We start from the raw sequence: 60,948 nt of genomic DNA, 5'->3' as shown, positions 1-60,948 counted from the left end.
ACCAAAATGAATATTCTTTAAAAGCTCTTTGACCAGTTATTTCATCGATGAGTTTAGAAACGACAGAAAACTGTCAGCTCCTACAGCCTCATTTCACAGTACTTACTGATAGACTTAAGAGATTACACTGTAAACCATGTAGCTGACAAAGTGGATACAGGAATTGAGCAATAAATATTTGAACTGTGTTGATACTAAAGAGCTATGGAACAGGCACAAGTAGTTTGCATTAGTTTAGTCTTTAAAGGAAGCATTCCAATCACTGTTTTAAGGAAAAGGTGGCTCACTTTAATAACCACAGGCATTGGTCACTATTTAACAAGACATTCTAAAAAAGTAATCACAATTTGCCCAATAGTAGTTTACAGGTGGATGGTATACATTAAGATACAGAGGTAGAAGTTCACTTTTACAATGCTTCACTAATACAGATTACCAAATTCAAGGCACAAAATTGTTCGCTTTACAAAAAATACTGTAAAAGTGTCATTTGCTGTTCTACAATGTGAGTACAACTCAAAAAAAAAAATCTTTACACCCTTCCATATTCTGCATGTAGAGTTGCATCAGGCATTATTCTATTTTTCCTTTGCTAATAATTGGTATATGACCAGCACTTACATAAACAGTTTGTATCTCAGCTGAGTTGCTTTGTCTTGTAGGCACAAGTCCAGTTACAGAAATTTAATACAACAGCTTCCTCGTGGGGGTGGGAGAACTCTGTTGGAAGTAAGAATGAGGAGGAAGAAAAGAAACATAGTCCGCAACAGCAGATTGGACTCTGATGTATAGAGGGAAAGAGAACAGATCATACTTCAAATCAAGTGACTTGAAAAGTCAGTTTAAATCATTGACCGCATTCCTAGAAAACCAGATGCCCAGTACAAATTTGCTCTGAGTGTATCTGAGACATTCACTTGCCTTTGAATTGGCAGAGATTTACAAATTTCTTTTTATCTTTGTTTAAATAGAACACACACAGTTGCTACAAAGGAGAATTACACCACAATTTGGCCATGTGTCCTTTAGAGAGCTTGGGTGAACAAGTGAAGCGATGCATTCAGAAACTGTCCTTGAATTTGCTAAAAGGCCATGAGCAGTAGCTTAAATCTCAAGATTTCCCCCCCTCCCCCTTCCCAAGTAACATAGGGAAAGACAAACAATTTCTGAAACATCGCATCTTCTAGTTGGAGACAGCTCTTATAAGCCTTGGCAGGCTGAGGAAGAGATATCAGACAGTGCATCCCTACAACAAGTAGTATGACTAGTTTACTGTACATACAGTGATATTCTAAAGGACAATGGTGGCAGCTACATTGTAAATTCACTTTGCTTACCTATCACATTTTCCAAGTACCCTAGTCAGTTTTATTTACAGTATATAAAAATCCATTGATTTTTAGAGTTCAATACACAAGTTTAGGACCCAAGAGAATGCCACAGTAAGATGTTGACATTTGCATCTGTTAGATGCAAGTGCACTTCGCAATTCAGTCATGTAACGTTATTGTATTCATCTATAAATGTTAGTCCATCCAAAACAGTGTTAAATTCCATTTTTTGCTTCATTGTTGTTTGTAGCCTGTTTCCTTTGAGCAATGAAAGGGTACATACACTTGTCTGCTCCCAAAAATCGGTACATGCATACTACTGCTTCAAAGGGCAGAATACTGTGAAAAAGAGGTTATAAAATTGTTAGAAGACAGCATAAAACAAAACCTCTGCTTACACTATGTACTTAGTCTCCTTAAAAGCAACATAATAGCTATTGGAGAGGCTTCTTAAGAGTCTTAAAGGATTTTATTTCACAGGGATACTTACAGAAAGAATTGAAATTCTAGAGTCCCAACCACACAGGCAAGCAGAAAGGAAGAAAAAGCTACTTATTCACATGCCTCCAACCTAGACCAGATTTTCTGCTGCTTCTTTACAAGCAGTGTGATAGCTTGTTTTAAAGAGGTGGGGGTGGTGAGGGCATCACAGAAGGCCTACTAAAAGTAAAGCATGTGTGCAAAGCCACAACAGCAGAGGTCATCAGACATTTAAGATATTCTTTACTGTGGGATTAGTGTTAGTTAATGCCATTCTTTGATCACCAGATGTCTAACAACCTTGACTTATATTCTAAACTTAATCATCCATCCTCAGAAAGAGAGGCCTGAAGAAAGAGAGCAATTTCCTTTTTCCTCCTCCAGTTAAAATTCCAAGAGGTGACTATGTGAAGGATACCTGGCTACAGACCCTCGCCTCCTTCCCACATCCACAAAATACTACTTTTATTTCAAGTGTAGTACCGAGAGGCTCTAGTGAAGGACTAAGATGGGATTTCCTCAGCCCCTGGAAATAGTGACAGACACCCATTCAGTGGAAAGCAGCGCACAGAATCTAGCCATTACAGGTAATGACCACTGAAGCACTGAGAAGTAGATGTCACTGGTACAGGTGTCCTCACTGCCAGTAGTACTGCTTGTGCAGTAGCAACTGGAGGGCCTTTGATGTAAGTGCTGCTGCCTGGGGCATGGATTATGCAGAAGCTTTGATCTCCCTGTTGGAAGCTAAAGTGTTGAGCCAAGACAACCCAAAGGGCCTTTGATGTGACTGTTGCTGCATAAGGCACCGCTTGTGCAGAGAGTGCTTCTGGTTGAAGAAGCTAGATCTTAAAGATGCTGACAGTGGCCTTGATTTGTTGACAGAAGACACACACATACTCTCTTCCAGGAAAGAGGTGAGCGGTGAAGGCTTCTCTAGTCTTTGGTGAGCCTGTCCACCATGAGAGACCTGAGTCAGAGGAGAACCACTGCCTTGCAAGTGGAAAAAAAAAAATCACCAGGGTTCTCAGTTTCAGCCATCCCTTGCAGAAGGAAAGTTAAGACAACACTGTATTTTAAGGTTCTTCCTACACACTACATATCTACAACAAAAACACAGACAGCTGTGAAGCTGTTCTCTGTAAACTAGAATGCAAGTGATGTTGCATCAGTGGAATTGAGCCAACTCCTGTATTACCCTGCATCATTGAAATGTCAGCCCAGTTACAGATTAAACAGAGTTCCCACCCAAAAACTGTAGTGTGTTAGCCAGAACAAAGGAGGTAATTCCTTTAAATAGTCCTTCCTCCAAACTTAGACTCTGAAAATTCATTCTGAATGTGCAGATTTTCAGTTTATCTACTCTATCTGTGCAAGTCCTAGAGAATGTGCAGGCAGGGCCTCCTACACACTGGTTCTAGAGAACTAGAGGTTCCTTTGCTAGAAGCTGCCTCATGCCCCATTCCTAAGGAGGAACCCAAACAATGGAAATAAAAGTCTGTTGAAAAGAAAATAGGAATCTAAGGAGGATGGAAGATACCAGAAGGGTGAAACAAGGATGCATAATACACGGGATCTCAGTTTTATGGATCTTCCCAAGCAATCAACCTATACTCATGCAAGCCAAGAGAGAGACTTACGAATTCTAACAAAACAGCACCCATGGCCTGTGTGGGTGGGAAGTTGTCTATATCTAGAAAACAGACATGCTCATGTATTTTACTAGTATTCTGTAGACTGTATTGCCAATGAACTGGCACTTCAGCTCTTACCTTTTCATGAAGGTGACCATATACATGAGGCGAGGTGTACAGATCATTGGCTGGTCTGTAAGGATAGCTCTCATAGCCTGCTTCACACAGTATTCTGGTTTCAAGGGTGGAAGGAAAGGCTCAATTTCTTTTCTGAAATATTTGGTTAAGATAGATTAGTAAGATACATAAAGGACCACAGACCTCAGTGAAGAGTTCATTAACTCACTTTCTTTGGAGTGCCTCAGCAGGGACAAAAATTTCAATTTTTATATATTCACTGTTAAGTTACAAAGACTATAGCTCAAAACTTGAGTTGCCTAAGTAGAAAAGGACAGAAGACACAGTGAATTCAGGAAGTCTCTTTTTTGAGTCTAACGCTAACATATATTAAAGCAGATACAATACTTATTTTAATATTTTTATGGTACCATTTAGTTACCTTCAAGTACTTTTGACAGTGCAAACACAAAGCAGAAGGAGAATTTTACTCACCTGATCCTGCACCCTCTAAACATTCCTGTATCTACAAGATAAGGGCAGACTAAAGTTGTTTTGATTCCATCCTTTTCAGCAGCCTTCAATTCATGGCTCAAAGACTCATGGAAACCTACAGCTCCAAATTTGCTGGCGCAATAATCCTGTGTTGGCAATGAACAAAGAAAAAAAAGGCAACTTAAAAAGGACAGATATGAATCATGTTCAAAACCAAAGCATGTCTGAGGTGAGCCTGCACAGATTTTCAAAGCAATAACAAAAGACACCCACTGAATAGAGCATCACATCAACTCCTTTATCACTTTACTTCTGAGGCAATTAGTACAGAATCATGAAAGCAGGAAAGCTGAACGTAGGAGGATATTACCTTGGATTCAAGTCTTTGAATCAGGCAGGCTCTCATGGCAAGTTACTCCAATTACCAGTTTGCTTAATAATAAATGTTACAACAAAGGAGTGAGATACCTAATACTACCTTGGGTCAGATTTGAAAAAGCTTGGAGAGTTGGCAGGGCATAGGTGTAAAAATACTAAATGCTTTATTTTTAAGGTTAGTTTCAATAGAAGATATAATGGAGATTTGAGTGCATTATTTAATTTGCAGAAGAGGATATAGCTTGTAGCTCTCATAAAAATACTAAATTCAGCAACATTAGAAAAATAATTGCATAGATAGTAGTAGCATTAGAGTTTTCCATTGGATGTGTCCACATCTGCTGGTGGTCACACCCACAGTCGAGGAAATTCTTTGTAGTTTTCTCAAGACAGTAAATACTGTAAAAGCCTGAAGTTACACCAGCTTCATCCATTTCTGTTATGAAACACTGCAGCTTAAGGTCTTGGATTGAGCCTTACCTATATGCAAAGCAGCCTATGCTTATAGGGTAATATGACCATTATTCCATTAGACACATTAATTCATTTTCACTAACTCAATGCTTGTTGTTCACACTTGCATTTGGGCTAATGACCCAAAAAGCAAGATAACAGGCTCTAATCCTAACCTAGTTTTATGTACCAAACAAGTCCCACAAACTGATGTTCTCAAACAGCTGCTAGCAACTAGACAAGCTAACACTTATAACTGGGAGCCTAGTAAAGCAGGTGAGCAGGAAGGAAGGCTGGCAGCCATTTCCTCACAGAAACAGGAAACATTACTTTTGAAAATCCTTGCCTTTGGCTTCAAGCTTAGCACTGAAGATCTTGACAGGAGTAGGTAGACGGGCACCTTTCAGGTTCCTAAATTCATCAGGTAATTCAAAGATCACTTAGCATTCTGAAATCCTTAGCCATCCTAGGCTTTCACTCTAAGTGGCAAGTCCACCTGCAAAGTAGGTGAATACAGTGGCTGCCCAAGTTCTGTGGATCCCACTCCCAGGGAGCCATGTGTTGATATGGTACTCGACACCATAGCTTCCAAGTATCTCTGAAGATTTGACTTTATTTTCTCTAGCTGATAATACAAAACAAACTTATCCTAAGCAAGAAGTGCCAAATTTGTTGTTGTAGTCTAACAAACCTCCACTCCAGCAGTACTGAACAGTCCCAAGGAACTTGCAACTGTCACGATGTGTCCATGATTCATTTCCAGCATCTTGGGAAGGAATGCCTTAGTGGTCTACAAGGTGGAAAAAAAAACCAACCCAAAATAAAAAACCACACCACAAACATAGTATATTAGTGCTAAGTGTTCAAAACCTCTGTCTCAGTTTATTATCAAGAATTTAGAAGTACGGTCACTGTACAGGTTTTGAACTTCTGAGTTTGTCAAAAATGCCAACGGAAAATCTACAGCTTGTTTGTGAATTCAGACAGCAAGGCAGCAAGGATTATATCTCCAGAAATCCTAAGGTTAAAGGATCAATTGAGCTCAGACATGTTTATTTTTCTGCAAGAGACTACTTATCAGAAAGAGATAATTTGACCCTAAAATGGAAGTAACTTTTTTTAAAGAGAGAAAAAGGAATGCAAAGTGTTTAATTACACCATCAAGCACATCTGTGTTAAGACCAGTGCCGATTATCAGTTCTAATTATTGACAGTGTGTTTTGTAAGTTAGATATGGCTAGTTTTATCCAATTAACTTACCATCATGGGCATTTTACATTAAAAGAGATATTAGACGCAGAGCTTTTGCTGATGTTACTTTTTACATCTAAAACATTTGCTAGTCTAAACTACCTTCCATCTTTATTAGTATCCATAAGCATTGCTTGAACTAAAAAGACAAGATATAAATTTCTATTATCAATTCCTTATCAAAATAAAGCAAAATAAAACAAAAGCAAGTCTCAAGATGAAACTTCGATTTTAACCTCCAGTTTTTATGCTTTGATTATAACAAAGTTTGTTTCTGTTTAAAAACCCAAGTCAGAGTTAACACCTTTAAAAAATTAAATTTTAAGGAATAAATTGAAGGCACTTGCTAGAAGATCACCCCTGCTAGAATACCTACCTTTGCCATATCTGTTTTCTGAAGCTGACTCAACACTTTCCTTTTTTAAATAGGTATTAAGCAGAGCACCATATATGCTGAAAAAATCAATGCAGTAGTAAAATGGTACGTGTAGTTACAATTTACTTCAGCTTCTAGGTTGTCAGTGTGCTATACGAGATCACTTTTAAATTGCCAAAGAACTTCAGACAATGCTTTTTGATCACAAACATGCCTAGTTAATATATAAATCTATTAATGACAGAGCCATTATTCTATTCTAATTCACTAAGTACCAAAAACATTTAATCCTCCCAGAAACCTGGTCTTCCCATGTAATTTGGATCCAAACTCAGAGCATGCAAATGCCCCTTAAGTATTTGCTACTTGCTTAATTGTTGGTTTGAGTTGTGTCAGCTGCATTCTTAAAAAGACATGCAAGCTACAGCTGAATCCATCTAATTCCATTCTTATGCTGTCTGCATTTTCCAATCACAGACGTCAGGACAGTTTTGCTCTAACGATTTTCACATGTTCTTGTACAACATTTTTGCCTGCAGGTGTTAAATGACTAATCCAGACCTCCTAACACCACACAAAAGAGTGTTTTCACTGGACAGCTGGCAGATGATAGAAGATTAACAGACCTCCTGACTCCTTGCCTTTTCTACTGTTGATTCATACAACTCCTAGATTCTGTCATAACTGCATAACGAAGCCAATTATAAAAAATAATCTGAGAGCAAGCTGCCTTGCATTTGTTTCTTGCCTCATGGCAGGGATCTCTAAACCTCTTATATAGAGCCTTGGACAAGAATTTAGTTCGCTGTTAAACTAATCTGTGCCAGGCACACAAAGTTTCAGCCTCTCTTCCCATGTTGCATGGCAACAAAGCCCAGTCATCACAGGGCAGCACCGTCTCAAAAGGTAAGAGTCTTCGCTTGGACGGCATTGAAGTTTTACAGTGTGTTATTTACCTGCAGCCTGCCTTATGCACCCCAACACTGACAGTGTGTATGTTAGCCTTGATCCTCCATGCTATCCCTGCAAGAGATCCATGCTCCCAATTCAGTCCTGCTAACAATTTACTCCTCTCCAGAGCATTAGTCAGCTCCATCAGCAGTTTCCACTTATCTCAGTTATCTGTCCACATCACATCGGAATGACTGATTGCTACCTCGCATTGCCAGAAAACTTGATAATGCAGACTGAAGCTCTAGCTGTAAACCACAGCAACTACAAAAATGATGGGGCACTTGCCTTGGAGTTTGTCTTGGGGGAGAGAAGGAAGGGAAAGAAGCAGCAATAGATTTTTTTTTTTCCTACCACTTTCAAGGCATGAATAAATGTTTTCTTCCAAGGGATAAACAACAGGCAAGTGCACCAAGCTTTGTTGGATTGGCTTTTCTATTATCTTTACTATGGCACTGCCTTTTTTTTTTTTTTAAATATGATGAACTATACCTAGGTGTCCATAAGCGTCTATATTTATCTATGGCTGAAGAAGAGAATTTTCACAGGCATATATATAGGTATGGGAAATAACCAGAACAACTGCAGAGCAGTAAATTTCAGAAGGCCCGCTCAACTATGCTACATGCTTTCCAAGCATAAAGATTACAAAGACTGAGTTTTCAGAGCTTGTGGCTAAAGTAACCCATTTTCAACCAAGACGACGTTGGCACATGATGAATAAACCCTGTTGAGGACAATTTTGGGTGATGTCTTCAGCAATTCAAGTGCAGAGCGAACAACTCCCATCAGCAGAACTACAGCCACTTCATGTAAGTCATCTCTTAAAAGGCCATTTATGGCCACATACGAAAAAACACAGCTCTTCTGCTCTGAAGACAATTAGCAATTCATGCAAATTTTTGCATGAGACCTCAGTGTTCTGAAACAGCCTGTTCAGAGCAGGCCCCTGTACTTTGTCATGGGACATTATCCCACAAATCCATTTAAAACCTGAAGCTGAGGCAGCCTATAAAGATAGCACAACTCTCATATGTAGAAAACTTAGCAGTCAACTATCTACATCTCAGCTAAATGGATATTGGAGAAAGTCATCTCAGTTGCTGCCATCCTCCAGCCAACTGCAACAGCTGGGAGTCAGTACTCGAAAACAAGCACAGTCAGAGGCAGACACACCCTATGGGGGGACACATTTCCAGTCTCAGAGTAAAGGCTTGCCCACTGCTCCTCCCAGCCTCCTCTTGCTGAGAAAAAACAATCCCAAAGTGAAGTTATTCTCTTTCGTGGTATAAGCAATCCCCAAATAAATCAGTGTTCTTAGTGAGCTTCTGGCACAGCCCACTTCCTTAATCAAAGCAGCTTCCTCCATACTCTGGTCCCCAGTTTTTCAGCCTGTTACATAAACCAGATGAACCTAGTTTCTTTTTTCTAGTTTCTTTCAGCTTCAGCTACATCTGCCTACCAGACCTGAAGTCTTCTGTGTGCTTGTTGTGCTGCTGAGAAACTAGTTAAGAGTTTGACCGGTTCGGGGTGAGATGCCTCCTGGGTGGCCTTCCCATCTGGAGTTTGTCTGAACAGGTAGCACAGCCCACATTAGTCTTCTGAGATGATGCATGGACATGCTAATCCTCCATAAAAAAAAAAAAGTGTTAGAAGATACCAAGCAATGTGTTTTGTCCATGGCATTAGAGGTCATGAACCAGGCACCCAAAATAATTCAAATCAACTCAAGTGATTTAATCAAACTATCTGCCTTCTGGTTTGATCCTTTAGTCAGTTTTACCTCTCACAGCTGCAGAGGAAGACAGTTAACCAAAACATTTAAGTACTTAAAGTCGGAGCTGGGTCTTTTATTAATGACAAACATAACACACTTTTCAACACTGAGGAGAAACCACCAAGTAGAATATAGTGGATGAAAGGAATTGTGTTGTGATGCATCAGGATGAGGAATCAAGGAAGTTACACAGTGTTAAACATCAAGAAATTTAAGTTAAGCATCCTCTTCACTCAGAATTAGCTTTTTTTTTTTTTTTTAAGAAAAAATGAAAACCCCCAAAGCATAGTGCAAACATGCATTTTCTAACCTGCAGTATAGTTTAGATACAGCAACTAGGTAGGAGAGAGAGAACATACAAAACCATTCTGAACAGAGAGTAGAGCTAGTTTTTCAAGCTAGTTTAACCTTTAAGTTTTTTGGAACCTAGAGATCAATTTCTAATCTTCTAAGCATTTTCCTCTATGCTTCTGAATATACCAGTAAGAACAAACTATTCCCAGTAGCTGTAACCAAACATCTATTGCATGTGCACACAGCTTTAATGACTTCTCACAAGTGTGAAACTGAACAAGCACTTACATGTCACTTCATAGCTTTCATAATCTGTTCTCAACATTTTGGTTTACGGCAAATTAACTTCTAACAGTCTAGCACTTCTTCCCTCCCCTTCCCCAAATTCTTTAGTTCCATTCTTAATGAAACAAAACTCGAAAGATTGTGCAACACAAAGAACAGCACAGCTGCAATGTCAAGACAAATTAGTCTAAATACAGCAAATGAGAATATGAAGAAATACTGTTTGGGAAAGTGATTTTTTAAATTAAATTTTGGATTAATTATTCTTAAAGAAGAGAGCAAGCATCCACAGAAAACAATGTTAGCTGTATGCAGCTCAAGACAATGGATACTGAATGCAGAAAGCACACCAAAGTAGAAAAGTACGTGCTACCTCATGTTTAGAGAGTTGTCTTTATATCAAAGAAAGAAATAAAGCAGGTACCAACATGTAAGGTCCTTTAAGTTTCTATTTTTCAATACAGTAATTTTTTTCATACTTTCTGCCTCTGTCAATGTTCAACAGCCCTTTTAAACTGTTTTGATGGCATAAACAAGCTACTTTACTGTAAGGCAGAAATTCCTTTATGCCAAAGGAATAGCTTATTTTCCATACAGTCCCTTCAGGTAAGGAGGGTGGAGCATGGTTATTTTTCTGGGGCTGATCAGAACAGGTGAGTTTTTACATTATTATAGTTATTCACAACAGTGGTATACTGGTATAACAGATAAGACACTTCCTCCTAAGCCACAGCTATTCCTGACTGCCAAGACAGCTGCATAACAGCACAAGTGAGTGCAACATTTGGGTAAATCTATTGTTTCACCTTTGTGTTGAACACTGTTTGGCCAGACCCAAGAAACAAAATTGGTGTGATCAGTCAAGGACTTATCCTGACAACTCTGGGAACTAAGGTACCAGAGATCATAACAGCCTGCTGCCATGTGTGTTAGCTAATCATGTAACTACTATCATGAAGCAATGCAGCCGGTGACAAGAAAATGTTGTTCCAAGTTTTTGTCTAAAATACCCATTATATCCTCTCTCTCCCTCAGCATTGACATTCAGCCTTCTTTTCTTCCCATTCTTCTTCACAGACCACAGCAGGACACACTGCAGGTTCTCCTACTCCTGTGCAGGAGAGCATGTGGCCACCCACTCCGCCATGGAACGAAATACAGAGATTTCCACATGCCCCAATTTCTCTTTCCATTCCAGTAACTGTGAAGGACTGCACAAAGGTCTGACAAAATAGCACCTCTAACTCTTCTGCTGACAGGCTGTGGCAGCCTTGCCTTAAAGTATGTTTGTCCAAATCGGGTAGTGTAGCACTAATACACTACTGTATGTTAAAAGGGAAAGAGAGGTGCCTGAAAAGGCAGAAAAACCCCACGGCAAGCTTATCAGTAAATACACTGAAGTTATTTTCAGCTACAGCCATATAGCCCAGCTTATTTCAGAAGATAACCACTTTAAATACATTTTATAAACACAGGGTAGAACTTCACTTACAGTATTACAGTGAAAGCCATTGTCAAGTAGTTTTAGAAGAGGCCTTGAAAGCATAACCTAGAACTGTGTAACTCTCAAAGGAGAATTTATCCAAATTAGAGGCTATAATATCCAAAATGCCTTCTCACACACCAAAGCATGCAGTTACAAGCCTGGATTTAACCATTTGTTTTCCTTCTAGCTTTTTTGTTTGGTTCCAATGAGAACTGAGAGTAATTACTTGTCATTTGCACTATCATCTCAATTATTTTTCCCATATTACCTCCACATCCTTCTTAAATTCCATTACACAAGCATCTCTGAAATATTAGGTGAGATTAGTAACTGTGCTAAGACTACATGAAAATACGAAGTCCCAAGTTGAACACTAGAGAGACCACACAGCACAAAAGACATGGCTCTGCCAGTAACAGGCTGAATACAGAAGGGAGACAGAAGTCTACAACTACTGTTGGCCTTGCTAACATAAGGGACCAAAGCTGTGATTTAAAGAAGCTCAGATGACTCTGCTGACTGTTTTCAATAAGTGCTGGGCCCCTTCTGTATAATTAGCTAGTAAGTAAATATTTGAATAGCTGTGGAAATTAGTGCTATTTTTGATTTTCAGTTTCTATTCTCAAGAAATTATAATGAAAAATACGCCAGAATTGCCCAGTCTTCCTGAAGTAATAAATTAAAAAAGAAAGTCACAGATTTCTCTGGATTGTTGATGGGCCTACCCAGATCCTTTTGGAGCAAAAAAGGATCAGGAGATACACATGACATCCTCAAGCCAAGCTTCCATAGACAGATGTATTAAAAGCATGAAAGTAAACTATTCAAGGATTGCCTTTAAGTGTGCCTTGAACAGGCTCTGCATTCAAAACAAAAAAGCTAGACCTTCCAATATTTCATTTTGAAAGGAGTCCCTTAGTTATTTCACTCCTGGCAGGCAACACAACCTTCAATTTCTCACTAAAGCTTTATTTGTCCTTCACATAAAAACCCACTGTTTTGGGGCCATGGGGATTCCTTTAATATTGAACTGCAACAGCAGTTAATGCTTAACGTACATGCACAGTAATAATGTTACAGTTGCCTTGCAACCAGAAGCTCATGAAAGAACAAGATGGACTTAAACAGGAGTCTGTAAGGATGATGAGTAACAAGGAAGCAAAGCCACTCCCCCCACCCCACTCCCCCAATACTTTGGATATCCTACATTTGCAAACAGAGTGAAACTACAGATAAGATCTACCCAGGTTAAGAGGTGAAGGTAGCAAAATAAGGTAAATACCCTGAAGAATTAAGTCACAATGAAAAGAAACATCAGTTAATTTAAAACTGTATTTGATTTACAGAGAAATAAGCATCTTTTTTCCTCTCTCCAATTCTGCATTAAATACTGCTTTGAAGTACATGAAGTCTTAGCTTAGTAAAAACATAAGCTAGTACTTGAATCACTTGGTTTTAATTCATTAATTCATGTTAGTAATTAACGTTCCTGTTTTCTCCACCCTCATGACTGATCCACAGACTTAAAATCCCCTGCTTCTCAGACACATTTAATCAGCTGAGAAGCACCAAAATTGTACAAAATCAGGTTAAACCTTTACTGAAGTTTGTAAGCGGGTTTGTTAGTAATTACAAATGTCTGTCATGTCATTTGCTAAAGAACAGGTATACTACAGTCCATATTTACATTACTACCTTGTTTAGCATTTGTAGTATTTAGGGTCCAGTTACAAAATTTCTTCAATTTTCAAAGCCAATAGTTACCACTGTTTCCTGTGAATGGTTCAGTTATTGTAGTGGTTCCTCTTACATGGAGTCAACTCATGTCAACTATATCAGAAGAAAGCTGAAACTGAATTAAGTAGTTTCCTTAATCAGAACTTAGTGCCACAAAGCTGTTTACAATGGGTAGACAGTAAAGATAAGATAAGTAATGCTATTAAAAAAAAAATAATCACAGGAAACTAATACCACTAGTTATCTCTCAAACATTAATCATTGATTTCCATTCTTTACTGCTAGAACTAATTATGCCATGCCTAGGGCAACTGAACAGTGCCTGGCTAAATTGCCTTTTGTATAGTTTGTTAACAAGGCTTAGTTAAAAAAGGGTTGTGTCTACAGAGAGTGGGATATGAAGAGTGCTTAGGAAAGGACATTGCAACAGAAACTTTTGTTACTGTTACCTTATCATGTCACTACACTGTCTCCCCCTCCCCTTTAAGGGCTTCACTTCCTGTGATCTTACCCCAAATTGGGTAACTAAGACTGGAGTAGAAAACAGCTTTGTTCTCCCTCTCATCTGAATTGTAGGTTAAGTACTCAAGAACGCTACCTAAATAATACAATTCCTGCTTCAGAAACTTTCTTCTTGAGAGTCAAGGTGGAAAAGGTATCATTACCTAAGGTTCATAGTGGTCTGCTGCTTATCAAACTCCTAGCTCTCTTACATAAAGCTTTTCTGCATCCCCCACCATTGCATCACTCTAGATTTTGAGTGCACCTTTACCTAGGGCAGGGGTTTAGGTACATACGACACAGCCAAAGGTGGCCCTGATTTCTCCTTAAGAACATTTCACTTCTGTTTAGTGAGGCCACTACTTTATATGCTTTCTGGGCATGAAGAAGTTCAGGTATTCAAGCTGAACTACCCTTGTTATTTCTATACTAGCAAGTGGAAGTTAGAGCCTTTATGTTATTAGTATGCAGTCTCCATCTTTCTGCTCCTGAGAACTTTTATATTCTTTCTAAGAGTAAACAGATTTTAGTTTTACATCCTTTTTAAATTATTTCTACCCTCAGATGTCAGGCCCGTGCTGTAAAGTGTCTTATCTTTCTAATGACTATATGCCACCAGTCATTTCTGTGGAAGCATCTAGATGCCTTTAATGGACATGCTTGTATATACACTACCACAAATGCACACCAATGTCTACTTTCTTCCGTACTTGCAGATATTGCTTTGTTGATGTATAACTGCTTCATATATATACAGCAGTATATATCATCGTTTAAATCACTGATTGTATACCTAGACCTCTTCCCTCCAGAGTCTGAAAATCTTTGATTTCATATGGCTATGAAAAATGAAGCACATTCTCACAGGTTGCCCAGAGAGGCTGTGGAAACCTCCATCCTTGAAGGTATTCAAAAGCCATCTGGACACAGTCCTGGGCCACCAGCTCCAGGTGGCACTGCTTTGGAGGGGGTGGGGGGGGTGGACATGATGACCTCCAGAGGTCCCTTCCAACCTCAACCATTCTGTAATTCTCCACTTAAGTATACCAACTCCCTGCTCAACAGCACCTTCCCCTTCCTCTTACAGAGTTCATAAGCCACCAGAGACCTTGCACTCTTTGTCTCTATGTTAACTGCAAGTTTATCAACACAGAATCTTAACTAAATGGAAAGGATGCCAATTCCTCCCCCATATCTCCCCTACAGGAGCTCTTGCCTGTAATAAATTATCCTGCTCTGTCTGAAACAGTGGCTGTTCTACTTCCATTTCTCCTTTGGTCTCAAGTCCTTTCAGCTGGAGAGAGGGTCCAGTGAAGCCCTGCAGAGCACCTAGATGAATTTCTTATGGAATTAACATATTTTCAGCTGAGTCCGGAACATCCACATACCATACTGTTTTCAAAAACTAATGATATCCCCCTGGCTATTAGATGCTCTCCAGTAACTACACTCCCTTGCCAGCTTCTTAAGGGTATTCTGAGCCCTCACAGAGAATTCTGCCCACTTTGAACTTTAATGGCTTTTAAAGCTTGGACAGAGCAATCATATTGGATTCTCAACAGCTAGCAATGAACAGGGAGAAAGACAGTATCTCTGCTTAAGCAGTATAAAAGTGCAGAACATAAGTTGCCAGTGACATTTGTTGTGGATTTCAAATGCCAAACTAATCTAAAAGCTGAGAAGGATTAGTAGCAGGTAAGATGGCATGGTAAGAGGGCTGTTGGAGGCCCAGCTATGTGTTTAGCCTGCCTTATGCTGCCAAACAAGCAAGATACAACTCTAGACCAAAATGGAACTTGGAACAAATGTATACATGTGGACTTCTCCAGCCAGCACAAATTTAAGGCATAACCAAGCATGAGAACTGAAGCTTTCAAAGTACTCATGCTCAAAAGCTGACCTCTTCCCTCCCACCTGGAGGCATCTTATTAGACAAGTTGATATTTATTCTCCACAAATATTAATCTCATTCTACTCTCAGACTATCATAGCTACCAAACCACAATTACTATTCAATTTAGAGCAAGTATTACACAGTTGGCAGCAGCCACTGAAAAGTAACATGCAGTTTAAAGAAAGTAAATCCATCTGCTAAGATCTACCATGTCAGCATTTGAGCTTTCCATACACCCAAGCCTAACACAGAGCTCCAACATGGCTGTGACAGCCCAGTTAAGTCCCTGAATTTACAGGGGTGTAAGTTACAATCCCACTAGGTAGCACCACCAACCTTGTATTCTTCCACAGGCAGATCTATCAGTAAAGATGACCTAACTTGCATTTATTCAAATGTCAAATTTGAAACTACTTTAGAGTTTGCTGGTCAAGTGATACAAAAAGTTAACACTTGGCTACTCCTTTCCACAAAAGCTGGTTTAAGTCCTGAAGTCAAGCGACTAGAAATTCTACTTTGTTTATATACTAACAAATGGCCATGTCAAAGGATTTGTAGTGTTTCAGAGCCATGTTGACATTAGTGTAACAAACACATTAGTCCCTCACCTTCATTAGCACAAGTTTGCAGCAAATGTCCAACCATTTGGAGAGCAGTTATTTATTGCCAGCTATTTGATAATCTTGACAAAAATGAAAACATGCCCCTATGAGTCAGTGAAAAATCCACATAACAAATTCATTTTAGAACAACTATTAGATAAGAGCTCAGAATATTCTGTTCAGTGAACAGGAACACAATCCAACTTTTAAATACAGCTTGCCATAAGCTTAGTCATCCCCTGGAATATTTAGTAAAATTTGGTATTTTAGTCTCTATGTTTCCAAAAAATTACTAGAGAACAGTACTGTCAGAACTACGTACGGAAAATATGAAGTCATCATTCATGTTTTACAATTTATGTAACAGACTTTTCAAGAAGCGGCTAAACAGAAAAAGACTGTCTCACATTTTATAGATACCTTAAGGCCAGTACCTCATTAGCACTGCAATTGCTATAGTACTTGCATGCAGATGAAAGCTGAGTCACTTTACTCATCCTCCCCAACTCAGTCACTAAGTCATTGTTTTGAATCAATTACTTCAAAAAAAAAAAAAAAAAAGAAAAGTGATTATGCCATAACAGAGTATCTCACAAGAGGAACAAGATTAGAAGGAAAGCTTCCATTTTCACTTAACAGTCTTACTTAGTAGAAACAGAAGAATAAAGAAGATCTTATAGTTGAATGGAAATTTAGCTTCAAAGTTTGTTTAGGAAACAGTAAGACCCTAGAAGGCTCCAACTTCTTATGAAGTAACTCACTGTCCTGGTTTCGACACTCGCTGAACGAGAAGTAACTTTTTAAAATGCATGCAGCTTAGAGGTTTTTAAAACCAAGGTGTTTGTTTCACACTTCTCCCCACCGTCTGAAAAAAGGGTGTACAGAAAATAGTCTTAACAGGTAAACTTTCGCTTCATAAACCAACAAAGGCTAAAAAGACAAAAAACCTCCAGCTAATACAGTGACCAAACCAGCGACTAATACAATTTTCAAAGATTCTACTTGCACAAGCATTTTAATTAAACACCAGCAAACTGCTCACTTTCTTAGGAGGTGAGTTTTCAGAGACAGAGAGATACTTCCTTCCCTTGCCTGCCTGTGGAAACTATGCTTGTTTCCCACAAAGTGAAACACAGCTCTGGCCTGGTCTTTCCACATTCAGTGTTAGTACAACTGATTTCCAGAGAAGTCAAACAGTGCAGTAGGCACAAAGATCATTGCTCTTGAAGGTACACAACAGCAATCATAGCATTGGTGCAAGGCAAATAAGCTGGAGTTGTTAACACAACATTATTTGATGTGTTCGGAAAACTAACTTACCTTTATCTAAGGGTTTTTAATAGTGTGTAATTAAAATACTACAATCTCTTTAGAAGTCAGGTTGTTACGTTCAGACTGTTATGCCAGTGGCAGATTTGCTATAGCTTGGAACCATTTATGACTACTTAACTATTTAGAGCCTATAAATCCTATTCCAGAAAATCTCTCCAAGAATGAGGTTTCATTAGACAGCCACAGAGGTCCTGTTTATAGCTATGTGGTTTTATCCTGTTCCTCCTCACCCCTTCCCCAGCACACACACCCCACACACTGGCTAGTCCAAGTCTGAAATATCAATGAGGTGATTCTAGTCTCTAAACAGAAAAACTAATCAACTTGGCCAAGAAAATGAACAGCTTTCCTCCCTGCTCTCTGGACGAGTTAGTGAGCTGAACTGGCCCACCCAGGGATCTGACGAATACCAAAACTAGATGCAGATTCAAGGGGTGGTCCCACATGACAGCTTGCCACCACTAAGCTGCCTTGTAGTTTCATTCTAAATCAACAGAAATTTTGGACAAGTTACTTTTAAGCATACGCTCAAGCACTTTTCTAAACCAATGCTGAAAGGGGAGTGCTCAAAAAGCTGTCACACAAGTTCAAACAGATGGCAGAAGTGACCAGCACCAGGGCACATTTAGGTGCAGAATTCAACAGTCAAACAAACTTGAATTTCAAAAGGCTCACACCAAGTCAGCCACCTCAGCTCCGCAGCTGTTCTGGCATTCCTTGGCCTACCATGCCCTCCCATCCCAGTTGTGATAACTCACTCGTGTCAAGTGTTAATTTGACTGGCATATAAATCATTATAGTAATATAATTATTTACAAGAACGGAGTGTTCATTCAGAAGTGTAAGCACAGATGTAAATCTCTCCCCCATTTGTGACACATCTTCTTTCAAACTAAACCCTCAGAAACTGAGATTCTACCAATCTCAAAGTCTATGCCTACTCACCTACATTGTAACTGCACTTTGAAAGACTTTTTTTTTTTTAAACAGACTAAGAAGCCTAAGGCCACAGGTAAAAGCATATAGCATCACCCATAAATCAGCTTCAGTTTGCCTTTGCAGAAATACCTCTACCATTTTTCACAAAAGACAGACAGGTATCAGTAACTCAGTTTTACCATCAGTGTGAATAGCCAGAAAACCTCAAAGGTCAAGGGAGCAAGGTTTATCAAGAGTGATGCTTTGGCTTTTACATACAGAGGACTGGGGAAAGGTTTAGTACTAGAGATACATAACAACCCCCCCCCCCCCGCCCCCCAAATACCCCAGAAGCGAAATCAAAGCATGAGAAGCATGGGGAAAGAATAATACTTCCCAGCTGATAAAGAAAAAAGTAGAAAAGATTTTAGCAGTGCAGTGCTAAAATGGCAGGGATGTTGCTAGAAAACATAACATTCATCTTTCCTCAACCTGTCTAGTCATAGTAATTAATGACACTGAGAGCTACAGAAGAGGATTGCTCACCCACACAGATCAGTTAAGACAGGTCTTAGGTAGTGATGCAAACGCTGGGTTAGCAGGACACTTAGCCACATCATAATTAGGATTAGTTTTCTCCACAGCTGAGCACATGAACATGCTTGTCTTCTAGAACTCTGCTATAGTCGCTTGGTTATTACAGAAAATTAATAACATAATGAGATTTCATTAACTTAGCTGCTTGTCATAAAATAAAAGCGGATATTACTTGTAGATAGAAGAATCTGGAACTTTAAACTCCATTGCTCTCCTAACCTCCACATGACAAGAAAGGCATACACATAATCTTTTAGACTAAGTATTTCACTGAACAAGTGAAGAGCCACTCTTTTCACTTCTAGCAAGGTTAGGCACCATGCTGGCAAAACTATCGTTCCATTCAAGGTTTTCCTGTCTCCCCAAATCCTTCACAAGTAACAGCATAATATCAGACCAAAGTCAATGCAGAAATTTTTGCTTATTCAGCTGACCTACCTCATTCCAAAAGCAGGAGGAATTTAATCATCATGCTGATCGCTCATCCAGGACCATTTCTTCAGAGTAGACTAGCAATCCTGAAAGTATTCATACGGTTTGCTGACAAGTCTCTGACCCTCAGAAAAAGCCACAGGAGACTGAAGAGGGAGATTATCCCAAGTGCCTTACCTCTGCAAGCCATACTGCAACTCCAGCTTTATTTTAGATGGCTGTAGAATTGCAAGCCACTAATAATTTATTAATACTTCAAATATGTTTCAAATAGTTTGAAAAGTCTTGGCATGATCTCTTCAGAACAACTTTCCCTTTCCTTTATGGAACTTTCACATTGCTCTCCTGTGAAATATATGACTGTTTTCACCTAAACTCTTCAAACTTCATATAGTTTAGCACATGAAAGTAACTGGCTGATCGCACCTTATGCTACCATCTTGGACACCAGTCCTCTCAGGCAACAAGCAATCCACAGGTCACAATCTGAGAATCTCTATTTTCTGTTGTTTGAGAGTCTAAGATCCATGCACCTTTAAAATGGCACAGCAAATTAATTTCCCAAGTATGCCTGAGAGAAGCTGTTGCAAAAGCTCAGGTGTAACTGAAGCACTTTAAGAAAAACATTCTGAATGGTCATTTCAGATTTGTTAACTGACTGGGATGAAAATCAAATACTTTATTTACATCATTAAAGAGAAGGAAGGGAAATGCATGAATTCAGCTGCTGTTTGAACAAAAGAGGTCAGCATTCTCCACCACGCAAGGAAGATGGTCTAGCACAGAAAGTATACATAGGAAGGCTGGTGTTGTAACACATTCAAAGAATCTTCGATATGATTTTCCCACTGCCCTGATGGAAGTGTTGCTAATTAAACAAGAACGCTATAAGCTGTTTTGTTCAGACTCCTTCATACGTAACTACTCATTTATCATCAAGATACAGTAGGCAATGGAGAACCATGACTGAACAGCCTCAATAGACCTCAGGGACTAGTGGAACAACTACAGTTTGGTGGGCAGCACTCTGGAATCCCAATTATAGGTGCTTGAATTCATATGATTCCTACACAAGGCAAATGAAGGGGCATTTTGCATAAGACTAAGACCCACCCACCATCCCATCCCAACATGCTTAATTATGCTTGCTGACTCTTCAGATGAGTACATTGTCTGAAGAGTCATTTTTATCCTCACCCATATCTTCTCTGAAACAGGTAGAAGATCACTTCTACAGCCAAAGCTTAGACATCCAGGCACCTAACTAAATGGTTTGGGTTGGTCCCTGCCCCTCCCCCCCCCAAAAAAGAGGATCAGAAAACTGAAAAACTTTCAATTATTTTTTTGAAAACAATCACTACAACTAAAACATGACTACAAGGTTAGATTACAGATACAGATAGCAAGATACAGGTTACAAAATTAAAGACTGCAGACTGGTGACAACTGTGCTTGATACAATGCTAGACAAGCTCCTGGTAGACTATAAAATAAATCTGTGAGGAAAGCTCTGAGCCAGTAGTCTTGTGCCCACTTAAACTTCAAAAAAAAAAAAAATTCACCCATTTATTTTCTAAACCCTGTGTTAAGTACATTCCTTTATAAAATGGGAAAGTACAGTTTTCTACAGCATGCATCCAGAAGATAGTATTTTCTCAGTTGATAGATTCCCTCTATTTTCTTGAGAAATGAACCCAAGAACATATGAACTGCAGAACCATACCAAAGCACTTAAAAGTTTTAAGTACAACTAATATGACTATTTCTGTAGCTAAGAGGATCACTGCTTTTTCCTTCATATTCACTACCCACCACGCTACCACAGTATATGAAACACATATGCTGTCCAGGGTAATTTACTGATGGCATGCAGTTTGAATCATTTTGCAAGGGAAGGGTTAGTTTTGATGACACTTTTTGGATCACATGCACATGTTTTGGTTGAACTAGATCTAACTCATTTTTCAAAGAAAAAAAGTCACAAACTTGTAGATTAAACTTTGTAGGTAAACTTACACATCTTGGGATACATTATCAAGAAATTAAAAAAAAAAAACAAAGTAGCTAATTCCACTTATCCAAAATGCTAAATATATCTAGCTGGCCTGTCAGTGGAATATTGTGTCTATATTTGATCATAAATACTAGAATCCTAGAGATGAAAACAAAAATCAAACTGCTATGCCAACAGGCCACAAGACTCAGCATGGTATAGTTTCAAATAATATAACTTAAGCTAGCTGTCTTTTCTTCTGTAGAAGATTCAGTGTGCACACTAAGTGCAATACTTCTATATTTAAACTAAAACTATAGGCATAAGTGAGCCTTATTTAACACCAGGGAGCTTGAAAAGACTAGAATAACAATACATAAGTATTGATACATTATAGATAACAATAAGCCACTGTTATTTTCCAAGGCTTCAGCAATCCTGTCAGTCTAATTAGACTGACAACTACAGCAGCTGCATAAATAGGTATTTGATTTAGTAACTCTGCATTAACTTTCTTTCCAAGGTACATTTAAGTTTTAGAAGTTTTAGACTACAAATATTCTAATTACTTAAGTAGTATTTCCCTCTTTACTCAGTATTTATCTCTTTCTGTATCAATGTCAGGCCACCTAAAAGATTTGTTCAATTCCTTCAAAGACAAATATACCTGCATAACCTCAAAAATAAAGTCATTTGTAAGTGAATGAACATACCCACTCCAGTTAAGACAGCAGTGCACAAGTTTTCAAACTCTGGGCCCTAGTCTCTCACTATGTGGTTTGGTTTTTTGGTTTGTTTTTTTTTTTTTTTTAATAAATGACAGAGCTGAAGCTGAATGCTTTTGCTTCCCCCTTTTGGTAAGTTGAAGGGAACTCCTCTAACAGAGCTTTAAGCCTAAAGTTTTCAAGGATCCATATGACAGGGAAATGCAGATCACTGTTCTCTCAGAGCTTGAATACTTAAGATCTGCTGTACAGAAGGACTTTCACATCAGAGAACTTCACAGGCCCTGATCATTGCCTTGCCCCTGCTCCTCCATGAGTCCTTTTCAACAACCAAATCTAGAAAGATTTCCCAGGTACTATGCTGATGCACAATATTAATACCTACTTATCCAGCAACAGCATTATTCTTCTAGAAAAAAAAAGTGTTAGAGTAGGTACAAGAATCTCAGATTGTCCTGAAATAAGAGTTTGTACACTAGTTTTATTAAATACAGTTCCACAATCTAAAACACAGTATTTTGATATTTCACTTAAATTTTATTGTAAAACCACAGGAAATAAAAACTGTTGTTCCTATAGTTGCTTAAAACTGATTAAGAAACAGCTTTATCTTACACTGTGATTTAACATTTTTCAAATCTCAATCCTGACATATCACAGGAAGAAAATTTCCTAGTCTGCAGAAGTTCAGTTCCAGTAATTGACAAGTGCAGCCAAGTAAGTTATTATTCTTGCAACAGACTGGCAGGAAAGGTAGTGTTACACTCCTGCTACAGTTTTATGCATCTGCAAATTATAGTAAACCAGAGCTGGCTTGTTTCAAACCAGGAATGAATTTTGTCCCTATGTTTTCAATATCAGAAGCATTCAAGTTATCACAGCATGAAATAACAGGTTTTTAATACTGCAGTGGATTTTATGCTGTGGAAATTGCTACATGATGCAGTGGTGACATGTTTATGTAGAACACTCATAGGAAGGATTATACAAATCATGAATGTCAGCAAAATGGAAAGCATCTGTTTAGGCTGTGGCATGCAGCTAAGGTTCTCTTGACTGCCAGTTTGTGATATGGTACACAGCCCTGTTGGAGTCACAACAGCAAAACGGAGACATACTTTCATGTCACTGCCTACTGCAGAAGTTGGGCAGCCTTCAGATCATAACTGCTACATAAAACAAGCTCTGATCACCTGCATTCTGCATGAAGAGCAGACAATCTTATTTCAGATGTTTTAAGGGTACAGTGCTAGAGCCCCATTTTAGGTTTTTATATAGAAGCACACTGAGGCTTGATTAATGATCAAGGCATGAGGAAGAATTTCCCCTCTCTCACATTAAAAAAAACCCCAAAACCCCAACAAAAACACAGAAAGTACAGACACTTAACTACTGAAGCAATATTACATGGAAGATCCATGTCTTTATAAAATCCATTTACAGCTTTTTGGACGAAACATCCTCCAAGAATAGTTAAAAGCCTACATAATACTCCAGAGTATTAGCTTTGCTTTTGGACCACCAGTTTAGCTGACATGGAAAAGACTAGCTGTATAAGACTTCACACATCTAGACACATTGTTCTATTTAAGTCAGCATAGACTTTCATCAAAAAAGTTGGCTTCAAATCAGCTGATTCAGATGATATCTTATGAATTAAGTACTATTACTTTTAACAGAAGTCCACCCACTGTTGGTCAAGCCAACCTTTTCTGGGATCATGAAGGGGAAGACAAAGAAAAAAAGCTTTGCCAACACCAAAAAATAGAAAGAAAAGCAAAGCAGGACACAGGATCTGCAGGAAGTGTACATACGAACAGAACCTCAATTAAATATAAAGGGTGTTGACTGCTCCATAGAAGCTTAAGCCAAGATCTCAAGTTCCACAGTTCAGATCTAACTATACCTTCTTGGAGTAGTTTGTTTTGGTTTTGTTTTTTTTTTTTAATTTTAAAGTCACTTCACACTGTAACATTTAGCAATGAATGAAACTGTTATGGAAACCCAATCATAGCAATACTAGACTCTAAGTTTAGTTTTCTATTACTGTAAGAGACTCAGAACATACAGAGGGTGCTTTAAAAAGGTCTCTGAAACAATGTTATAAATAAGTGTATGACTTAGGCCTGAAGGAAGAACAGCTGGACAATTTAGGATCCTCCCATATTTTAATTCATGGTGATGTCATAATTTAGAGTTCTTGGAAACTCTGTCAATTCGGCATTTAAACCACATCAATAACAGTCATTAAATCTAGTGCACATCTCTGTTTGCTTAAGCATCAATTTAACTTTCATGAAGGGGAACACGCAGAGTTCTTAGCTGTAAGAAGTCATATGAACTTTCTCAGAACTTTTCAAATTGCCTTAAAATATACTTTCAGAGTTTAAAAGAGTTTCTAAACACACTATCACATGTGCACTGAGGTTAAAGCACTCTCTCTGCAAGCTTTACAATACATTGGAAAAAGACTGCTCTGCCATTAAGTGTTTCACAGTGCAGCTTTGGAGGGGCTCCTTTAGGGTTATGAAACAGCATTTCACTTCCATGTTAAAGTTAGGTTTGGGAGGGCCTTCTAAGTTGTGAAGATGAGGCGTTTTACAAAATTTTATTTTGAAGCGGTAAGACCAGCCAAAGGCGGCTTAAGTTGAAGTATATTTCAGATTGCTTAATCCTTTGATTGTTATGCAAGTGTATTTCATAACCTTATTTGAAGGACCAACGAACAGTTTTAATACTAACAATGGGCTTGGTCTGACAGCTAATGCTAACCCGAGTGTGCATCATGCCCTCCTTCGACACTCAAATTTATATAACCCCACACTACCATAGGTTAAAAAATAAACCACACAGGAAAACAAAATTTAGACAAAAATAGTAAAATCACATAGCTTGTTCTCCTTGATTAGCATCTGCTAGTTATGGAGATGATATCACCCCAGAAACCATATTAGAGATTTTCTTACTTTTACTGGCAGCCCCCAGAGAAAGCTATGAGGACAAATACGCAGGATTCCTGAAAAAGTGTTCTTGGCTTGATTTCTGGAGAAATCTTTTTCGCCTTTCCTCCCAGCCTTCAAAAGGAACAATTTGCCTTGAAGGCAATTCCAACAACGTTTCCAGCAGGGGTTTTAAGTATTTTTTCCAGAAATGTGCAAGTTTGCTATTGTAACCATCATTAAAACAGCATCTTAAAGCTACTAACATGCTGGCAGAAGACTATGGGAGGAAGGCTGAGAAGCCATTCATTAACAGTAACAACCTTTAAGCACACTCAGAGGTTATGCTTGCGAAGGATTTCGTATCCAGGGCTACAGAAAAGGGCACAAGACTTAGAATTCTGGATTCTAGGAAGATATAGTTAATTCAAACTCATTTGTTAATAATTTTAATACCCACCATTGCTGTTAAACAGAACAGTAAGTTAAAAATGAAAAACCCCTAAAGCGGTAAGCTTGCAAATGGAAGGGAACAAGTGCAAAACTGAAGGAGTTAAGCAACAGCGGTTAATTTCCCAAAATTAACTGACAAAAAAGGGCAGCAGAAAGGAATTTATAGTTACCCAGAAGTGTGCGTGACAGTTGACCATCATGGTCCTCTCAATAAGCTCATCAGGACACTCCAGAAGATGGTGCCCGGAGACCACACCGGCATTGTTAACCAGGACAGACACCTCGCCAACCTCCTTGCGGACCCTCTCGGCTGTCAAGTAGACATTTTCTCTTTTGCCCACATCACAGGTGTATGTGTAAACCTGCAAGTTGCAATGGGGCAGCGCATCTTTTTCTCCATCTCCAGCTACTATGGAATACAGACAAGAGAACAGAGGGGGGTGGGGTGTGGGGTGGGAAATAAAGTTCCTAGTTGTATTTTGACGTTCAAACAAGTAGTCGAATGGAAACAGCAAACACCTTTCCCTCACACTAAAACTTCTATTTACTTTGGCATCACCACAGTACACAAGGACTCGTCTATTTATCGTTGCTGCCACAGCGTCTTAAGAAAAGCTGCAGGTTTTAAAGACGCTGTTGGGAGACCAAGGCTACACGAAGCAGGTCTCCGCTCCCCACCGCGGAGCCCGGCCACAAGGCCGGCCTCGGCACCGGCGGGGCCGCTTGACGCCCCCGCGCCCGGCGGGCTCCAGCCCGGAGCCGCTCTCACCTGCCCGCACGGCGGGCAGGTGAGAGCGGCTCCGGGCTGGAGCACGCCGCGCACGCAGCCTCGGCTAACTCTTCCCCGGGCCGGGCCGGCGGCTGGGCAGGTGAGAGGCGAGGGGCAGCGCCCGGGCCCGGGCCGGGCGGCGGGGACAGCCCGGGGAGCCCGCCGCTTACCTCTGGGGGCGGCGGCGGCGGCCGCCTCGGCCATCTCCCGGTAGATGTGGCGCACCATGCCCGCCGTCTCCTCGTTGCTCTGCGTGTTGATGTCCCACAGCACCAGCAGCGCCCGGCGCCGGGCAAACTCCAAGGCGAAGAGGCGGCCCAGGCCGCTGCCCGCCCCGGTGATCAGGCACACCTGCCCCGCCACGCTCTTCTCCTTGGGCCGCACCAGCCACTTGGCCGCGGCCAGCACGAAAGCCCACAGCACTCTGAAAGTCACCACGAAGAGCTCCAGCAGGATGTTCATGCTGCCAGACCCCGACCGCGCGGGGGGACCCGCGCGTCCCGGCGCGGCCGCCCGCGGAGCCGGAGGGGACGGACGGACGCCGGCGGCGCAGAGCCTCTCCGCGGCGGGGGCGGCTCCTCCTCGCCGCCCGGCTCCCCCACCCACCCGGGGCCGCCCCTGCCCGGGACCTCCCGCTGCGGGCAGGGAGGGAGGGAGGCTCCGCTCCCGCTGCTGAGGGTCCCGCCGCGCCGCCAAGGGCAGGGCCCCCCCCCGCCTCTCCGCGCCGCTCGCACTCGGGGCCGGGCGCCGCCGCAGCCCCGCGCCCTGCTTCAGTCACACGGGCCAGGGAAGGAGCCCGGACACGGCGCTGCCTGCCCGCCCGCCTCCGCCTCCCCGTTCCCGTCCCCGCACACCCGCGGCCCCGCTACTGGCAGTGAGCATCTTGCTCGCTCGGCCCCCTTTATAGGGCGGGCCGGGCGGCCGGGCCCCTCCCCCGGGCTCCCCAGCCCTCCCCCGGGCCGGCCCAGCCCGCCCCGCATTCCCCGGACCCCCCGCCCCCGCCGCGGCCCCTCCTGGCCCCGCTCCGCCCCGCTCCACCGCCGGGGGAGGGTCCCGCGGCCGCGCCGGGCCCCGCCCGAGGGGGACGGGCCCGGCCGGTGCTCCGCGCCGCTCAGGGGCTGGCGGGCGCCCTGGCGGCTGCCAGCGGCTGCCAGCGGCCGGGGCTCGGCGGAGACCCGCCTCCGGCGGGCGGTGCGGGGCCTGCGGACTACATGTCCCAGGGTGCGCAGCGCCCCGCGCGCCTCCCCCCAGAGCGCCATCTTGAGGCGGCGGCCAGCCCGCCCGCTCGCGGGCTTCGCTGGCCGGAGGGGAGCGGCGCGTCAGAGCGGGCCTGCAGCGGCCCTTGCGACGCCGGAGCGTGGGTTACAAGAGCACGAACGAGCGTTAAAGGTTCGTGCTCACGGACCAAGGAGGGACGGAAGCGGTGAGCTGCCGGGAGCCGCCGGGGTCCCCACAGCTTCCCCGAGGCCTGCGTGCCTCGGGATTCTCTGCTGAGCTGTGAGAAACCGCTGAACAAAAAGCCCTGATGGGTTGGGTTTTTTTGGTCGGTCAGCCAAATACAGGGGCTGTTAATATCTAACCAACCACCGAGTGAAGTGGGAGCTCCGAAGTACCAGCATGTGGAAAAGATTTTCTTCCGTGAGGCAACAACTGCTGCTCCCTGTAGGTGGGCACCCCGCGGCCACCCGACCAGCTGGCCGGCACCCAGCACCACGAGCAGCCCGCTCCTGGGCCCCTTGCCAGCCCCGGGGGACGGGGAGCAGAGCGTGCCCTCGCAGAGCGATTTCCCCCGTGCGGGTGGGCAGGACTCGTCCGACTGCCTGCTGCCCACCTGCAGCCATGTGCCGAAGAGCACTACGACGTGCACTCTTCCCTTTGCAGCTGCCAGTTTTCAGGAAGGTTGTTGGAACTTTTTGTGAATGCTGCCTCTCGGATTTAGCAGAAATTCGAGTTCAAAAGTTTGGGGAGAAGGTGCAGACAACCTCTTCCTTTGGCAGATACCGTAGGCATTTTATTGCACGATTAGCGTGAAGTAATACTATTTTACAAAAATCAGCGTTGATATGGCTGCAACTCCTGTCCAAAGCGTTCTCAACAACATTCTTCAGTGCCACCAAGGAGGGCTGCGTGCCTCCAACGGGCAACAAAGCAAGCCAGCAAATGCAGAGCCCAGCCCAGCTGCCCACGCTCTTTTTACACTGGATAATTCTTTGCTGCCCGCAGTTCCACTGGTTTCCCTTCTCCTCGCATGTGTGTAGTGACGTGTCTGGGCTGGTGCCCCGGTGGGTGATTTTGAAGAGCACGGGCAGGCGTTCACAGGATCAGGCCCAAGAGCCACGGTCGCAACCATAAGCAGCCTTCCAAATAAAAAGCTGCTGCGCTGCGATGGGCAGCTCCGCCGGCAGCACAGCTTCCCGCAACGCCCCTCCCTTCTCCCATCTCTGCCGTCAGTATTTTTGCACGGCGAGCTGAGAAGAAACCCAACGAGAAGAAACCCAACCCAGTAAAACCACGGCCCGACAGAAACGGAGCCCGCGGCTCCCGTTCCCCCGCGCGTCCTGCTGAACCGCCCTGCGGGTGCCGGGTTCGGGGCGTGCCGGGCCTGGGCGCAGGGCAGCGGGGGCGGCAGCCCTCCGCGTCAGCCGAAAGCCGTGCTCCTCACGGGACGGCGGGGGGGGCTCCATCCAGCCGCAGGGAGGGAGGCGGCCCCCCACAGCCCCGGGTTCTCCTGCGGGAAGCGCTTCGCCCCCCGGGGACGAGGAGGAGGAGCCCGGTTACGAATCACTGGCGGGGCTGCAAGCAGGAGGCAGCGTCCCGTAGCCTTCCCATGCTGGATACGGGGCTTAAGGCCGAAACGGGGGAAACCCTGCATTACACGAGATGCCTAGCGGCCCCGCCGCCGCCCCGGCTCTCCGCAGAGCACGTCCGCAGCCTCCTGCGGGGAATGTGGGGTTTGAGGACGGAGCGGGTCCCGCCCGGCCCCGGACACAGCCAAGCCAGGCCCGGCCCGGCCCCACCGGGCGGAGGGCGGCTCCCGGGCGCTCTTACCTCAGGCACTCGCGGGCCACCCCGGCGCCCGCACCGCGGTCAGGCGCCGCCGCGGACGCCCAAACCCGGGGTCCTGCCAGCGCCCAGGGCCTGCCTGCGCAGGCAGACGGGTTAAGTCGGCCCCGCGCATGCGCCCGCCCTCTCTCTTCCGGCGCTGATCATGGCGGAGAAGGAGTAAGTGGCTGTCCCACCCCAGGATAATCCGCCGCCATCGGTGGCTGTGGCGGTGCCTGCTCCGTGCCCCCGCCACCGGGATGCTGCCCACCGCTCCCTGGTCGCCAGGCCGCCGCCGGCGACGCGGGAGGGGGTCAAGTGGGCTGGGGCCGGGAGCGGCGGGAGGGTAGGGCTCAGCGCGGCGGGGATGCAGTCGCTGCCCGTTGTGTCCCTTCCGCAGGCGGCGGTTGCTGCCCCGCCGGCCCTCGGTCGGGTGGGGAGGGAGAGCTGGCTCCCAAGTGCCGTTTTCGTGGGCGAGGGACCTTGGGCGGCGAGGTTTCTGCCGGCAGGGCGGGCGGGCGATCAGTGCTGCGCTAGGGTGCCCGGAGCGGTGTGCGGCTTGAGTAGGCGACATAGCCGGGCGGGCTTAGGGTACGAGCTCGCCCGGGTAATTCCGGCTCAGTACACACTGGTCTTCCAAGTTTTGTCACATCTATGAGTTTAAAGCCTCAGTAAGTTTAAAGTCCTGTGAAATAAATTTCAGAATACTGCTAAACTAATTTTTCTCTTAAAGCACCTGTTGGAACGTTTATTGATCTGAAAGAGATGCGCTTGAAACACACTTTGTTTTATTACACATTGGGCTGTAGCAAACTAGGGTAAAAACTTCTTGTCATTCAAGCCGTCTTAGTCTTTACGGTAGTGTACGTAGGGTGCGTGCAGCTCAACAGCTAGTCTGTCAGATTTCCTTGTCTAGTATAAAAGGTGATCTGTTCACGCTGCATTGAGGTCTTGTAACAGTGGGAACAAGGAAGATGCCTCGATGAACTGGCTCGAGGCAGTGAGGCCTGCATACGCATTGTGTTAAGAGTTTGCATTGATGTTTGTCATGTGTAACTTTAAAGACCAGTTTCTTCATATCGGCTAAAAGAGTTGGTTGTTTTTTTTTTTTTTTTTTTCCTCTTTTCATTTAGCGCGAAGAAGGTGCCATCTGTACCGGAAAGCCTGCTGAAAAAGCGGCAGGCTTATGCAGCTATAAAAGCCAAACGTCAGAAGAAGATGTTGGCTATAAAAAAGGTGAATATTTCATGACTCCTTAACTTGAATTGTATATCTGTTGCAATATTGGCTAGTACTGCTGATGTATTGGCTCATACTGCTGATGTATTGCATTACAGAAGTTTACAATATTTAGGTCTAGTGTGTTGGTATTTTCTTAATGTTTTGGAGTAAAGTATGGGGGTTTTTTTGTCAATACCAAACCAGTTCTAGGCGGAGTTAAGGGCAAAGTGTACAGTTGTCTATAAGATTAAAGTAAGTCTTTTACAAGGGAAAGAGTATAGCCTTTGTGAGAGTAAGCTTGGTGCATGATAACATTGTTAAAGGTAAAGCAGCCCTGCTGTGTAACAGTATTCCAGATTCTCTAGACTGTCACTGAGAGTGATTCTAAACTCCATGATATGGGCAGATGTTCCTTTAACCTGTGTTATTTCTGGGAAGTTCTAGAATATGGTACATTATTTGAAGGTGATTTTCATGTGTTAATAGGTTTAATGTAATCTTAAGTAATTTTCAATTGGTTTCAGTTCCGTAAGGCACAAAGAAAACTCATCTATGCAAGAGCCCAAGCTTACCACAAGGAGTACAGGCACATGTATAGGCAGGAGATCCGTATGGCCAGGATGGCCCGAAAAGCTGGCAATTATTACGTTCCAGCAGAACCAAAACTGGCATTTGTGATCAGGATAAGAGGGTAAGATTGAACATAGATGTAAACAATTTTATGTCCAAAAGCACTGAAATTGGCTTTCCTGTTATCTGTCTGTTTTGAGGGCTTACATACGTAAATAAAATCAAGCCTTCCACTGGTGGTTTGGAAAGTTGTTGGCAGTATGTTGTACCTGCACCAGAGGCTTATTTAATTAAGTGCAAAATCATTACACTGGCTCTGTCTACGGTCTTTGGGAATCCCTGATTTTTAAGGTGGCAGCAAGGCTACACATGTGCAGACAGTTATTCTGTTTCACCTTAATCTCGATAAAAATTACATGCTGGTATTCCCTCATATTCTACTAAGCTTTGTTTGAAGTGTTTAACTCTCCTTTGGTAAAGTGTTACAGAATGCTAACAAAAGGTATGTTTGGAAGAATTATGTTCAGGAGAGCACAAGGATAGTTCTAAATTGTTTCAGTATAATGCTTATTTCAATTCTTTTCATGGAAATAGATCTGTTTTAACTTAATACTGGAATATATGGAGATAGTAAATAATTTACTAAGCTTCCTTGTGTAACTGGTAAAATAGTGATGTGTTTCATATGGGAACAATACTATTGTGGGTTTTTTAACCTGATACTTGGTGTTTTCTGGGATGTAGATAATTGAGGCTTTTTTCCTATGTTCTTTAGTACCAATGGTGTCAGCCCTAAGGTTCGCAAGGTGTTGCAGCTTCTTCGCCTGCGTCAGATTTTTAATGGCACGTTTGTAAAACTCAACAAAGCTTCTATCAACATGTTGCGGATTGTTGAACCCTATATTGCATGGGGGTGAGTGAAATAGCCAGTTTTGTCGAATCAGGGTGCAAATGTTGAGCACCTTTTGCAGTTTGCTACTCTAGACCTGCAGGTTTCCCTTGTGTTCTAAATCTTTCTATATCTTCTGTGTGCTTTCTCTGCTTTGAATTGAAAACGTGATTAAGGCAGTGCTTTAAAAGGTAGTGCTTGTTAGGTATGATTACACTCTCATACTAGTGTTCTTGAGAACTTGGTGTGAGTAAGATTTGCTTCTTTGTTGCTTTTGTATTTACATTTGGGACATGCTGAAATGATCTTAAATTGATTGTTATTGAAGTTTCCTTTGGGGATGTTAATTTGGAATATGGCTTGCAAAGACTTACAATTCTTTTTTTTTTTAATTGACTGTTTCAGTTATCCCAATCTGAAGTCTGTGCATGAATTGATCTACAAGCGTGGTTATGGCAAGATCAACAAGCAGCGCATTGCTCTTACTGATAATTCCCTGATTCAGAAACGCCTTGGTAAATACTGCTTCACTTAAAACAGGAAAACAACTTGTTGCATTTGGATGATTAGTGCAGAGCTGGACAACTATCCTTATTTGTCTCTGGAGAATAGTAGTGATTGGTTAATAATCTCTGCTTCTGCCTTAATAGCTTAATACAAAGCAAGCTGGAAGTAACTTGTTAAAAAGTACTGAAAACCAGTGTAAAGAAACAGATTTTAGTGTTTTAAATTTGTAATTTTAAATGTAAACTCCTTGATCTCTAGTAGAGAGATCTTTCAGTAATGAAAAGGTGCTGCAACAGGAAAAAAGCTTACTGTACATAGCTTTGAAGTTTCAAACTTAATATTAGACATTGTTTGTTTCTTAGACCTTCATGGTCTGGTAAACAGACTTTTTAAAATTCCTGCCAGAAGAACTATCTAGTAAAAGTGATTAGTGTATATAGTAAAAAAAAAAAAAAAAAAACAACTCATGGTGGTCAGTTGTCAGGAAATAGACTGCTCTAGGAGGCTCCTTCTCTTCCAGTCATGCCAGGAATGAAAGCACTTGATTTGTGTATCACTTCAAACTAGACTGTGTCATGTTTGTTCCTTTTCCAGTGCAATAGATAATCAGACTCTAAAGGTGGAAGTATTATGCTATAATCACTTTCCTTTTTAGCATTGTATTTTATGAGCAGTTAGGTAACATGTCACTGAAGACTCTGGAAAGGCATTAAGGAAACACGCTATTGTGTTATTCAACAGCATAAGTAAGTAGTTCAGTGAATTTCCCTGAGCTACACGTAACTATGGTTTAAGCATATTTAATCTAGCTTTTCTTCAAAGAACACAGTCTATTTGCCTAAGATTCATTAAGTGGGGTTTGTTTTTTGTTGTTCCTCATTGCTGACTACAAATACTCAGCAGCTGAAACTGATGCCTCTTGGCAAATGTAACCACTAAATAATGTTGAGTTGGCTGCAGTGAATCCATTTTAATTGGAAAAGTCAGTCATGGGTGTCGTGACAGAGCAGGTGCTTTCTGACTTCCTGAAGTTTATCAAAATAAGGAGATAGGACAGTAATAGCTTGATAATTTTTAGCTTGTTACTGACCAGTGGCTTTGTAGCCTTTCTGAAAATAATGTTTCTGAATTTTAGGGAAGCTTGGCATCATCTGCATGGAAGATGTGATCCATGAAATTTACACTGTTGGCAAGAACTTCAAAGTTGTGAACAACTTCCTTTGGCCCTTCAAGTTATCCTCTCCTCGGGGTGGAATGAAGAAGAAAACAATCCACTTCGTGGAAGGTGGGGATGCTGGTAACAGAGAAGATCAGATCAACAGACTCATAAGGAGAATGAACTAATGGTGAGGTATTACCAAAGGTTAATACTACCCACTGATCCATCTCTGCTTTGTAGGCTGCTGCCATTATTGGTTAAACATTCAGGTTTAATGTCTATTCACTCATGCTTGGGTGGTACCTACAGTATAAAGCTACTTGGACAGTGTTCTGATTTTATTTTTAAAGTCTTACTAAAGCTTAAACATTTGTGAAGAAATTGAATCTTCATTATAGCTGATAAGTTTAGGAAGTACAAACATTACCAATAACTTGTTTTAAAACCTTTTTTGGGTTTTATGATTTAGCCTGAGATCTTGGCTAAAATTTTCAGCTTTCATTAAGGAATTCTTAATATGATCAAAGTCTTGTGATTGCAAGTACGGTGTTTTTTCAGGTTGTCTGATGTCTGCTATAAAAACCTGTTTAGGACTGGGAGAAATTAAATTATCAATTTAGACCATTTTAATGGTTGAAATTTTGAGCTTGTTCAAGCTTCAAAATGATTCAGTGTAAGCTTTCATGTTAACATGACCAAAATAGTGGTTTTGAAAGACTAATTTGCCCATTTGAATAGTCTGTCCTTTAGAAATGGGAAGGTTTATTAACACTTAAAGCAGTTTGACAGTGACAGCTGAGTCTTGAAGTTAGTATCTAGTTGAATCTGTCTTACCATCTATTGTTGTCACTCTGCTGTTCCTGCTTTGATGAGGAGCCTCTGCCACTCAAAGCCAAAACTGTTTTTTCAGAGTTCTCATACCTACCATTGCTTTTTCCACCTTTTTTACACACTAAACTAGCTTTCGTGTTACCCATATCTTATTTCCAGTCAAAGATGAATGACCTTTTCGTGTGACAGATATGCTGGAATTTAAAAAAGACCCAATTTTCCCCAAACTGATTCCTCCAAAGGCAAGAAGGTTTTTTGGTTGGTTTATTTGTCTTTGTTGTGGTTTTGGGGGTTTTTGGGTTTTTTGGGGTTTGGTTTTTTTTTTTTTTTTTAGAAATCAGATGTGCAGTTTAGTTGGAATTCCTAACTTTCAGAGGGTTGATTAATAAAAAAATAGTGGGTAGTGATGTGACTTTACGGCTTAAAACAGGTGCAGTTGCTGTTGGATGAGTTCTCAGAAATGAAATTTTCTGAAGGGAGGGAAGTAGTTTTTGTGTGTTGGTTTTTTTTTTTTGTTAAAGCCTTTTAAAAATTGTTTTTATAGCCAACAAGGCATAGCAAGTTGAGCTCATTGAGGTCTGCTGTCTGTCCAAGGAGCTAAAGGAGATCTATGAAATATCTTTCCATTTGACTGACAGCTTTTTTTCTTTAAGCTTTTTTGTAGACTGTGCTTCCTCAGTTTCCATTCCTCCAAGCTTCTTGCATGTTGTTTTGTTGTCTCCATCTGTGAAGCAGCAGAGTTGTAAAGCACTGGTTACATGGCATGTGGAAACTTCTGCTTTAGGAAAATAGCCGCTTACTGCGGACAGTGTTCTTCTAAAGCTTTTTAGCTCAACTATGGGAAGAAGTATAACTTTGAGAAGCAGAATTGCTGTAATGTTTGGTGCCTGGGGTGATGTTATGTTACTCATGCTAGCATTGTTGTAGAAATTTTGCTGCTGGTGGCACAAACTGTTCCAAGTTCAGTAGTGGCAGATGTTTCCCTTAGGTTAGTGCATGAGGCTTCTTAACTGAGATTGAGCAACACTGCTTTCACTTCATGCTCCTGTCTGGCTTCTGAGCTTAAGATGGAAACTGGTATTTTTAATTGAAACCCTGCAGCTTTTCTGTTGGTGTAGATCCTTTCTCCTCCATCTTCACTGGAAAACATCAGAAGTATACTGGTGGTCTTGAGTTTTCAGGAGCCTTCCTACAGGACGGAAGCTTCTAGTTCACTATTGCGGTGGCTATAAATGCCTTTGAGGAGTAATATGTTGGCAGAGAGACTAGGAATATTCAGCTGGTTGCTCGTGTCTTTCATTGGACTTCTAGCTCAGCATCCCATGTAAGTAGCAGACATCAGGGCCTTACTCCATCTTTTAATTCAGGAGATGACCTTGCAGTTTCTTACTTTACTCTTATAAGCAGTTAGTTGTTCTGCTTGGACTGCAAACAAACATACCTCGGGTGTAAAGCTAAGATAACTGATTTTTCTCATCTCCTGCACTTCCTGTTCCTGCTGTTTTCCTACTCTTCTGAATAGAGTGCACATTTAAAATAGAAGTAACCTACATGTAGGAAAAACGTTGTCGTGTCTGCTGAGGTAATGGGCAGCTAGAGCAGTAGGTTCAGGTGAGATATCGGCAGTACTCTTAAGTACTGTCGTTCTGAAGGGCCATGTATCTGAAGACAAGCATTCCTCTTCCGTATACGTAGGTGGTTTCCTGCTTTTTGTCTTGATCTCTTATTTGAGACTACCACTTAAGTAATAAATTAAAAAAAATAATACAGACTTCCAGTACAGATTCCTTCATATAGATTGGGGAAAAAGACCATAGTACTTGATACTGAATTTTGACAATTCAGTATTGGCAAGATACTGAATTTCATTAGCTCTGAAGCAAACTGTACAGAAACTGGTCTTAAGTCTGCTTTTTGCTTTCATTTTTGTATGCAAACAGTCCCTGAAATGTGCTGAAAATAAAATTACTGCAGCAAAAGTTTGAATATGCATAATGCCTCAGTATATCAAATATCAAGTTCCCCCCGGTATCCTTTTAGACAAATAGGAAAATAGGTACCAATAGTTCAAGGTAGAAATGTTTATCCTGCTAGTTCTGGCACTTGAAATCTGTGTTTTGAGTGAAGAGATGTTAATATAGAAGTTATTATTGTGTGCAAGACTATTGAAGTTTTAATTTTAAATCCAGTGAAATAAAATTAGTATTTTCAGCCCAAATTATAAACTGTGGAAATTTTTTAAGTCTTCAGGTGGCCATAGTTTCAGATCTACGTGTCTAATCTTTTTTTTTTTTTTTTTTCCCTTTCAGATTCATATGCCCAGCTGCAATCTTTCAAACTCTGGTCTGTTAATAAAGCCATCTTGCACAAAACAGTGTGTTATCTCGATTGGTCTCTTTTTGTGGTCCTCTTCTCTAGTGGTGGTGGTTGCTAAGTTAACTTTGGAGTAACCTGTTTCAAAGAGTCATGTATAGTTTGAATTAGCAGTATATAGATAATACTGTTTCACCTTAATTTGGAGGGATTCATGCAAGTAACAGATGTGTTTGAGTGGCAACAATTACTTATTTTTGTTGTGATGAAAGGTACAGTAAATGACAAACTGAGCTGTATGGACAACTGAGCTGTTGCATGGACAGGATTCCTGCTTAGTTGTAGTGCACAGGAAAGCTGTGCAAGAAGGTTTTTCTTTGTAAAGAAGAGGCAAGGGTAAATCAGTTCTTAACATGTTAAGATCCTGATTTTAAGATCGTAATAATTACTTCCAGCTCTGAACATCTTCAGCTATGTTTTACCAAAGAAAACGTGAAATACTTTACAAAATAGAAAATTATTTTCCACATTCTAGGTGATTACTCAGCTTTACATAATCTGTTTGCAGTGTTGTATTTCAGATACTGTAGAAGTGGAGACCACAGAATTCATAAGGAAATGAACAGTTGTTGATAATGTGTAGGTCTAGCAGAGTACAGATTAGAAACCCTGGAACTGGTAAAACGTGTAACTGCACTTAGACTGACTTCTGTTGCGAGCACTTCACTGGAGGGGCCTTAGCCTTCTGAGACATTTGGTACGACAGATTAACAAGTCAAGTTTGCTCTGGCTGAAATCCTTTTCTCAGTTACAGGCAAGCTATATTTACTACTTCACCAATGAAGGATGTCCATTTAAAAATCACTGGCATTGATGATTTTTTTTTTCCAATTTGTGCAAAAGCTTGTTTCTGCACTTTAGTTTTATTTAAACTTTTTAACAGCAATGCTAATATATTAAAGCTTGTCAAAAGCTAGTTTTGTTTTTAAATAACTGGGAAATGATGGTAGTGACTTAACTGAAAGTAGTTGTGTGCTTTTGTTTGTTAATGTGTTGGGACATTGGCAAAAGAGCTGAGGGTCAGATGGGTCAGTGTTTCCAGATACTTGAACAACTGACTTCTAAAACCTAAAGTGACAATTCCCCTATTACGAGTCGAGCTCCAAAATCCAGTAAGACACCTTCTTGTGTCTAAATACAAAAGTACCAACACCTTTGTCCATTTAAGCTAGTAAGTGCATTAAATCAGAAGAGCTTAGCAGTTCTTTACAGGTATTCAGTGCAAGTAATTAGACTACTGATACATGGTTGAAAGGGGTTTAATGAGTGAATGAGGTGAAAACCATAAAAGTACTTCATTTGTTAGGCACCTTTGTAAAGTGATAAGCAGTATGATTTACAAGGAAAAAAAAACATTTTTATAAAGTTGCTGGATGAAGGGGAAAAAATCTTATGGTGAAAATCATAATCACTTTGTACTATTAATGGAAAACCTCGGTTCTCATCTTGATCTTGTAAGAGTACAATCTTTTTCAGCTTAAAACTGCACCAGTGGGCAAAGAAATTCACATATTGGGGGGATGTACCTGAGAAAAGTTTTGTTGACTTTAGTATCCTTGTTTGTTTGTTTCAATTGGTAGAGTTCTTCCATTACTTTGCTACAAGGTTTTCAGTTATTTGCCTTTGACTTGCATGCATGTTCTAGCATATTCTTAACAGAAAGGCATTTCATGGATATAATGAAGCCATACAAGTGGATAGCAAACTTTGTATGATGGGTATAGAGAATAAAAGATTAACTCATGAAGTTAATCAGTGCTATAGGACCTTGTTTGTCTGATAAGAATGCCCCATAAGTCCTAAATTTTGTTTAAATGAATATATACACAAAAGCATTAGTGAGGAGAAAGTTAATATGGTTTTCATGGTACTTGAGCAACTCATTTTTCTTACTGCCTCTGAAAGGCACTTTCAGGTAACAGCTGCAAAATGTTAATACATGGTGTGGGAACTAAAAGCGTAGCTGTGTTTAAACTGGTAATCCTGCATAGTTTGTCACCTTTTATACTAGCACAGCTTTCAGGATTTTTAGTATTGCTCTCCAGGCATGTCCCACAGTAGGCAATTACAGAAACAGCTCATGATCCCATAGTCAAGGTCAGAATTTGCACTGGAAATGAGGCACGATCCACTTATCCAATGCATGAATAGTTCATTTTGGAGCATTTATGAGGTAATTTGAGTTAAAAATGTAGCTAATGAAGACAATCACTTGGTCCCTAAACAATAAATAATGCAGATCCTTTGTCAACATTCTATGATAAAGTTTAGGTTCTTGCAAACATGCTGTTATTTTCTCACTGTCCATAACTGCCAGCTGCTGACACATTCAGGAATAAAATTTCTATGAACTCTTATCCTCTTCCAGAATGACCAACATCTTCCTTTTTTTCCTCAGAACTGAAGCCAGAAGCTTTACCTAATAGCTATTGGAGAAGCAACAGGAGACTGTTTGAAACACTAACAACTCACAAATTTTTCAGGCATGCTAAGGTTTACAGGCTTTACAGTTAATTGGTATTCATTTCTTTGCTGGTGTCCAGCTCATACAGCCTGTTTCACTATCACCAAGTGTAAAGCCATACATCTGGAAACGGAATGGGAGCCTATCCCAAGAATCAGTATTTTGGAAGTTGGGAAATGTGATGGATAGTCAGCTGAACGTAAGCTCCCACTTGGCCAAATACAATTCTTGGATGCATTAAAAAGGGAATATCAAATAGTATGGGGGAGGTAATACTACTTTTGTTCCAGTAGTGCTTACACTAGTGCCAAATGCAGTATCCAGTTCTTGTGCCAAAAATCAAGCACATGCCTTATAATACTCGGAGAGCTTTCTTTAAAGGCGGACATGGTTACGAAATTACTATCTACCTATAATTGCGTCCATGGAGAAAAGTAGTTTGGTAATAGAGAATTCTTTGATCTAACAAAGCTATAACAGGATGAAATATCTTGAGATTGAAGCCAGATAAATTTTGGCTTTAAGCAGACAATTTTAATGGAACATAATTAGACACTGGAACACTTAGCCAGTGGTGTGCCAGGTTCTTCATCAGTGGTCATTTCTAAATTGAGGTTTGGGTTTTTTTCTTCCTTTAAAGCATATGCTATACTTTTAAGAGATTTGTTGAGCGCAGTCCCAGAGCCTCTCTTACTCAGCAGAAGTTACTAAATGCAGGCACTTCGGGTACTCAAGGGATACAAGTTAGAGTCTTGTTTTAAGATGTCTGGCCACCCAGAGTGAAATTTGGAATGACGGTGCTGGGTGTTATGTGCTTCTCAAGGGAACTTGGACTAACGCAGTGCACAAAGTGGCAAGTCGCCTAAACCTTAGCATAAATAGTGCTCGGGGGAGGGGTGGTAGGACTTCACATATCTTTTATGGGCTTTGCTGCTTCTGCCTGTTTGGAATCCAGATCTTGCAGCTCTCTCCTGAGGACTGGGACCCATGTGTTTTTTAGAGAATTAAGCAGGGCTTCCTGTCAATTCTGAGTCCCCAGTGAGCAAAGTGGTGTCCCTGCTTCATACAACAACTGGCTTGCTCACGCTTAGTAAAGTAGATGCATGGGGTTTGTTCAAACCATTCCTTCCATCTCCCAGTTTCCAGAAGACTGTCCACAGAACTGTGAGTGAGAAAATCCCTGCATGTTGCTTCTTACTGAAGCCGTGCCGCAGTCTAAGGCAGGGAGAAGATCCCAATTTTAGCTTTGATTAGGAAACTGTAAAGCAGACAGATAAAAATTTGAAAACAGTTGAGCTTAGAAGGGAACAAAATTTTAGTCTCCCAGATCCTAGGCAAAATGTTCTGTTCAACTAGTTTCATTAGGTGTAAGCTGTTGTGGGAATTTTCTTTGTCTTCAGGGATCTTTAATGTGATGTGCCAGTTCTCTTTTGTGAAGTTCCCATTCTTGGCATCCTTGTTTTTTCTAAAAGCTTTTGTACCATACCACACTACTCCAGGCATCTAGGATCCCAAAAATATCTTTGCCCTACCCAAATACATGTTTAGATGTAAGTAGGCTCTTACATGGTGCAGTTTTTCATGACTGAAAAGTCTGAAAAACCAAGTACTGAGCTCATGAATTGCAAGTGCTAAGAAAGAACAAGGATGTTCAGAAACAATTTTCCACACAAAGCTTCCATCGTGTTTCTGTCTGTCTGTAGGTGATCACACCAGCCATTTCTAGCCTGATCTGTGAAAATGAGAAGTACTTGTGACCTTGGTGATATTGCAAATAAGATCAAATTTTTGAAGTTCAGAGCTGTAAGCAATTTCCCCTGAATTATTTTTCTAAAGATAAAAAACTCCATAAAAGCAGTTTTTTATCTGCTAAGTATTTCTTCATATAAACTAGTCATTGCACCAAATATCTTTCATTATGAAATAAGTAGGTGCTTGGTTGGAGGAAAACAATGAGAAATAAGGGAGTGTACAGTCATAGGGCCACAGGGTGTATATGGGGAAGAAGCCACATGCAAAGTAAAATCTAGGGTAGAGGAGGAAAAGGGAGCAGAGGGAGGGGTACGCAGCAGTATTACTCTTCACTTGCTTAGCACTGTTTTGGCAGTGCAGAGAGGCAGTAAATCCAGTTTAACTAGCCAGCATGCCACATGCTTCATATACTTCCCATCCTGTATTGCTCTGGCAGTCAGTGGCGTTTTGCACAGCTTCACTAGTCTTTGGAGTCTGCGCTGGCAGTCTTCATGGCGAATGTGTGCTGCCCAGGCCCTGCAGCAGTGTCGTGAAGCTCTGCCCATGGCACATTTCCACTCCTGCTGCGCTTTGTTAGGAGCTATGCAAGGATTACTGCACTTCGCCATATCTGATGGCATCTGTTATCCACAAGATTATGCTTTTTTTATTGCACAATAAAATCCAATTGAAGTTTTCAAGTCCTGATCACTCTGAATATCTCATGTACAGAATACCACAGTAGTACCTAATAATTTCAGCACAATGCATGTTTAAATTTTTGATATTAATACTGTATATCACACATCATTATAACAAGGCCTCCAAGATAGAAAGAAAGAAGATATAGTGAGCGAAGACAAGTAGGAAAATGGTATTCAAGGAAGGCTCTAAGCATCTCTAGTTTTAGTTTGAAAAACAGATAGACTTTTTTTTTTTTTCCTTTAACTTCTTTTGCCAGGTATTATTTAACACAACTGAACTGTAAGAGAACAAGTTCAGCTAGTGGATTGTAATACTGGCACTTTTTTGTGCCAATCCTAATTATCTAATTTTAACTACTTTTTTTTAACCTGATTTTTTTTTTTTTTTACTAATCACTCCTACTACTGAAATATATTTTTGTGAAAGGAGAAAGAAAAATTGGGTGAGGCTTTTCTTTATACAAATTGTCTACTAATATTCACACACACACCCTTTGTGGGAGAAGCCATCAGGATTGAAAGCAGCATAAATAGTGGGTGACAGTTCAGTTGGTTTTAGTTAAGCATAGGAAGTGTTAATTATGTGTTAAGAAGAAATTAAACTAATTATATAGTAGTGTCTGGCTTTATAACATTCTTTACTCTAGAAGACTAAAGGAGCCAGGATGTAAATGTTGCATTTATTTATAACCTAAAGTGTTGAAGGTGAGGGGATGTTAGCTCTGACTTGAGTACAGTGTTAACTGGTAGATGATGTTACTTTTACTATTGTTATGGTTTAGTTTTAATGATTGCTTTGTCAGTTTAGAGCCTGGTGGTTCTTTGAAGCTTCTGCATGATCTTTGCTGTTTTACTTCTTGTGACTATCTCTGAAACTTTTGCTCTTGAGTGTTTTGAGGACATGAAACTTGGTAGACAAAAGTCCTAGAAAAAAACCCACAAAACTTCTTTAATCCTTTTATTTGCTTTTACTGACTGTATAAAACTAAAAATTAGCTGGCTTATTGTAGAACAATCTGAATGATTCCAGAGAACATGTATTTTGAACAGCACTTCAGGCTAGCTTGTTTCCAATACCTTACAAAGAAGGACTGAGTTAACTGCCTTCTAGCCTCTCTGTCCTAACATCTGGCTTTCTGCTGTCACGGTGTTCATTTCTACTCTGTTGGATTGCAATCCCCAGCTTTTCCAAATGAAGGGTAAATGTTTCTAACCACTGTTCTACGGCTTCCATTTCTAAAGCCTTTGTGTGACAGCATTCTTCTTAGCAGACTTCGAAGTACTTCACCACTGACATCAGTACTACACTTTATTTCTGCTGGGAGAACAGACCTCCACAGACAGCATGACTTGCCAAGGTTTACCTGGCAGACTGGTAGTTGAGCCGAGACTCAGCCTGCAGGAACAGGAGGGGAATCTACAGCCTGGAACGGAAGCCAGTGGCTGTGGCTGGGAATGGGATTTGTGCCAGCCGGTGTACTGTGACCAGGGAGGGCTCTGAAGCCAGGTCACTACGATCACAAATGAGGGGAGAGGTACCTGAGAAACAACCATTATAAAACTGTGATTGCTGTCTCCCACCCCACAACCCCCCAGCTGAGCTATCCTTGCAGGCAGGGTTGGGACTCACCATCCGAAATCCTGTCATGGATCTAGTCTTCTCGAACATGAATCCCGAACTCAGGTTTTCAGAGGTACCTGGAAAGGTGGTAATAGTCTGTGGTCTTTTTAGCAGATTAGTGTAGCACACTTACCTGGGAAGAGTTTGTCTGTGTGTGCTCAATAATCTTCTGTTACAGAGACAGGTTCAAATTCACATATATCAGTCTGCAGCAAAAATGACCTGCACTTCTTAGAAATTGAGTTTTTCTGAGTAATGGCTATGCTTTCTTTTGAACTCAGCGCTACATATGGCCTGAATTATCCTACTGGCTCAAGTATCTTTTGGTCTATAGACATCTATCGTAGATGTTAAATAAATTTAGGCTTGATATAAATACAGAGATTCTTTGCCCTGCCAAAATGTTCATTACTCTGGACAGGCACAGTAGGAGAATTTTAAGAGGCAATTTTGGCTCCTGCAGTGCTGCAGGACTAAGCTGGTAGGTACGCTTTAAAAACCAGTTCAGGTACCTATCTGCAAAGAGAACTGGGTCCAGAGCCAGGTCTGAGCCAGCAGTGTTTTCAGTTGGATTGAGGGCTGGGCTGGACCAGCAGAGGGGCAATATCCTTGGACTACTCCCTCTTAGGTCTGGTCTTTTTCATATATTCAAGTGAGCAAGGCCCTCTTTTGAAAGTCACTCACTACTTGCTTCTTTTTATTTAAATTGGCTTCTTTTCTTACAGTTTTTACCCCTGGGTGCTGTGAAAACTTAAGCTGTAAAAAAACAGGGAATGGGAATGCAATAACACTTTAGTTTCTATCCCTTCCCTTAACCTGCTTCTTTTCACCAAGCCCATTGATACGCCGCTATACAAGTAATCTGGATTAGTAATCAGTTCTGTTGGAGTAGCAAGCCAAGACCTGAGATAAACTTGCAGAGTTTTCGTTCTGAATGCTGTACTAGCACTTTCTGGAAGACTGTTGTACTGAGGAAACTGTAAACTAAAATGAATGGAGCTTGTAAATCAAGTGATGGCACATACACGTGATGTTTAAAATACAATCTTAGTGAATCATGTTGCATTAAAAACATTGATATGTAGGCAGATTTAAATGCACTTTTTGTTAAATGCCTAGATTGTTATTGGTTTTGTTCATTCCCTTGCCACTTTCTTTTCTTCTTCTGCAAAACATGCGTGCTTGAGCAAAAGGGGCTATTTCTGCCTGAATTATGCTTTTCAGAATGCAAATCTTGAGTCTAGTATTTAGTTTCTTACCATGTTTTCAATCTGAGTGTTCCTGAACCAAGATTTTGCAATGGGAGTAAACTTCTCTTAACTTTTGCTCAGAAACTGAGCTTTTGAAGTGAATATAATTTTTTTTTTCAGTGATAAGCTGTCACTTCTGAAAAAAACAGTAAAGATATTAAATTTTTCTTTCTATTTTTTATATGATGTGTTTTAACAGTATAGATAAATGTTTGTGGGTGTGCTGGTTTTGACTGGGATAGAGTTAATTTTCTTCACAGTAGCTGGTATGGGGCTGTGTTCTGGATTTGTGCTGAAAACAGTGTTGATAACACAGGGATGTTTTCATTACTGCTGAGCAGCGCTTACACAGCGGCAAGGCCTTTTCTGCTCCTCACCCCACCCCACCAGTGAGGAGGCTGGGGGGGCACAAGAAGTTGGGAGGGGACACAGCTGGAACAGCTGACCCCAACTCTCCAAAGGGATATTCCAGACCATATGACATCATGCTCAGCATATACAGCTGGCGGAAGAAGAAAGAAGGGGGGGATGTTCAGAGTGATGGCGTTTGTCTTCCCCAGTATCCATTGCGCATGATGGAGCCCTGCTTTCCTGGAGATGGCTGAACACCTGCCTGCTGATGGGAAGTGGTGAATGAATTCCTTGTTTTGCTTTGCTTGCGTGCGTGGCTTTTGCTTTACCTATTAAACTGTCTTTATCTCACCCCTTGAGTTTTCTCATTTTTACACTTCTGGTTCTATTCCGCATCCTGATGCAGGAGGAGTGAGCGAGCAGCTGTGTGGTGCTTAGTTGCCGGCTGGGGTTGAACCATGACAGTGGGTAACAGTTGTTCTAGGTGGGAAATGGAAGGAAATCTGTAGGAAAAGTCTGTGTATCCCTGAACTTTTCTCCAGCTGTAATCAGGAGGATGAAGTTCTCCCTCCACAGATTATTTTTCCCAAGGACTCCTGTTACTTAACAATCTGCAGTGTCTCCTCTTGAAGTGCTGAACTTAAACCTGTGTATTCGTAGTACAGAAGTACAATGAGTAGCTTTTGGTCTTTTAAGACCTTCAGAATCCTACCAAGATGCCAAAGTTAATGGTGCTGATAGCTCTATCAGACAGAAAGGCTCTTTCTGTAGTAACATGCTGTGGAAATGTTCCTCCTGGTAGTTCCCCTGTACAAAGCTACATATAGCTGAAGGCTACGAAGAGGCAATTGCTCTAGTGTGTTGAAACTATTTTATTTCAAGCAATTGTGTTTAGACTGAGATCCAACAATACTACTCTTAGTTACATGAAATTTCATCAAAATTGCATCCAGAGCAGGCTTTGGTCGGGCAGAGAGAATAGCTCCCAGTCCAAAAGCTGCCCATTATCCAGCTGGAGCCTTCACAAGTGAAGTACAATTCCTATAATCAATTTATGGTTTTGGATGCTGCTGAATACCTATGAAGTAGGATGTATCAGAGCACATGTCAAGCTATAACCTCTGCAGAAAGTTTTGGTCACTTTCTGAAAGTTCACTTACACAAGAAGAGGCCCTTTTAAGCATGCATGTTTTGTGGGTCCCACATTCTAGGAATGGCTGGGAATGACAGGGCATGTGGTTTAGAACCAGTAGTAATCTAAGTATTAAAAATAGTTGTAGGTACCCAACTCCACGTACCTCTTGGTCTCTTACACAAAGCCTGTAGGGACAAGGCAGGTGACTGTACCACAGTCAATTTGTAAATGAATCTCTAGATGGAGCCAAAACAGATCTAATGTATGCAGACAAAGAAATGACCTTAAGATTTTCTATTGAAGGCCAGCAGCTATTAGAAAACATGTAATTCAATAACAGATCTTTATATCCACCTGAAAACTACTGAGGTTCCTTACTGATTTTTTTAGGGTTTAAAGCCTAAAGAATTGCAGTGCTCATAGTGTGAACGATTGCAAACCAGGGCATTTTACTACACATTAATAGCTAACGCAATGCTAGAATCCCTTATCTCACAGTACATCTGCACCTGTGCATCCATTACATACACAAAATCAGTATGATAGTCTCGTGGTGTGTCCTCCAATATCTGCATGCACGTTAATGATTTTCTGAATTGTCAGCATTGATAAGTGCCAGTCACACATGTTCCCTTTTGGTGCTGTATTTATGGTGTGATGTCTGGTCTGCCAATCATTTACTTGCCCATTGTTTTAGAAAAGCATTTACCAGCTATGTTACATGTACAGGCTTAAGAATCCCAACACTGTTGTTGCCTGAAGTGCCTATTGATAGCTTAGGATAGACCAATGCTTGAAACACTTCTTTTTCTTGAGAAAAGAAATTGCAGAGTGCAAATACAACACTGAGTAAAAATAAGCCTTAATTAGTTTTATATGCTATTCTTAATTATTTCTATAATGTAGACCATATCATAATAAAGAGACTGTTTGAAGTTGCTTTTGCTTTCATTTTTCCCCTCATACAACTTTATAGAAATGCATGGTTTCACAGACTCATGATGGTAACTGCTGTATCTGAAAGAGTAGAAAAGCATTTATGTTAAAACTGACCAAATGAAAATCAATTTTTTGAGCTATCAAGGTCCTTTTTGGCACAGAACCTCCTCTATCCTACTGTGATTGTGCTCACAGATACTGCAGAATACCCAGTGAAGCAAGTTGAGAACCATGAGCGTTTTTTATTTCTGAGTTCATTGCATGAGATAAGTCCTCTTTTCAGACAGCAACACTTACATGCTGAGTGACCCAGAAACTTTTTGCCCCAATTAGTAGATGATCCTTACTCATAACATGTGACTGACAAAAGAACTGCCAAGTGTGTCCATCTCTCTGCAGACTCAGTTGCAGGGCAGTAACTGCCTTTGCTCAGTCTGTTGCTGATGAAGGGTGTCCACTAGACATAAATTGTGAAAACAATTATGGGAAATTTATCAAGGTAATAAAACCACACTCTGTTTCAGTGATTTATTCTTATCATAGTGACCTGCAAAGAGAGAATGAGGTAGATCCGGTTAATGTATGCGGAGAGCATCTTTGCCATTATCTGCTGTTGAATGTGGTTAACTGCACTAGGTGATATGGCAGCTCTAGTTCTACCATGGTATTCCTTTGTGATCCCTGGCAAAGCACCAAGAGCCAGATAAACATTCATAGTAAAACGTCAAATAGTAGAACTTTATCTCTAGCCACAGAGCAACAATAAAATGTGATTTATGTGAACAGAAAAGAGTGTCTGTAGTGACAAGGAGCTAACTTCAAAGTAAGTGAGAACTTTGATAAGTAATAGAGATGAATCATGAAAAAAATATATGTTGGAAGGAAGCTCTTGAAGTCAGTTACCTGCTCCAAGTACAGTAACTTCAAAGTGAGATCAGGTTGCTCAGAGCCTTGTCCATTGAGTTTTGAAATTCTCCAGGGGTGGAGATGCTACAGTCTCTTCATGATACCCAATTACTCTCATGTAACTGATTTTCCCTCCTGCAGCTTCTGGCAGTTGCCTCTTGTTCCTTCTGCTGTGCGCCTCTATAATGATGCAGTCTGGTTCCATTCTCTCTAACCTCCATTTAGGTACTTCAAGACTGCAATTAGTCCCCTCTCTCTTCTCCTTTAGCCTACTTTTCTCTGGGCTAAACAAACCCGGTTCCTTCAGTCTCTCATCATGTATGTGCCATCCCCCTGAATACCTTAGTAGCCCTCTAGATTTTCTGTTTTGTTGACATATCTCTTGGGAGGCCCCAAACTGGACACAGTACTCCAGATGTAGCTTCACCAGTGCTAGGTAGAGGGAAATAATCCCTTTCTTCAGCCTATTTGCCATGCTCTAGCTAACACAGGTCAGTATGCAGTCAGCCTTCACCATTGTAAGGACACATTGGTGGACTCATGTCCACCAGGACCCTCACATCTTTTTCTGAAGACATGGTCCTTAAATCTAGTTTAAAGCCTCCTCACTGCGTTAGCAGCTCTGTTGGAAAATATGCCCTTGCCCCACTTTTTCAGATGGATCCTGTCTTTCCCTGGCATTTCTCATTCTTCAGACTCCCGTGGTCATAGATGCCAAAACCCTTCTGATGACACTGACCAAACAGACACATACTGAGCTGCATTTCCACTTATGCCTGAACTGTTCCCCTTGATCAGCAGGGTTGAGAGGAATGCCATCTGGAGCTCCATACCCTTCACCCTTGTCCCCAAAGGACTGCAGTAGTCTCCTCAAGGTCCCCACTAGTAGTATAGTACCGTTAGTACCCATGTGAAAGAGCAGCAAAGCATAATATTCCAAAAACCAGATTACTCAGAAATTTATCCACAGTGTCCCAAATCCAGGCCCTGGCTAAAAAGCAACCCTCTTGAGACAGCAGCTCCATGCAACAAATGGGTGCTTCTGTCTCCCACAGAAAGCAATCTCTAAGCGCTATCATCCATTGCTTCCATTTTTATCCCTGGTTCCTATCTGGCAGTCAGGCATGGCTGGCCCAGACGCCTCTTCTGTCAGAGGTTGCTCCTGCTCTTGCCAGGGCCCTGTCATTGCTCTCCAACTGAAGAGCTGCAGTTGGAAAAAGAGCTCTATCTTGCTGTGGAAGTCACCAGTATCCATCCCATCTTCTACCAGTAGCATAGCTTATCATAGAGTCATAGAATCATAGAATCATTTAGGTTGGAAAACACCTTTAGGATCATCAAGTCCAACCATTAACTAGCACTGCCAAGTCCACCACTAAACCATGTCCCTAAGCACCACATCTACACATCTTTTAAATACCTCCAGGGATGGTGACTCCACCACTTCCCTGGGCAGCCTGTTCCAATGCTTGACCACATTTTCAGTGATTTCCTTTTAGAAATTTTTCCTAATATCCATTCTAAGCATCCCCTGGCAAAACTTGAGGCCGTTTGCTCTTGTCTTATTACCACTTGTTGCTTGGGAGAAGAGACCATCACCCACCGCCCTACAACCTCCTTTCAGGTAGTTGTTGAGAGCGATAAGGTCTCCCCTGAGCCTCCTTTTCTCCAGGCTAAACAATCCCAGTTCCCTCAGCCGCTCCTCATAAGACTTGTGCTCCAGGCCCCTCACCAGCTTTGTTGCCCTTCTCTGGACATGCTCCAGCACCTCAATGTCTTTCTTGTAGTGAGGGGCCCAAAACTGAACACAGTACTCGAGGTGCGGCCTCACCAGTGCTGAATACAGGGGAACAACCACCTCCCTGTTCCTGCTGACCACACTATTTCTGATACAAGCCAGGATGCCATCAGCCTTCTTGGCCACCTGGGCACACTGCCAGCTCATATTCAGCCAGCTGTGGACCAATAACCCCAGGTCCTTTTCCACCAGGCAGCTTTCCAGCCACTCTTCCCCAAGCCTGTAGCGCTGCATGGGGTTGCTGTGACCCAAGTGCAGGACCCGGCACTTGGCCTTGTTGCACCTCATACAAATGGCCTCAGCCCATCGATCCAGCCTGTCCGGATCCCTCTGTAAAGCCTTCCTACCCTCGAGCAGATCAACTTGGTGTCATCCGCAAACTTACTGAGGGTGCACTCGATGCCCTTGTCCAGATCATTGATAAAGATATTAAACAGAACTGGCCCCAATACTGAGCCCTGGGGAACACCACTTGTGACCGGCCACCAACTGGATTTAACTCCATTCACCACAACTCTTTGGGCCTGGCCATCCAGCCAGTTTTTTTACCCAGTGAACAGTATGCACATCCAAGCCATGAGCAGCCGGTTTCTCCCGGAGAGTGCTGTGGGAAACGGTGTCAAAGACTTTATTAAAGTCTAGGTAGACAACATCCACAGCCTTTCCCTCATCCACTAAGTGGGTCACCTTGTCATAGAAGGAGTTCTGGTTAGTCAAGCAGGACCTACCTTTCATAAACCCATGCTGACTGGGCCTGATCACCTGGTTCTCCTGTATTTGTTACGTGATGGCACTCAAGACGATCTGCGCCATAACCTTCCCCAGCACCGAGGTCAGACTGACAGGCCTGTAGTTGCCCTGATCCTCCCTCTGGCCCTTCTTGTAGATGGGCGCCACTTTTGCTAACCTCCAGTTACCTCCCAGTTAGCTGGGACTGCTGGTAAATGATGGAAAGTGGCTCAGTGAGCACTTCCACCAGCTCACTCAGTACAGTTGGGTGGATCCCATCCAGCCCCATAGACTTGTGTGCGTCTAAGTGGTGTAGCAGGTCGCTGACCATTTCCCCTTGGATTATGGGGGCTTCATTCTGCTCCCTGTCTTCCAGCTCAAGGGGCTGGGTACCGAGACAGCAACTGGTCATACTATTCTTCCCTCAGCACAATGTGGGGCTTGGGCTCTTGTGTCTCTTTGTAGGTGTCCTGTCTTCTGTTCATCCTCTCTGATGCTACTGTATGCTCAGCTCCTCTGTTGTTCCTTCAACTGGTTGCTCACCTGGTGGCTTGACCAGGGGCCACTTCCAGCAGGTGACATTGCTGTAGCCCCAGCTGTGTTGTCATGGAGGAGCACCCAGCATTCTTTGCAGCCTGGGACCTGTATGGCTGCATCCTTCTTCCAAGTTCTGTTTGGAGGTGGGCCTCTCACAAATGCATCTCGTAGCTTCAACTTCCCATACTAGGGGCACAGATCACCTTATGCACATAACTGTAGACAGTCACCTCACAAATACAGCTTGAATGCAACACCTTTTGAACTGTGTTGGTCTTCTTTACATGACTACATGCAGCAGCTTGCCATCACATGTCAAAGGGACCTCAGATTTCTGCTGTGTGGCCTTTTGCCTCTTTTCCCCGTGTCTTCTCATCCCTCTAGTCTGTTCATAGCCCTTGCCTCTAGGAATGAACTGAGTTTGTGAAGGCAAGGACACTTTTGTTCTCAGAATCACTGTGTGTTTTACTGCTGAAGTTTAATGACAGTGAGTAAGATAAGGGGATGCTGGGAGAGAAAAGAGGTCTCAGTTCATACTGCTGTGAAGAATTGAATTCCACTGCATTTAAATGGTTGCATCTGTATGTTTCCTAATTTTCTATGTGCCTGGCCAGAGTTCTCAAGCTATTACTTGCAAAAGCCTTGAGAACTCACAGTAAGAGCAATGGGATCTGCATTTTTGCATGTGAAGGGCTATTCATTGCAAGTACTTTGAACAAACTGGATCCAGAATGCCTCAGATTAGGCAACGAAAATCAGCAGGTATTTTGAAATGTGCTCTCTGTGAGGAGCAGCCCCTCATCTACAGCAGTAAAATAACTTGCTTTGTGACACATTTGTGCACTGTACTGAGGAAAACTCCTAAGAGAATTCATAGCTCTGTCTTCAGAACAATATGTAATAAATCAGTTTGAGGGCCACACACTGTGTAACAAAGGGAAAACAGTACTGAATTGTTGTTCATTAAGTGCACATCATTCATCTGATGCACCAAAGGAGGCAGGAGTGCTGCTGAATAAAAAGCATGTGACTATATAATGATGCTACAGCTTATTCTAAGGGTCAGTGAAGGAAGAACATGACTTCCATGATATAAACTCTAGTATTAGTACATTATGGAGAGCTTCAGCCAGACATAATGTACTAATATGTAACAACAGTTGTCATCAGGAAAGTTTTTGCCTTTTTGTTGAGTGCAGACCAACGCCAGAATGTCTCATACCACTTCCTTAATATACAGCACAGCAACACCCTGCACTGTCGCTTTTTTAGCTGTCATTTCAGAGTTACAACATTAATTGCTTAACAGCCCCCCCCCCCGCTCACCACCATTTCCCCATTCATTTTTCCATCCTTCATGGTTTAATGACCTTAATTCATCTGAGGAAGATGATGACAGTGATGAAAACATAGCTATTCAAAAGGAGGCAGTAAGATCATCAGGCTTGTCAGCTGGAGGAGATGCTGGCTTTCTGGGGGCTAGCATTTGTGGCTTTGTGTCTGTCAAACTTGGTCACTTCTATGAGGCTGAAAGTCTGACCTTAATCTTTTCTGCCTTCTTGCTGCTTATTTCTGAATGATTACATTTTCATCATTGTCATCATCTTTCTCTAACTTGAGTGAATTTGAGTTACCTATCAAGGATGAAGGATGGAAAAAGGAGGTAATGATGACAGTTAGCAATCTGTGATAGATCATACTGAAACATCTCAGCTGCCAAAAAGCCAGCATCTCTTCCAGTTGATGATCCTGCTTCTGACTCTTCACCTTCCACACCATATACACTGTCCTCGTGTATTTAAATTGTACTTAAATCCCTGTATGCATCTCCCTTCTATTACATTCATTCTTACGGGCAAAATTGCTTTGCTGTCTGCTGACTTACTAATCACTGCACTTTTTTAGGAACACAGCCTTCACGGATGCAGGGGTAAGGTTGTATCAAAGTACCCAGAAGGGTAACTGCTTTGTGACGTTGGGGTAGATGAAAATAGTGTTACACTAGTATTTGTCACCAACCTCCTAAGTCTGCTGATAGAAGGAAGTAATCCTTTATCACTTCAGGCAAAATGGACCAGTTCAGTTTAATCCATCAGTGAAGTATGTGTAAGAGTGCTTATGCAGGAACCTGTAGAGGTAGTAACCTCCAGATGGTGGGCAGTGATAACCAACTAAGGGCAATACCACTAGAGCTGAAAGTAGACAACTTCCTAAGGATTTGTAGCAATGATCCTTTGAAATTAGCCTTTTCTACCAGTAGGAAGCAGAATAAACTATAGAAGGAATAGAAACCCAGTTTAGATTGTGTGTTTTTTCTTAATGGATTCCTAACAATCTGAAGACGGGAACTGAATGCATTTACCTGCTAATGTCAGGTATCCAGCTACTATGATGAGTGTTACAAAGACTCATGAATCCACATTTTCTTTAGCACTCGAGATCACAGTGCTGTGGGGTCTCTGGGGCTCCCTGTCCTATGGGATAAAGGAATAATATACATTGTAAATGTCTCTTTCCAAAACAGAGGGATACTTTATTTTTGGAACACACAAGTACAAGTAGGAAAAGCCACTTGCCATCATCTTCACACCACATGTTCCTGGAGAACTCAGTATTTGTAAACATTTTTTTCTCCTATCCATATTTACACAGGACAAATATAATTAGAGGTTAGGATAAAGAAGGCTCTAAGCAAGCAAAACAATCCAGCAAAGCATTAGAGCTAGCTTTAGTAATTCTTGCTGTATTTCTTGTTCCAAGAAATAAACGACTGATTCTTTACTGATGTTGCACCACAGGAAGGGTGCAAGAGCAACAACAAAGATCTTGGGCTGATGTCAATGTTTTCCATGACAATAGTTTGCTTGAGGTAGTCTTTCTAGCAGTCAGGTCTTATTGCAAGATTTCATCTATTACTGGTGAGAAAGAAAAGAGAACACCCACAGACACTCTCTTCTGGGAAGTGGGCAAAATGATGGTCTGGTTTTCTTCCAGCAAATAAACTAACAGCAGCTAGATTTCAGTCTGCTGTAGAGATTTCTCACAGGCAGATTCTCCCTCAGTGGAATCAGGTTAACTCATTTTGCTTGTTCAGTGTTTTCTTTTAAAAACCGTATTTCTTTACACAGTAAATGTTCAGTATTTACAAAATACTCATAAAAATGGCAAATTTGACATTTTTGTACTGAGACACACAATGACCTCTGAGTATCTAGAGTAATAAGGGCTCCATTACTTCAAATTATGGAGAGAAAAACTTTGAAAACATGGTATCCAAGAGGGAGGTTATGGATAGCATGACATGGATGCCTCTGAGCAGCTCTGCATGGAGGTGGTTCAAGCTGAGCTGATCTTTTTAGTGTTAGCTCTGGCTTAACATTGCTACTTGAAAGTAGAAGTTGTACAGAAGCCCTGCTGGCTCTTCCTCGTGCTCCCCAGTACTTCAGGGAAGATTTATTAGTTTATGCAGAATCCCAGACTAGGGCTGGCTTAGATATTCACACGATGGAGGTCATGAGTAAATAAGCCTTCTGGGAACCTAAAGACCAAGGGAGATGAGGACAGAGGTCTCTCACAGAATGACTCTCACCTGAAAGTCTGGCAGGGTTGATGCTGAGACTGACCTGTTAGAGCCCAATGCAACCAAACTGGACACACGCAGAACCCTTCTGCACTGATAAAGCCTACCTCTGCAGTATCCTTCTCCGGCTGTGTATGGAACCAGCTGAAGGTACAGCTAGGCTAAATCTGTAACCAGATGGTGCTGAAACCCGAACAACTCTATTAGTTCATGTGAGTGATGCACCAGTAAGCATAGGCAGAAACACGTTGGCTCTTAATGACACCAGCTTGCATCTGGGACATGATTAAAATCTGTACCACAAATAACCTCAATAACTGAAGGCTGAGTTCAGTGATGGGTATTGCATCTTTGTATGATGATCTTTAAAATATGACTGATGTTTCACTGAAGTTCATGCATGTAAAAGTTACAAAGCTGAAAGAACTCAAGTCTTGCATGTTCTAGGAGAGACCAGCAAGTGCCATGTGCAAAAAGAAGACACAGTGAGGTCAGCTTTATACAGATATGGCAAGAAAGAATGAATATATATGTCAAGTCACCTCTTAATTATCTTTGAGTAGTCTCTCTGCATTGTAGATTAACTATACCATAGACAAGTGCCAGACTGGTTGAAACTAACAGGATTTATTAACTAAGGACAGAACTGTACTAGCATGGCTACACTGCTGCTAGGGCAGGTTTTCAACAGGTTAATCCCTGGAGCTCAAGATCCACAAACAATATGCTGCTATTGGCCCATACTATTCTTTGCAAGAAGTTTCTTTTGACAAGAGCTTATAAAGTGGACTTTACCTAGCTGTTGTATATGAACAGTACATATCAGTAGATGGAGAGGAAAAAAATGACCCTGACAGAAAACAGTTATGATGGAAGAAAGTGAAAGACAGGCAACAAAGGGTAACCAGGTAGAGGTGTGCTATTTTGCTTAATTTTTTTTTTTTTTAAAAGGGTAGGAGAGATGAAACTGTGAAGCAATGAGAAAGAAACTTCACATTTTTTAAGGCTTTTTCACTATAAGATTCAAAAATCTTTCAAGGAATGTTTGATTCAAATGGAAGGCCAACAGTTCTTTAAAAAAAAAAAAGCCTTTTTTTCCGATGAAACAATTTTCATTTAAAGCAAACTGAACTGCTCTAATCTTTAACAGAAAACCCTTACTAGGGACACGCAAGCTGATGTCCTTCTCCACACCCATGAAGACCAAACCAAAGCTGTTCAGGATGGTTTGTCATGAGATCATCATCTAAATACACTTTCCCCAAAGATCCTCCATCTCAGGTATTCCTCACATTCTAAATTTGGGAGTGAAACATTCCAAGTTTCTTTTTTTTGGCATCTTTTCCTACCTTCCCTCCTTTCACACACTCTGGTCTCTCTTTAGCAAGATAAAACACAAGTCTTAAATGGAGCTTTGAAGAGCGATGTATTGGTGTCTTTCTAAAGCACTTTCACTGTCTTACTTATCCGACTAAATCTAAATGCTGTTGCCAGTTATTTATTCAGGAATAACTCAAAACAGAATGATGCAGCTTATGCATCTGGCACAGATTCAGGAAAACGGAGAGGCTGGACTTGATGAGATTTTTATCAGTTAAAATGTATTAAGCTTTTTAAAACATAAAACCAAAATTGCCTAATATAGGTCAATGCAAAAGCCCACGTAATGACAGGGGAAAGTTATTTTTGGATATTAATGTATTGTCTATCAATTCTAGATTGTCCTTGTTTAGCAAAAAACAGAAGAGGCATGCCACAGCACTTATGCATGAAGCTAGAGCTAGTGCTCTTTAAACAAAAGAATCAGCATGAGAGCTCTGAGCATATTCTAAAACTAAAATCATTAAAAATGCTGTTGGACTCTTAAATATTTATTTTAAGGCTGAATCTAATTCTAGCTTTCAGAAGCTCAAGACTGTTTACCAAATAAGGCATCAGATTGCTTAGTTTCTTTGAGATAAGCCATTTATTGCAATATTATTTAATGGTAATTCAATCAACCAAAACTTGACATATTCAGAACCAGCTATTCAGAATTATACTCCACAATTTTCTGGATTCCAGCAAGAAAGGTAGGACAAAATTATAAATTTTTTTCCATGTTGTCTATAAGGATCACAGAATAGCAACTGTTTAAATTAAAAAGCCAACAGATTTTAATTATGCCAAACCACCCAACCGGCAGCATTAAAAACACCATTATATGAATCAAATTCAATCTATAAATCGAAACCAAACTCTACAAAGACTAATTCAAATACTTACAGAAAAGGCTTTCACAATAATAAAACTAAATTAGTTCTGCTGAAATGACCAAGAAAAAGTTCTGGGTGTTCAGGCCTTGGTAAAAGCTTTGGAGCTTTTAGCTATGGGACCAACAAGAAGAGCCTTCCAGCCTATCTCAGCTAACAAGCTGAAGAGAGAAATACATTTCCAGCTGTTCAGGATTTTAAAGATAGTTTAGGGACAGTTTTACAATAGTACCTGGATATTTGTATCCTAGAAATCCTAGGAAGGATCCCTAGAAAAAAGTTCTTCTTTGTCATAGAGAAACAGCTGAAGGGTCCAGCCCAGGGCAGAACATTAAGTGCAACCAGCTGCATTCCCTGGTTTAGGGAGCTCTGCCACAGACATCAGAGCTGCTGGACTGATACTGTCAAAGTGAAGACACATAAGTGCAGAAAACAGTCTAATGGGCTGAAGAGAGTGCAGAAGCAGGGGAGCACTGACATCCTGGCTGACTGTCTTAATTCAGATTTAGACTTAGGCACTGGGGATCAGTAGTAGCATTAAGGATAAATCATTTCTGCATCTCCATTTGAAAAAGATGGCCATGTCAAATGGCAAGAAAGTTTTTCAGGAAGGAGAATGTCCTCAGCATCCATAAGATGACCCGATCATGGTTCAAACTCCTGAGAAGACTGGAGGATATTGCAGTTGAACAGCATGATGAGGGTGAGGATGACTAGATAAATATCTGAAATTTGGAAAAAGCCAGAGCGAAATGATATATAATTCAACTACAGAAACAGAACAGTTCTACCTCTCTGAATGAAATGTATGAGATGGACCATCCTTTTATTGCTGCAACAAAATGCTATCATGGGCCATATGTTCAAAGATTGGTTACATTGGAGTTTTCTGAACTTGCGAAGGTTCATTCTACGAAGGTCTGCAAAGTCATACATTCAAATCCCAAAGAAACGTTAGTGGAAAACATTAAACAGAATATATCTGACTTGGACTGGAGCATAGCCTAATACAACTAACTATATTTCAATTGGCGTTTTGGATTTTAGCCGACAGAAAGAGTTAGTTAAACTCAGTTAAATGCAAGAAAGAGTTCACTATGCAAACAAGAAAGAGAGAAGAATATGCCTTTCAATTTTAGGACCCTTTTAGCAGCAGTTCAGCAACTCTATTCAAGTCCCTGGATTGAGACAGACATGTTCTTCAACTACAATTGTACAAGCTAATAAAATTTTTGGTAAGGCCTCTGAAAGCAGGGTCCTGACCAGATAAAATTGTGATGAACTGTCACAAAACATGTGGGTTTCTTGTTTTAACTTAACTAGACAGAACAATTAGTTATTGAGGAAATACTCTGGGAAAACAGAATAGAGTTCATTATGTATACAACACATTGGCAAGACATCAAAACTAAAATGTCATGAAAACTTATAGCAATCTAGGCAAGTAGAAGAAAAAAATCTTGTCAAAGACTGATACAAGTAAAATTCAACATGTTAGAGAATGACCATATCCACTTGGAAGATTCACCTTCTTTGAAACAAAACCAGCTGAAAGTACATGAAAACCTTGAGGTACATGAGGCAGTTGATACAAAATTAAAACAATACAATACAGGTTTTTCAAATTATAAAACCCAGGCCTGGTTAGCCAGTCAATTCCCTTTATTGGCAAAACTTTCCTAAGGCTAATTTTGAAAACCATCCATAAGTATTCCATTTAGCTACATTGCAAGAGGAAAGAAAAATATCTAAAAAGAAAAAAACCCCACAGCTTTAACAGCTGAGTCATGAAGATGCTCTCTCAGAGAAGGATAGAAGGTTCATAGCCTGATTCCCGAATATATTTCATTGTAATTAGGAGATACAAAGAACAGACCGTATGTACATTTATGTAACTGTTGGCAAGGTATCACAGCATCATTTATGTATGATCAGCTTAATTTACATAGTTTTACCCGTTCCATTCACTTCTGTGACCCATAGATAATGACCTGAAATTGAACAAATGTATACTTTCTGACTTTACAATAGAACAACTATTTAGCAAGCAAAATATAACTTCCATGCTGGGCAAGACCTAATGATTTATTCACCGCAATTCCTTCTTTTGATAGTAGTTGACATCTAGTACTTCAGGGAGAAGCTAAAATTTATCTCCCCAACATTAAATTACCTGTCTACAGGCCTTTTTGGTCAGCACATTATCCAGTCACTTTAAAAATTCAGCCTGTGCCTAAATTTGGGATGCCCTTCAGATCTCCGTTCCACAAATCAAGCATTTCATTTTTACTAATGTATTAAAAATAATCTAGGTATTTTGTGGAGCAATCCCTTCTTCTAACCTTTTATCACTCTAATATTATACGTGAATGAAAATTAGACTAATTTACTATGCTTTTCATATTCTTTATGTATCACATTGATGTTCCTTCCTGGATTCTACAATATAATCATTGTTTACTGTCCTCAGAAATCCCACCACATTTCTAAATCATTTATTCAATACAAACGCTTAGCAAACGTTTATCATCCACTAATTTGTAACGTAGACTTGTCTGAATTTGAAAAATGCTGACCACCTGCAGCTACTACAGACTTCTTCAGAAATCAGGAGCAAGCTTCATTTTTTTTCCTCCAAAGACTGACATCCACACAGTGAAACTTGGCATATTTGTTTCCCCACAATTTGGCTCTGCATGTTAAAGGAGATGAAAGCATTATCTTCCTAAACCAGCTAAATCTGGGTGAAATCTCTGACAGTTCTTAAAAGGTCTGAATGGCTTTCAAGGCAACTATCACATTTTGTCAAGTTTCAGAGTTGGTTTGCAAATTGTGGCATTTTTCTGCAAATCCTGCAGCATCTTCTGCTTAATTGTAGGAGATAGATAGATAAAGAAGTTATTCACTAAATAGAATGTTTCTTCAGAAGTTTTCAGATCAAAGATACAACTCAATTATTTGGCAATAAAATGTGTGTGCAACAGTTAAGGACTAATTTAGTTTCCAAGCAGCTATCCACAGATAGTGAACATTTAACAAAGGTATTAGTTCATTGTTTTTCTACCCATCTTATCTGAAATACCATCCTGAGTCATCAACTGGGCAGTATATATCAAATTAAAACTCAGTTCCTCCTGATTTTCAGGCTGAATGGTGCTATACATAATAAAGAAAATTCACAAGACATTTGTTTTGGGGTTTTTTTTTTACATTTCCTGAATATTTACATCTCTTGGTTTGGAGAACTAGACTCTTGCCCTCACAATAGATTTGGATAAACACTGAAAACACAGAGGGGGAGTGGGAACAGAGCATGCCACTACTAACCCAAAAGTATGGAGAAAGAAAGTATCATTAATAATTAGAAATGAGATGATGTCTGCCACTCAGAAACTACATGCCAGGAATTGCCTTTTTGTGTGTTAAGAGAGCTTGGCAAGTGAGACACCCAAAAACCTGGAAGCAAACCAGGAAGTATCAGATTCCCAGTTGTGCACAATGTCAAGTATCACTTCACTAGTTTTCACTGATGAATTTAGAGGAACATTTGACACTCAAACAACTTTTTTAGACAATCGGTGGCTTTTGAAGAGGGCTAGGACAGTACGTGTCCCATGACAGACAGCATGCTGCACTGGCAGATGCTAGCAGGGGACTTAAAAATTTCAGTTCCCTCTCTCCAACATTTTTGTGCCTGAGTAGGAACTTCATGTCAAAAAGATTGCCTAGTTACTTTGTAGAAAGTTAGGCATATAGTTAGGATCAATTCTTAATTCTCAGGTTAAGAATATTCACAAAAGCTAGATTTAGGCACAGAAGGTTGCTTGCTCTAATTGATGAAGAGACAGATACCTTTGCAGAATTTAGTTTCAAGTTCTACAGACAATTCAAGGCAGAAGACCCTTGCTAACCCCTTAGTTCAATTTAAATTATTATTTTTTTTAATATTCTTTTTTTGTGATGATTAAAGTCTTTACTTCCCACTTGAGATTCTAAGAATTCTTCCAGCATGGCTGCAAGGTTTTTTTATTGCATTCTGCAACCAGCTGTGATCTATGATTCTATTAGAGAGTCAAATGTCTATTGTCTGGTCCTTGTACAGTACAATTCTTACTTTTTTTTTCCCCCAAGATTTATTGTTTCCATTTTCCCTAATACTGTC

General features: G+C 41.2%; 2 protein-coding genes across 4 annotated transcripts; one reads left to right on the top strand and one right to left on the bottom strand.

The window, feature by feature from the left end:
* Positions 1 to 265: 265 nt before the first annotated feature.
* Positions 266 to 27,034, bottom strand: RDH10 (retinol dehydrogenase 10). 2 transcript variants are annotated; one of them, XM_052787661.1, is made up of 6 exons: positions 26,368 to 27,034; positions 25,599 to 25,837; positions 5,577 to 5,675; positions 4,055 to 4,200; positions 3,581 to 3,712; positions 266 to 1,670 (listed from the first exon to the last, which is right to left on the bottom strand). In XM_052787661.1, exons 1-6 carry the CDS (start codon positions 26,657 to 26,659, stop codon positions 1,547 to 1,549), a joined length of 1,032 nt encoding a protein of 343 aa, XP_052643621.1. In that variant the 5' UTR covers positions 26,660 to 27,034; the 3' UTR covers positions 266 to 1,546. The 2 variants fall into 2 exon arrangements, with proteins under 2 accessions (XP_052643621.1, XP_052643622.1); XM_052787662.1 differs by having other exon boundaries at positions 25,599 to 25,834.
* A 2,258-nt stretch (positions 27,035 to 29,292) lies between these two features.
* Positions 29,293 to 36,788, top strand: RPL7 (ribosomal protein L7). Of its 2 annotated transcripts, none has more exons than XM_052787842.1 (7): positions 29,293 to 29,419; positions 30,373 to 30,475; positions 30,985 to 31,151; positions 31,806 to 31,943; positions 32,325 to 32,434; positions 33,562 to 33,772; positions 36,726 to 36,788. In XM_052787842.1, exons 1-6 carry the CDS (start codon positions 29,406 to 29,408, stop codon positions 33,768 to 33,770), a joined length of 741 nt encoding a protein of 246 aa, XP_052643802.1. In that variant the 5' UTR covers positions 29,293 to 29,405; the 3' UTR covers positions 33,771 to 33,772; positions 36,726 to 36,788. The 2 variants fall into 2 exon arrangements, with proteins under 2 accessions (XP_052643802.1, XP_052643804.1); XM_052787844.1 differs by having other exon boundaries at positions 33,562 to 33,777.
* The last annotated feature ends 24,160 nt before the right edge of the window (positions 36,789 to 60,948 follow it).

This window comes from Harpia harpyja, chromosome 5, assembly GCF_026419915.1.
Source record: "Harpia harpyja isolate bHarHar1 chromosome 5, bHarHar1 primary haplotype, whole genome shotgun sequence".
Taxonomy (NCBI): Eukaryota; Metazoa; Chordata; class Aves; order Accipitriformes; family Accipitridae; genus Harpia; species Harpia harpyja.
This window is presented reverse-complemented; position numbering and strand designations above follow the sequence as displayed.

What these genes read in the sequence shown, in the direction of transcription:
- RDH10 (XM_052787661.1), bottom strand. Translation starts at nt 26,659, where the DNA reads ATGAACATCCTGCTGGAGCTCTTCGTGGTGACTTTCAGAGTGCTGTGG. An exon ending in CGCCGCCGCCGCCCCCAGAG is followed by an intron (nt 25,838 to 26,367) that starts GTAAGCGGCGGG and finishes TGTATTCCATAG; the next exon opens with TAGCTGGAGATGGAGAAAAA. An exon ending in ACTGTCACGCACACTTCTGG is followed by an intron (nt 5,676 to 25,598) that starts GTAACTATAAAT and finishes TCCACCTTGTAG; the next exon opens with ACCACTAAGGCATTCCTTCC.
- RPL7 (XM_052787842.1), top strand. An exon ending in AGATGTTGGCTATAAAAAAG is followed by an intron (nt 30,476 to 30,984) that starts GTGAATATTTCA and finishes AATTGGTTTCAG; the next exon opens with TTCCGTAAGGCACAAAGAAA. An exon ending in TTTGTGATCAGGATAAGAGG is followed by an intron (nt 31,152 to 31,805) that starts GTAAGATTGAAC and finishes TATGTTCTTTAG; the next exon opens with TACCAATGGTGTCAGCCCTA.